At 52.1% G+C, this 70827-nt stretch overlaps 2 protein-coding genes across 2 annotated transcripts; both read left to right on the plus strand.

Annotated features, from left to right (window-relative positions):
* The first annotated feature begins 11863 nt into the window (after window positions 1-11863).
* Window positions 11864-25413, plus strand: mpst (mercaptopyruvate sulfurtransferase). The gene is made up of 2 exons (XM_038783442.1): window positions 11864-12487; window positions 23556-25413. The coding sequence occupies exons 1-2, from the start codon at window positions 11905-11907 to the stop codon at window positions 23843-23845; spliced, it is 873 nt and encodes a 290-aa protein (XP_038639370.1). The 5' UTR covers window positions 11864-11904; the 3' UTR covers window positions 23846-25413.
* A 2789-nt stretch (window positions 25414-28202) lies between these two features.
* Window positions 28203-35485, plus strand: rps19bp1 (ribosomal protein S19 binding protein 1). The gene is made up of 4 exons (XM_038783443.1): window positions 28203-28348; window positions 31380-31511; window positions 33694-33791; window positions 35037-35485. Exons 1-4 carry the CDS (start codon window positions 28294-28296, stop codon window positions 35166-35168), a joined length of 417 nt encoding a protein of 138 aa, XP_038639371.1. The 5' UTR covers window positions 28203-28293; the 3' UTR covers window positions 35169-35485.
* The last annotated feature ends 35342 nt before the right edge of the window (window positions 35486-70827 follow it).

Below are 70827 nucleotides of genomic sequence, written 5' to 3' on the forward strand. Positions count from 1 at the left end.
TCCGATATCTGAATAAGCATGTTTAGGTGCTCTAAGCCATATCTTATAGACTTTATGGTCCAGCAGTATTTTGAAAGGATCTGTGATGGCTGAAAATGGGATCCTCGATTCTGGGAACACTGTAGGGGACCAGTGCAATGGGAAAGAAGCCTCCAGGAGCTTGGAGGCTTCTGGGATCAGGAAGAACTAGAATATGGTCTTGAGATGTTCAACATTTGAGAGGTTCTCAAGGTCTAGGAGTGTGGGGGGTATCTGGGGATTGCCAGGGATAGTCTTGTAGGAATGGAGTGTCTGCTGAAATCTGACAGCAGTGGTGGGGCAGTCTAGCAATGGCGGGGAGCATGGCATAGGGGGCCAGAGCTGCTCTTAGTCTTCTTCAAGCTGTTGAGCCTCAACTCCCACTGCTTCCACCGTTGTCGGTTGCTGCCCACCTCTAGAAACTGCCTTCAAACAATTGGTGTTTAGAAGAGATTTAGAGCACTATTCAAATTTGCCACCTTAATTAAACCAAAATTCCTGGGCTGATTGCAGCAAAATGTGGTCAGAGTTTACTGGAACAATTGCAAACTCTGCCTGAACCTGATAATCTGGGATTGATTCTGTTAGAGATGCCGCAGGAGACTGAAACATAAGTTCCTTTGGAGCCTCGTGTAGCCCACTATTGAGGCACCAAGATCAGAGTGAGCTGGGCCAAGTGCAGAGAGACTCCACACCCATGGCAGCCTAAAGGTCAGGTGTAGGATTGAAGCCTAGCACTGAACTACAGAAGGGCCAAAGTGGACCCCAAAGTGTGGTGATGTTGGTGGGGTTGGAGGGGGGGGGGGGGGGGGGGCGCGTTTAGGCTGAGATCACGGTGGGGGCTACAAAGCTGGAGTTTTCTTTTTTTTTTAACTTATGTAGCCCTCTATAGGGGAGGTTTTGGTACACAATGGTAGCATTTCTATCTCTAGGCCAGAAGCTCTGGGTTCAAGTCCCATTTCAGAGCTTGATGGCCACAGAAGTTCATAACGTAGCCAAACAGATGGATTATCACTCCGTAAATCCTCCCAATATGCCTGATAGCAGACGGTAAGGGTGGGAAGATTTCCTGGTCAGCCAGACTACAGAAGACAACAGCAAATCACTGCAATTCTTTGCCAAGCATCATCATGAACCAATCCAATGGAGGTCCATGGTGACCAACACCCTCTTAGGGCTTGGTACCTGAAGGGCGAGGAGGAATCCTCGACAGAGATGACAACTCAGGACTAATTTTCATGACTATTGTTGAGAGAGGAAACTGAGTCACACTACGGCTAGAACTGAGGTTATATTTCTTGGACGTTTGCGTCTGCCTAGCTCTGGAGATGTGAGGGAGACCCTTGACATCATGTAAATTAAGGGCCTGTTTCCCACCATTGCTAATGCCTGACCACAGTGGGCACTGGTGGGCAGGCTTCTGCCATGTGCCAGGACTGCAGCCTGTTTGAATTTTGAGGGAAAAATCTTCAGTCAACACACATTTCCAGAGACATTAGGAATTAAAACACTCTTTGCTCTACCTGAGCAATTAACATCAACACCATCAAGCGGATGGCCTCTGAGATCACAGTTCATCATCTGACGCCTTCCTGCATCTTATTGCCATCTTATATGGCCGTGATGCCAGCGTTAATTTGTATACACCTTCCAGGTCTGGAGTTGAGGTTTTGTCGGGCCAGTAAAACTCAAAATTCTGAAGTAGAGAAGCGAAAAACAGGAAGAGCTCCATCCGGGCCAGTTTTTCTCCCGGGCGCTCGCAGATCTAGGAAATTCAACGTGACACGTTAATGAGTCGAGCTGAAAAATGAGTCTAGCTTGAATCAATTTGGAATGGTTTAAGAGTTAAGACTACCTTGCAAATCATGTTCTCAGCAGGTAGTAAAGCACTATGCAGAATACATTCGGAATCATTCTATTCATGGTCACAACCGGGCGGCAGGGCAGCACAGTGGGTAGCGCTGTCGCTTCACAGTGACAGGGTCCCAGGTTCGATTCCCGGCTTGGGTCACTGTCTGTGTGGAGTTTGCACGTTCTCCCATGTCTGCATGGGTTTCCTCCCGGTGCTCCGGTTTCCTCCCACAAGTCCCGAAAGACGTACTGTTAGATAATTTGGACATTCTAAATTATCCCTCAGTGTACCCGAACAGGCGCCAGAGTGTGGCGACTCGGAGCTTTTCACAGTAACATCATTGCAGTGTAAATGTCAGCCTACTTGTGACAATCCGGTTTCCTTCCACAGTTCAAAGATGTGCAGGTAGGTGGATTGGCCATGCTAAATTGCCCTTCGTGTCCAAAACATGTTAAGTGGGGGTTACGGAGATAGGGTAGATACGTGGACTTCAGTAGGGTGCTCTTTGTAAGGGCCAGTGCAGACTTAACAGGCCAAATGGCTTCCTTTTGCACTGTAAATTCTATGAATAAATATTATTTTAAAAAACCTTGGCATTCCTGTTTGATTGTGGGTTGAGCTTTAAACACCCTTCCCACTCCATCCCAGCTCACCTACAATGGAAAACCTTATTCATGCCTTTGTTGCCCCGTGACTATCTCAATTTTAAAACTGCAATGTTGTTGGACTGGGAGCGAATGTCAGTCACTTAGCAGAGAGGGTGATGGGTGGATGGCACATCGGTGCGAGTTAGGAAATGGGCAGTGGAGCTCTGGGTAAATTTGTGAGATTTCCACAAGGCGACGAGAAAGACACCCAGCGACTTGCCAGTTAGCAAAGGTCCGAACACTCCACCTCTAACGTATGAAGGAATATAGGGTGAACAGATTTCTGTCCCCCATTTTGACTTCCGGTGACGTCATGTGAGCGTAGTGTAGGAAGATATTGCGATGTCAAAGGCCCAGAAGAAGAACGGGAAGAAGTGGGCGAACGAACATCCGTCGTCAAATGAGTCGATGTCTCAGGCGAAAAAAAAGATGGCGGGGAAGGAGCACAATGTGGCACCGCTACCCTCACAGCGGACTCGCTGATCGAAGTGATGTCTGGAGAATTTGAAAGGCTGTTCACCAAGTATATGGAAGTTATGCGAAGGGATATGTTGAGAGCATAGGTGGAGGAGGCGATGGCCCTTGGACAGGCTGCTGTGTCGAAGAATCCGGCCGAGATCAGGAGAGAAGTTGAAACGGATGGAGGAGACCATATCGGAGCACAGCGACCAGACCACATCGATGGGTGAGGGGTTGCGGACGACGGCAGAGGCGAATAAAGGCCTCAAAGCTAAGGTGGAGGACTAGGAGAACAGGTCAAGGAGGTAAAATCTTCGGACAGTGGATCTGCCGGAGGGGGTGGAGGTCCCGAGGCCGACCGAATACTTCGCAAAGATGCTGGGGGAGGATGAAGAACCCTCATGATATGAGATGAACAGGGCACATTGGTCACTAAGGCCGAAGCCGATCCTAAACTGGGCGAAGCAAAGGCGAGAGATTAAATGGGAGAGTGCTGGTATACAAATTTGCCCAGATTTGACGATGAATTTGTCGAGAAGGCGGGCGGCTTTAGGACGGGTGATGGCGGCACTCTACAACAAAGGCATACAGTTTGGAGTGGTCTATTTCGCAAAGTTAAGGGTGACGTACAACTCGAAGGATCTCTACTCCAGTGTGGCAGAGGCGGCAGAGGAGTTTGTGAAGGATTGGGACTGAAATGAGATCTTGACTGAGGGGAAGGGGACTGGGTTTAGTCTTTGTTTTATTGTTTATGGTTTTTTTTACATTTCTGTACCGGGTGGCGGGATCGTAGGGGTCTTGGGGTTGGTTGAATGTGGTGGTGGGGAAGGGAGGGGGGGGGGGGGTAGTCTAGCTCTGTTTAGAGTTTGTCATAAGTACTTTGGGCTTGGGGCATATGTGCATTAACTTTGGGAGGGTGTTGTTGTTGGGTTTTCTTTTTGTTGCTGGGATTGGGCTATGGAAGAGGGGATTGGAAGGAGGGGGTTCGAGTGGGGGCCCCTACACTAGCAGAGTTTGGCTAGTGTAGTGGGGGAAGGGTCCGCAGCTGTCGAAGTCTGAGCAGGTTTCGATGGGCCTGGAGGTGTGAAAGTGTGTGTTGGGGCGGGGGGGAAGTGATACTGGGTGAGGGGTTGATATGAGGAAGAAGTTTTTTTTGGGAGGGTGGGGGGAGGTGTTCAAAGGTGACAAAAGGATGGGCAGGTTAGGCCTGAGAGGCAAGACCCAGGGATATGATGATGGTGGATGGGAAGGGTTGGGGGGGGTTGGGTGAGAGACTCCAGTCAGGATAGTAACGTGGAAAGTGAGGGGGTTAGGGGGACCAGTGAAGAGATCAAAGGTTTTCACTCATTTCAAGAGCTTAAAGGCTGATGTAGTGATGCTGGAGGGGACACATCTGAGGGTGAAAGATCAGGTGATGCTTTTGAAAGGCTGGGAGAGTCAGATATTCCACTCGGCGTTTGACAATAGGGCTCGGGGTGTGGCGGTACTGGTAGGCAAGAGGTTACGGTTTCAGATGGAGAGGGTGGTGGCTATCTATACCAATTTGTAAATTTCTTATTTCCTAAGTGCAATTTAATATCCCTCCTATTTTAGTGTAATCTGCAAATTTGGCTTTCGTACCTTTTATCCTTGCATCCAAATCATTAATATATATTGTAATTAGTTGAGGCCTGCTGACCAAACCCTGTGGGATCCCACTAGTTACATTATGCCTGCCAGCAAAAGACCCATTTATCCCGACTCTCCGCCCTCTATCGGTTGGCCAGTCTTCTGCCCAGGCCGTGTCATTGAAAGCTTAAAAAAAACTCTGTTCTAGCAATTACAGTAGAAGAATCGCTACGGAGCAGAAGGAGGCAATTTGGCCCATCGAGTCTGCATTCTATACCTGTAATCCCATAATTTAACCTGTACATCCCTGGGCACTAAGGATCAATTTAGCATGACCAATCCACCTAACCAGCACATCTTTGGACTGTGAGAAGAAACCAGAGCACCCGGAGGAAACCCACGCAGACACAGTGGGCTAGGAGCAACGTTGCGAGAAACTCGGCCGCCGGGCCTGACGCTTGTGTCAAAGCGGCGCGCCGAGAATGACGCGACGGCGGCGCCTAAGTGACGTCAGCCGCGCATGCGCAGGTTGGCCGGCTCCAACCCGCGCATGCGCGGTTGCCGTCTTCCCCTCCGCTGCCCCGCAAGACATGGCGGCTTGATCTTGCGGGGCGGCGGAGGGGAAAGAGTGCATCTCTTAGAGACGCCGGCCCGACGATCGGTGGGCACCGATCGCAGGCTAGTCACCTCCTGAGCACGCCCGTGGTGCTCGATCCTCCCTCCGCCCCCCACAGGCCCCACACTTACCTGTCGCGCAATGTTCACGCGTGTTCGCCAGGCCGCTCGGCCCATCCGGGCCGGAGAATCGCCGGTCGCCGTGAAAAACTGCGAGCGGCGATTCCGCGACACGCCATTTTGGGGGGGTGGGAGAATCGCGGGGGTGCCAGGGCAGCGTGTCGTGATTCGCCCAGCCCTCCCGCGATTCTCCCACCCGGCGTGGGGAGCAGAGAATCGCGCCCAGGGAGAACGTGCAAACTCCGCAGAGACAGTGACCCGAGGCCGGAATCAAACCCAGGTCCCTGGCGCTGTGAGGCAGCAGTGCTAACTACTGTGCCATCATGCCACATTTCCCCAAGGGCTATCATTGTTATTATTAATGCTTTCCATAACCTATAATAATATTAGCAGGGGGCTGTAAATTCACAGTTTGATTGATAACACAAAATGTTTTTCATGTATTAGCTATCTTTTGTGGGGTTCTTGTTGGAGTGCGGCCCCTTTAAGGAGTGATACTACGTGGTCCGGGACTTGTACAGACCCCAACTCATGGGAGAAAAACGCAAGACCCTGGGAGCAAAGTCCCTGGCAGAGTGGACCCAGCAGCCAAAGAGTGAAAACTTGCTTAGTGACTCTGTGCCTGGTGCATAATTACTTTTACTTGTTACCAATACCTTGTTCCGTTATACTGGAAGTCTTCCAGTATTGCCTTAAGCCACCACGCTTAGGATGAGGTATTTATGTTTTAATAAGGGATTAAGAGGTCACTAAGGGGACACGGTGGTAGGTGGGGAGACTTGGTTGGGCATTGAGTTGGAATGGGGTCTCTAAGGGGGGCTATGGTAGTGGTTGTGGATGATGGGGTTTGAGGGGTAAGAGGCGGGGGGGGGGTCTAAAGGTTAAGGAAACAACTGGGACAAGTTCCAAAAAACCGAGGCAGGGCTTTTTAAACACGTCTTGTTTTGTATTTGAGGTTTGCAGTACCTGGCTCTGTCTGGAGCGGGGGGGGGGGGGGGTGCAGAAACGGCCCTAGGGTTGCTGGCGCCCCGGGCAAGCTGAACTTCGGCGCCCTTATACATACTCTAAAATTCTTCATATTTTGTAATCATTACATTTGACAATCATTTCACTAGAGTTCCGGTAAGTTTGATGGTCATTAATCATTATCATAAGCATGAACAAAGTTAGCATTATTTGTGTTGCAGTTAGGCATGTCACATTTATGTTCTTTTAATCTAATAACTAAATATTCCCAGTTTCGTCTATATTACACGGTTTACACAAGCATTTGGTTTTTCTGAAATATTATTTCTTACTAACATCGACTTAATGGTAGAAGTGTACCTAATAGCTATATTCACATCGAGATCACATCTGTTTGTAAAATGGTCTGTGGTACGTAAAAAATAGCTTCCTAGCCCAGGGGCTGTATTTTTACGTGGGTCCCGCACTTGACTTGACCGGAATTCAAGTAAAAATAGCCAACAGAAAATGATTTACGGTCACGTAAAAATAGACACTGCGTTGTAAAATAAATTTAAAAGTCAGATAAATACTTCATAAAAATTATGAAATAATTTGTCACGCACTCCTTGATGGCGCCCCCTAGCACATGGCGCCCTGGGCGACTGCCCAAGTTCCCGGTACCTTGAGCCGGCCCTGGGGGGGGTGTTGGTGTCTGTCTTTCTGGGGAGGGGGTGGTGTCTGGGAAGTGGGGGGGGTCTGGGGCTGTTCTCAGGCTGAGGGATTGGGTCTGGGGGTGTTCTCTCTGCCGGGGGTTGGTCTCTCAGGGTGGGTGTCTGGGGGTGGTCTCTCAGGGTCGGGGGGGTGTCTGGTGGGGGTGGTCTCACAGGGGGAGCTGTGTGTCTGGGGGGAGGGGTCAGGCATAATGTAACTAGTGGGATTCCACCGGGTTGGTCAGCGGGCCTCAAGTCCAACTCCAAAAGTTACTGTTCTAAACAAACCTGTTGGACTTTAACCTGGTGTTGTAAGACTTCTTACTGTGCTCACCCCAATCCAATGCCAGCATCTCTACATCATGGTTCTCAGGGTGGGGTGTGTGTCTGGGGGGAGGGGTCTAGGGGGTGCATGTCTGGGGGGAGGGATCTGGGGGGGTGTCTTATGGAGGGGTCAAGGGGGTGTGTGTCTGGGGGGAGGGGACTGGGGGGTTTCTGAGGGGAGGGGACTGGGGTGTCTGGGGGGGTGGTGTGTGGGGGGGGGTCTCTCAGGGTGTGTGGGGTCTCTGCAAGTTTGACTGGGAAGGGTCTCTCTGGGGGGGTCTCTCAGGGTGGCGTGTCTCTCTGGGGGAGGGATCTAGGGGTGTCGGGGGGGGGTGGTCTCTCAGGGTGGGTGGGGTCTTTGCCAGGGGGTAGGTCTGACTGGGGAGGGGGGATCTCTCAGGTGATGTGTGTGTCTGGGGAGGGGTCTGGGGGTGTGTGTCTGGGGAAGGGTGTGTCTGGGGGGGGAGGGATCTGGGGGGAGGGGGCTGGGTTGTGTGTCTGGAGGAGGGGTCTGGCGGTGCGTGTCTGGGGGAGGGGTCTGGGGAGGGGCCTGGGGGGAGGGGTCTGGGGGTGTATATCTGGGGGAGGGGTCTCGGGGTGCGTGTCTGGGGGGAGGTGTCTGGGGGAGGGGTCTGGGGGTGTGTCTCGGGGAGGGGCCTGGGCTGTGTGCATGGAGAAGGTCTGGGAGTGTATATCTCGGGGAGGGGTCTCGGGGTGGTCTATCAGGGTGGAGGGGTGTCTGGGGGTGTGTGTCTGGTGGGGAGGGGTCTGGGGGTGTGTGTCTGGGGGGGAGGGGCCTGGGGGTGTGTCTGGGGGGGGGGGTCTGTGGGGGGTGTGTGTCTGCGGTGAGGTGTTCTGGGGGTGTATATCTGGGGGAGGGGTCTCGGGGTGGTCTATCGGGGGGGGAGTGTCCTGGGGGGGGGTGTCGGGGGGGGTGTGTCTGGGGGGTGTCTGGGGGGGTGTGTCTGGGGGGTGTCTGGGGGGAGGGTGTCTGGGGGGGTGTCTAGGGGGGTGTCTGGGGGGGGTGTCTGGGGGGACGGGGGTGTCTGGGGGGGTGTTGGGGTGGGGGTGTCTGGGGGGGGGTGTTCTGTGGGGGGTGTCTGGGGGGGGTGTCTGGGGGGGGGGTGTCTGGGGGGGGTGTCTGGGGGGGGGTGTCTGGGGGGGGGTTGTCTGGGGGGGGGTGTCTGGGGGGGGGTGTCTGGGGGGGGGGTGTCTGGGGGGGGTGTCTGGGGGGGGGGGTGTCTGGGGGGGGGGTGTCCGGGGGGGGTCTCTTAGGGTGGGTGGGTCCCTGCCAGGGGGTGGAATTGACTGGGGAGAGGAGTCTGTGGAGTCTCAGGGTGGAGGAGTGTTTGGGGGGAGTGTCTGGGGCGGGTCTCTCTCTCCGGGGGAGGGCTGGGGGGGCTGGTCTCAGGGGGCGGGTCTCTCTGTGGGGGGGGCGGGTCTCTCTCCGGGGGGGGGGTCCCTCTGTACGGGGGGGTCCCTCTGTCCGGGGGGGGGGGGGGTCCCTCTGTCCGGGGGGGGGGGGGTCCCTCTGTCCTGGGGGGGGGTCCCTCTGTCCGGAGGGGGGGGGGGGGGGGGTCCCTCTGTCGGGAGGGGGGGTCCCTCTGTCCAGGGGGGGGCGGGTCCCTCTGTCCGTGGGGCGGCGGGTCCCACTGTCCGGGGGGGGGGGGGGGGTCCCTCTGTCCGGGAGGGCCGGTTCCCCTCTGTCCGGGGGGGGGGGTCCACTGTCCGGGGGGGGGGTCGGGGGTCCCTCTGTCCAGGGGGGGGGCGGGTCCCTCTGTCCGGGGGGGGCGGGTCCCACTGTCCGGGGGGGGCGGGTCCCACTGTCCGGGGGGGGGTCCCTCTGTCCGGGGGGGGGGGTCCCTCTGTCCGGGGGGCGGCGGGTCCCACTGTCCGGGGGGGGGTCCCTCTGTCCGGGGGGGGGGGTCCCTCTGTCCAGGGGGGGGGCGGGTCCCTCTGTCCGGGGGGCGGCGGGTCCCACTGTCCGGGGGGGGGGGTCCCTCTGTCCGGGGGGCGGCGGGTCCCACTGTCCGGGGGGGGGTCCCTCTGTACGGGGGGGGGCGGGTACCTCTGTTGGGGGGGTCCCTCTGTCGGGGGGGTACACTCTGTCAGGGGGGGTACCTCTGTCAGGGGGGGTACCTCTGTCCGGCGGGGGGGGGGGGGGACCTCTGTCCGGGGGGGTACCCTCTCTCCGGGGGGGGTACCTCTGTCCGGGGGGGGGTACCTCTGTCCGGGGCGGGGGGGTACCTCTGTCCGGGGCGGGGGGGGGGGTACCTCTGTCCGGGGCGGGCCGGTTCCCTCTGTCCGGGGGGGGTCATGTCCGGGGGGGGGTCGGGGTCCCTCTGTCCCGGGGGGGGGGGCCCTCTGTCCCGGGGCGGGGGGCGGGTACCTCTGTCCCGGGGGGGGGGGCGGGTACCTCTGTCCCGGGGGGGGGCGGGTACCTCTGTCCCGGGGGGGGGGGCGGGTACCTCTGTCCCGGGGGGGGGGGCGGGTACCTCTGTCCCGGGGGGGGGGGCGGGGTACCTCTGTCAGGGGGGGGGGGGTACTCCGGGGGGGGGGCGGGTACTCTGTACGGGGGGGCGGGTACCTCTGTCCCGGGGGGGGGCGGGTACTCTGTCGGCGGGTCGCTCCGGGGGGGGGGCAGGTCGCTCGGGGGGGGGGGGGCAGGTCAGCTCCGGGGGGGGGGCGGGGCGGGTAGCTGGGGGGGGGGGGGGGGAGGGTCGGGGGGGGGGAGGGGAGCGGGGAGGGTCGCTACGGGGGGGCGGGGCGGGTCGCTCGGGGGGGGGGCGGTGCGGGTCGCTAGGGGGGGGGGGCGGGGGGGTCGTCGGGGGCGCTCGGGGGGGGGGGGGGGTCGCTCGGGGGGGGGGGGCGGGGAGGGGCGCTACGGCGGGTCGATCGGGGGGGGGGGTCGCTACGGGGGGGGGGGGGTCGCTAGGGGGGGGGGGGGGGTCGCTAGGGGGGGGGGGTCGATCCGGGGGGGGGTCGCTAGGGGGGGGGGGGGGAGCTAAGGGGGGGGGGGGTCGATCGGGGGGGGGGGCGGGTCGCTCGGGGGGGGGGGCGGGTCGCTACGGGGGGGGGGCGGGTCGCTCGGGGGGGGGGGGGCGGGTCGCTCCGGGGGGGGGGGGCGGGTCGCTCCGGGGGGGTGGGGGAGGGTCGCTCCGGGGGGGGGGGTCGCTCAGGGGGGGGGGGGCGGGTCTCTCCGGGGGGGGGGGCGGGTCGCTCCGGGGGGGGGGGCGGGGCGGGGCGCTCCGGCGGGTCGCTCCGGGGGGGGGTCGCTCGGGGGGGGGGGTCGCTCCGGGGGGGGGGGGGTCGCTCCGGGGGGGGGGGGGGTCGCTCCGGGGGGGGGGGGTCGCTCCGGGGGGGGGGTCGCTCCGGGGGGGGGGTCGCTCCGGGGGGGGGGCGGGTCGCTCCGGGGGGGGGGGGCGGGTCGCTCCGGGGGGGGGGGGCGGGTCGCTCCGGGGGGGGGGGGGGGCGGGTCGCTCCGGGGGGGGGGGGGCGGGTCGCTCCGGGGGGGGGGGGAGGTCGCTCGGGGGGGGCGGGTCGCTACGGGGGGGGGGGGCGGGGTCGCTCCGGGGGGGGGGGGGCGGGTCGCTCCGGGGGGAGGGGGGGGGGGGCGGGTCGCTCCGGGGGGTGTGGGGGGGCGGGTCGCTCAGGGGGGTGTGGGGGGGGCGGGTCGCTCGGGGGGTGTGGGGGGGCGGGTCGCTCCGGGGGGTGTGGGGGGGGCGGGTCGCTCCGGGGGGTGTGGGGGGGCGGGTCGCACCGGGGGGTGTGGGGGGGGCGGGTCGCTCCGGGGGGGTGTGGGGGGCGGGTCGCTCCGGGGGGTGTGGGGGGGCGGGTCGCTCCGGGGGGTGTGGGGGGGCGGGTCGCTCCGGGGGGTGTGGGGGGGCGGGTCGCTCCGGGGGGTGTGGGGGGGCGGGTCGCTCCGGGGGGTGTGGGCGGGGGGCGGGTCGCTGGGGGGGGGGGGGGGGCGGGTCGCTGGGGGGGGGGGGGGCGGGTCGCTGGGGGGGGGGGCGGGTCGCTGAGGGGGGGGGGGCCGGTCGCTCGGGGGGGGGGGGCCGGTCGCTCGGGGGGGGGGGCCGGTCGCTCGGGGGGGGGGGGGCGGTCGCTCGGGGGGGGGGGGGGCGGTGGCTCGGGGGGGGGGGGCCGGTCGCTCGGGGGGGGGGGGGCGGGTCGCTCCGGGGGGGGGGGGGGCGGGTCGCTCCGGGGGGGGGGGGGGGGCAGGTCGCTCCGGGGGGGGCGGGGGGGCAGGTCGCTCCGGGGGGGGGCAGGTCGCTCCGGGGGGGGGGGGGCAGGTCGCTCCGGGGGGGGGGGGCAGGTCGCTCCGGGGGGGGGGCAGGTCGCTCCGGGGGGGGGGGCGGGGCGGGGCGGGTCGCTCCGGGGGGGGGGCGGGGCGGGTCGCTCCGGGGGGGGGGGGGGGGGGGGCGGGTCGCTCCGGGGGGGGGGCGGGGCGGGTCGCTCCGGGGGTGGGGGGCGGGGCAGGTCGCTCCGGGGGTGGGGGGCGGGGCAGGTCGCTCCGGGGGGGGGGGGCGGGGCGGGGCGGGTCGCTCTCCCTGTCCGGCCCGCCTTGCTGAGGGACGGTCAGTCAGTGTCTGTGCCGCGGGCCATGGCTCTGCCGCGAGCGCTGGTGTCGGCCGCCTGGTTGGTTGAGGCGGGCTGCGGGGGCCCGGGCGCTGGGCCGCGGGTGCTGGACGCCTCGTGGCACCTGCCCAAGCTGGGGCGGGACGCACGGCAGGAGTTCGGCGCCGGGCACGTGGCGGGCGCCGCCTTCTTCGAGCTGGACGGCTGCAGCGACCCGGCCGCCCCGGGCCGACACATGATGCCGGCGCCCGAGCACTTCGGCCGCTGCGCCGGCGAGCTGGGCATCGAGGGCCAGGACCACGTCGTGGTTTACGACGCCAGCGAGCTGGGCCAGTTCAGCGCGCCGAGGGTCTGGTGGATGTTCCGGGCGTTCGGCCACCCCGGGCCGGTGTCGGTGCTGGACGGCGGCTTGGCGGCCTGGAAGCGGGAGGGGCGGCCACTCACCCCGGAGCTGCAGTGCTATCCCCGCACCGACTACTGCCCCCACCCCAAACCCTGGGTCAAGACCTACCAGCAAGTCCTGGACAACATCCAGACTAAGGAGTTCCAGTTGGTGGATGCCAGAGCAGAGGGAAGATTCAGGGGCACACAACCTGAGCCCAGAGAAGGTCTCCCCACACTTTACTTCTCCATTCTTTCTCCCTCCTCACCATTGCATTTAACTCTTGCACTGAAGCTAAACTCTGCAGCAGGTCTCTTGGACTTCCACATTCCCTCTTCCTTTCCTGTAAATGCAAAGATCTGTTGACAATTAAGTCTGGGGACATGGCATTTATTGTGCATTGGCAGCTTTGGGGCGGTCTTGGTCGGGGGTGGGGTGGTTGGATTTGGAATGGTGGGTTGAGGTGCTGATGACCAAGAGCTGCTGCAAGTCCATCTTGTAGCATTCCAACAGTGGTTAGTTAGCACTGTTGCTTCACAGCGGCGGGGGTCCCAGGTTCGACTCCCGGCGTCGGTCTCTGCCTGTGCGGAGTCTGCACGTTGTTGCTTCAGAGCACCGGGGTCCCGGGTTCGACAGCCGGCTTGGCTCACTGTCTGTGCGGAGTCTGCACGTTGTTGGGTCCCGGGTTCGACTCCCGGCTTGGCTCACTGCCTGTGCGGAGTCTGCACGTTGTTGGGTCCCGGCTTCGCTCACTGCCTGTGCGGAGTCTGCACGTTGTTGGGTCCCGGGTTCGACTCCCGGCTTGGCACGCTGCCTGTGCGGAGTCTGCACGTTGTTGGGTCCCGGGTTAGATTCCCGGCTTGGCACACTGTCTGTGCGGAGTCTGCACGTTGTTGGGTCCCGGGTTAGATTGCCGGCTTGGCACACTGCCTGTGCGGAGTCTGCATGTTGTTGGGTCCCGGGTTCGACTCCCGGCTTGGCACACTGTCTGTGCGGAGTCTGCACGTTGTTGGGTCCCGGGTTAGATTCCCGGCTTGGCACACTGCCTGTGCGGAGTCTGCACGTTGTTGGGTCCCGGGTTCGACTCCCGGCTTGGCACACTGCCTGTGCGGAGTCTGCACGTTGTTGGGTCCCGGGTTCGACTCCCGGCTTGGCACACTGCCTGTGCGGAGTCTGCACGTTGTTGGGTCCCGGGTTCGACTCCCGGCTTGGCACACTGTCTGTGCGGAGTCTGCACGTTGTTGGGTCCCGGGTTAGATTCCCGGCTTGGCACACTGCCTGTGCGGAGTCTGCACGTTGTTGGGTCCCGGGTTCGACTCCCGGCTTGGCACACTGCCTGTGCGGAGTCTGCACGTGTTGGGTCCCGGGTTCGACTCCCTGCTTGGCACACTGCCTGTGCGGAGTCTGCACGTTGTTGGGTCCCGGGTTCGACTCCCTGCTTGGCACACTGCCTGTGCGGAGTCTGCACGTGTTGGGTCCCGGGTTCGACTCCCTGCTTGGCACACTGCCTGTGCGGAGTCTGCACGTTGTTGGGTCCCGGGTTCGACTCCCGGCTTGGCACACTGCCTGTGCGGAGTCTGCACGTTGTTGGGTCCCGGGTTCGACTCCCGGCTTGGCACACTGTCTGTGCGGAGTCTGCACGTTGTTGGGTCCCGGGTTAGATTCCCGGCTTGGCACACTGCCTGTGCGGAGTCTGCACGTTGTTGGGTCCCGGGTTCGACTCCCGGCTTGGCACACTGCCTGTGCGGAGTCTGCACGTTGTTGGGTCCCGGGTTCGACTCCCGGCTTGGCACACTGTCTGTGCGGAGTCTGCACGTTGTTGGGTCCCGGGTTAGATTCCCGGCTTGGCACACTGCCTGTGCGGAGTCTGCACGTTGTTGGGTCCCGGGTTCGACTCCCGGCTTGGCACACTGCCTGTGCGGAGTCTGCACGTTGTTGGGTCCCGGGTTAGATTCCCGGCTTGGCACACTGCCTGTGCGGAGTCTGCACGTTGTTGGGTCCCGGGTTCGACTCCCGGCTTGGCACACTGTCTGTGCGGCGTCTGGACGTTTACCCAGCATCTGCGTGGGTTTCCTCCCACAAAATCTTGCTTGTTAGGCAAATTGGACTTTCTGAATTCTCCCTCAGTGTACACGAACAGGTGCCGGAATGTGGCGACTAGGGGCTTTTCACAGTAACTTCATTGCAATGTTAATGTAAGCCTATTTGTGAGAATGATAACGATTATTATTGTTATATTGTTACCTGCAGTAGTTGTTAAATAACCAAGAGGGAAGGGCAGCACGGTGGCCTAGTGGTTAGCACAACCGCCTCACGGCGCTGAGGTCCCAGGTTCGATCCCGGCTCTGGGCACTGTCCGTGTGGAGTTTGCACACGTATTCTCCCCGTGTCTGCGTGGGTTTCGCCCCCACAACCCAAAAATGTTCAGAGTAGGTGGATTGGCCACGCTAAATTGCCCCTTAATAGAAAACATAATTGGGTAATCTAAATTTTTTTTTAAATAACCAAGAGGGTCAATGAGCTCCTTATTCCTTCAACTCTTGTCGGTGTGGGACTACCATCGTACGTAGAAAGTAGAGACAGACTTGTGTAAAATGTGTGTAGCTCTTGCTGAATATTAAGATTACCCGAAAAGAATACTTCTAAAAAATCGATGTGTAAATAATGTAGGGAAACGGTTGAGCTGGGAGCACTGTCCCACAGGTGTGGGGACAGCCTGTGATACCTGTGTTGGTGTTGCGCTGGTTGTTATTGTTGTTTCTGTTTTGTTCGGCAAAGTTTGGATATTAAGTGCAAAATGCCAACAAAAATATTTTTTTAACAAAATAGGAACAGGAACGGGCCATTTGCCCTTTCGAGACTTCTCCGCCATTTAATATGACCTATGTATCTCAACGCCATACTCCCACACTCTCCCCATAACCCTTGATACCTGACTATACAGCCCTGACTGGGTATAAATGGTGGGGCGAATGACCTTCCATAAAAAGGCTTTGGTTGGGTGGCGCAGTGGTAAGCACTGCTGACACACTGTGCCGAGGTCCTGGGTTCAATCTTGGACCCGGGTCACTGACCATGTGGAGTTTGCACATTCTCCCCGTGTCTGTGTGGGTCTCATCCCCACAACCCAAAAAGATGTGCAGGCTAGGTGGTTTGGCCACGCTAAATTGGCCCTTAATTTTAAAAAGAGACGAGGGTGAATCAGATTGTTTTCTTAAGAATTAAATTTCGACACCTCCATGATCACTTTTACCGATGTGCTCCAGATGCTTAAAAGCAAATTCAAATTCTCCAACTGGTGTTGTGTAAAGTATGTTGTGAAATGTTAAAACCCAAATGAAAAATATATTTTTTTTAATTTTCCAACTGGTATGGGCTTTCAAATACTGTCATCCAGCTGCGCTTCCCGTGATTTGCTCATCTGCTGTTTGAGGGAGACTTTTTGTTTAATCTTATAGCATGACAGAAGCACTGCCTGTTCAAGCTACTCGTGTTGTGAGTTTGCAATACTGGTGGTTAGGTGCTCGACAACCGCGCAATAAAACACTATTACCTGTGAGGTAACCTTAACCCGCTGCTTCCAGTTCTTACATTCCTCGACTTCCTGAAATGTGTTCTAACTGTCAGAGTCACCGACTCAGAAAACCCATTCCGATGTGTGTTGTATTGACTTGTTTTTTTGATGCTTTTTTTGCATCACTGATGACAAATGTGGTGTAATTCAGGATCAGTTGGAAATCCCAGCATGTTCCTCTAACGTTTGCAAAAGGCAGAAAAGACCAAAACTACAATGGGGTCCATGGGGACCATATGTCAAGACCATGTTATGACAAGGTCCTTTCAAAAGTGTGGTAACACAGTGGTTAGCACAGTTGCTTCACACCTCCAGGGTCCCAAGTTCGATTCCTTTTTTAAAAAATTTTAAAGTACCCAATTCATTTTTTTCCAATTAAGGGGCAATTTAGCGTGTTCAATCCAACTACCTTGCACATCTTTCTGTTGTGGGGGCGAAACCCACGCAAACACAGGGAGAATGTGCAAACTCCACACAGACAGTGACCCAGAGCCGGGATTATACCTGGGACCTCGGCGCCGTGAGTCTACAGTGCTAACCACTGTACGATTCCTGGCTTGGGTCACTGTCTAAGCGGAGTCTGCACATTCTCCCTGTGTCTGTGTGGGTTTGCTCCGGTTTCCTCCCACAGTCTAACGATGTGCAGGTCAGGTGGATTGGCCATTCTAAATTACCCTTCATATCCAAAAAGGTGGAGTGGGGTTACGGGGATAGGGTGCTCTTCCAAGGGCTGGTGCAGACACGATGGGCCAAATGGCCTCCTCCTGCACTGTAAATTCTATGAAAAGGGCCAAGCCCGTAGCCAGAATAATGCAGAGATTCAGATAACCTGATTAAAATGGGCACGTAAACCTATAAACCATCTTGACAGATTTTGGAGATTATTCAGGAGGCACAACAGAAATTCATCCCAAGGAGGGGGAAACGTGCCAGGGGGAGGACAAGGCAACCATGGACGACAAAGGAAGTCAAGAACAGCATAAAAGTAAAGGGAAAAGCATACAATGTGGTGAGGATTAATGGGAAGCCAGAGGATTGGTAAGCCTTTAAAAGCGAGCAGAGGACAACAAAAAAATCAATAAGGGGAGGAGGAGGTGGTGAAATATGAGTGTAAGCAAACTAATAAAATAAAAGAAGATTGCAAGAGTTTTTTTTCAATATATATAAAAGGTAAGAGAGAGGCAAGAATAGACATTGGGCCATTGAGAAATTAGGCTGGAGAAGTAGTAACAGGGAACAAAGAAATGGTAGAGGAACTGAATAGTCACTAAGCATCAGTCTTCACTGGTTTACAGGGTTGGGATGGAGGTGTGGGCTTGGGTGGGGTGCTCTTTCTAAGGGCCAGTGCAGACTCAATGGAAATTCTAAGTTTCTCGGAAATATATTTTTGAATTTTCCGTAACATTTTGAATTTCTGATCGTACTGGTACGAAGCAGCTGGAATCGCTCATTTTTAAATCCACATTGTGTGTTGTATTGTGGAAACACAGGTAGCCGAGCCCATTTTTCTCCCATTCAATTCAAATTGCCTCAAACGTCCCTCTCTTTTGTATTCCATCCTTGAAAAAGATTAAATTTCGGTGTGTTTTACATTGGCTGAATCAGCAAATTCTCTACTCATTCATTCTGTTCGGACATTGAAAGTCTCTCTGGCAACGCTACTGTTATTCCTCCTTCATTTCTCCCCCCTGCCTATGGCTATGCTGTTCTCTGCCTCCATTATTCATCAACACATTTCAGGACCACGAGAATTGACCAACTTGCCTTCTCTTCCACTGCCAGATGAGCGATTCTCTCGACATCTTTGAGGTCTTGCACTCACAAAATTGCTATTTGTTCCTGATAATGTTTTCTTTGATTTAAACTTGGAAGTGGCCCCTAAGATCCAGGAGTGATTAGTTGATCCATTTTTGCTCCCAACAAGTTGTCACAATTGGATTTTTCTCCCCCAGTGCCTTACTGTCATGGCAAAAGGACGCTTTCCATATTCTCTCTGTCACAGTTGTGTGACAATTGCATCACTCCGTTCTTGAGTGGCCAACAATTCCTCTCAGTTTTCCCCCACCAGTTGGCCATCTTTTAGGCAAAAAAGAAAGACAGTACATCATCGGTTATGTATAGAATGTAGAAACAAAAGTAAACCTGCGTTTGAAACCAAAGCGCAAGTTTTGGTAGATGAAATGAGGAGGACAAACTTTTATGAACAGCAAATCAACGACAAGAGCAGCTTGATCTTGTAAGGTGTTCAGGATTAACTGTTGCCCGTAATTATATTGACTGCTAAGATAGCCACCACTTTGCTCCAACTCCTTTTCAGTATGTAAACACTACAGGTGCGTGCTGTGTCCAACTGGTGAGGGGTATTGTGTAACATGAAAATAGCCTTATCACTGCCAGTGATTTGACTTTGTATGCTATAATTAGCACCTGGGACAAAACCTACAAAACTCGCTTAACGTCCAGAAAAATCAATGTGACCTGGACAAAGTATAAGGACCGCCACTTTGATGGTTTTTAGCAAAGTATGAAACTAAAGACAGCTTTCGCTTTATTTTTATTTTTACCACTTGAATCTCTACTTACCATGTTGGAGGGGTTGTAAAACCTCAGGTGGAAACTTAGTGTTCATGGACTATATTACGTTTATGGATTATATCACGTTGATTTGCTGTTCATTAGTGCATAGGCCTCATAGCCCTCCTATTACTCCAGGCCCTCGTTCCATCTACCAATACCTGCGCTTTGGTTTCAAACACTGTTTTACTGTGTTTCCACATTCTATAACATACATATGACGTGCATACTCTCACACGCACACACTCTCTCTCACATTCCTCTTCACACTCTCACAGGCTCTCTTCACAGACTTTCTCTTCCGTCCCAGCAACTTTCACCCCACTTTGGTTCCGGCGCTCTTCAACGCACTCTCTAACACGCTCACTTTGCTGGATTTAACCACGTCAGCAGCCTACTTTAGATAGAATTTACAGTGCCATTCGGCCCATCGAGTGCACCGGCTCTTGGAAAGAGCACCCTACCCAAGGTCAACACCGCCAACCTATCCCCATAACTCAGTAACCCCACCCAACACTAATGGCAATTTTGGACACTAAGGGGAATTTATCATGGCCAATCCACCTAACTTGCACATCTTTGGACTGTGGGAGGAAACCGAAGCACCCGGAGGAAACCCACGCAGACACGGGGAGGATGTGCAGACAGACAGTGACCCAAGCCGGAATCGAACCTGGGACCCTGCAGCTGTGAAGCGATTGTGCTATCCACAATGCTACCGTGCTGCCCACCTCTTGTAATCCCTGCCCTACCCTGTAAAGCACCTTGGGGCTCGATATTCCCTTGGTCACTGTGTGGTCACTGTGTAAAAGGAAATGTTATTTTTCAGTGAGGCCCCCCCCCCCCCCCTCCCCCCACCCCAATCATGGGAGAATTTTGTTCCACGTTCGCGATCAAAGACCAAGCAGGACAGAGATGCGATCCTGACTTGCAACGGGTTTTTACGTTTTTGACATTTTCCTTTGCTAATGATGGGAAAAGTTGTGAAGGGCGGCAGACTTTTGGGTGAAACATAAACTAAGGCCTTGTCTTCATCATTGGATGTAAAGGATCTCTTGTGGTGTACTCGGCCAATATTTATAACTCCGCCAACATCACAGATTACCTGGTCATTTATCTCGTTGCTAACAGTGGAATCCTGCAGTGTGTATCCCCAAGCAGCCACTGAGCTTCAGAAACACTTCATTGGTGATGAAGTGTATGCAGACGTTGTGGAAGGTGGTTTATAAGTGTAGGTTGGATCTTAACACGATGGGCCGTAACAATTCATAGAATCTACAGTGCAGAAGGAGGCCATTCAGCACATTGAGTCTGCACTGGCCCCTGGAAAGGGCACCCTACCTAAGCCCACACCTCCACTCTATCCCCGTAACCCAGCAACCCCACCTAACCTTTTTGGACACTTAAGGGGCAATTTAGCGTGGCCAATCCACCTAAACTGCACATTTTTGGACTGTGGGAGGAAACCCACGCAGACATGGGGAGAACGTGCAGACTCCGCACAGACAGTGGCCCAAGCCGGGAATCGAACCCGAGACCCTAGAGCTGTGATGCAACGGTGCTAGCGTACTATCCATTCTGCGATTCTTTATTCTCTGGTCGAAAGCTGATGGGTGGCAAACCTGCGCTCCCCGAACCGCACGTTGGAAACTGGTTCTGTTTTCGCGTCAGGGTGTGTTTATTATGCAACCCCTAGATTACTGGTTCAGTGAGAGTCCGAGCAATAACATCAGTGTTGATTCAGTCACAAATGATTGATCAAGCATTCAGCAATCGGATTCTTCAAAGGGGCAGAACGTTTCTTCTTTGATTTTTACCTGTGGGCATCATCTCTCATCAATCACGTTCCAGGTTGTAAACAGACATCAAAATATTCCACTGACCTCTTCCCGTGTCAATTCAAAGTAACGGGCGGGATCTTGCCAGAGTGTGGCTCAGACTGAAAACCGGCGTGTAGTTCTCCAGTCGCACTGCCCAGTTTTCTCGCCGGACATTGAACCTCTTTAAAGAAAACAAAATGAGTGGGTGTGGGGCTTTAATTGTCTCTGCGCCGCCAGAGGGATTCCTCCGACTGATTCTCATTTGGCCAAACACCCGGTGTAATCTCACATCGGCATGGTATGGATATTTAGTGGGGGCCGGCTCATCAATAATATTTAAATGCCTTAAAATCTACGTGGGTGTGAATCTTATGACATCTCTGGCAACGGGTGGGAAAAATCTGGAAATGCGATCTCTCCGGAAAGAATCACGTTTCCCGATTAGTGTGGGCTCAAACTCACTCCCAATATGTCTGATTCGAGGGATCTGGAGGTATTGTTTCCTATATCTGTTTCCTGAAACATATTAACTGGACCGTGGAAATCTCTCTTGTCAATAATAATGACCATGTTTACTACCGCAGGCACAATAATTGTCCTTGGATTGTTTGTTTTATGAGCAACCAGGGTTTCTGCTTCTTCTGGAAACACATCACCATGTTTGGATTATCCGGAGCAGGTTGTTCGGAAGTCTAGAGGTAGAAGCATAGATTTGTTACAGCACAGAATAATCTTTATTAATAGTGTCACAAGTAGGCTTACATAAACACTGCAATGAAGTTACTGTGAAAATCCCCTAGTCACCATATTCTGGCGCATCATAGAGTTATCATAGAATTTAGAGTGCAGAAGGAGGCAATTCGGCCCAGGACCGGCTCTTGGAAAGAGCACCCTACCCACGGTCAACACCTCCACCCTATCCCCATAATGCACCCAACACTAAGGGCAATTTTGGACACTAAAGGGCAATTTATCATGGCCAATCCACCTAACCTGCACATCTTTGGACTGTGGGAGGAAACCAGAGCACCCGGAGGAAACCCACACACACACACACGGGGAGGATGTGCGGACTCCGCACAGACAGTGACCCAAGCCGGAATCGAACCTGGGACCCTGGAGCTGTGAAGCAATTGTGCTATCCACAATGCTACCCTACTGCCACAGAGGGAGAATTCAGAATGTCCAATTCACCTCACAAGCACGTCTTGTGGGAGGAAACTGGAGCACCCGGAGGAAACCCACGCAGACACGGGGAGAACGTGCAAATTCCGCACAGACAGAGACCCAAGCCGGGAATCAATCCTGGGATCCTGGTGCTGTGAAGCAACAGTGCTAACCACTGTCCTACCATGCAAGGAGGCCATTTGGTCCATCAGGTCTGTGCCAGCTCTCTGAAGGAGCAATTTCCCAAGTAACATCCCCCCCCCCCCCCACCATCCGCCATATCCCTGCACGTTCTTCTTTTTCAAATAATAAACCCTCTCCAATGCCTCAATTGGCACTACCTCAGCCACCAGTCTCGGGCCGTGTTTTCCAAATCTTAACCACTGGCTGCGTGAAAAGCTTTTTCCTCGTGTCGCCATTGCTTCCTTCGCCAATTACTCTAAATCTCTGCCCCTTGGTTCTCCATCCTTCCACCAATGGAAGTAGTTTTTTAAACCTACCTGCACTTGTCCAGACCCCTCAAGATTGTGAACACAGGGGCAGCACAGTGGTGCAATGGTTGGCATTGCTGCCTCGGCGCTGAAGTCTCAGGTTTGATCCCGGCTCTGGGTCCGTGTGGACATTCTCCCCGTGTTTATGTGGGGTTTCGCCCCTACAACCCAAAGATGTGCAGGGTAGGTGGATTGGTCACGCTAAATTGCCTCTCCATTGGAAAATTAATTGGGTACTCTAAATTTTAAAAAACAAAAACGCACCTCGACCAAATCTCCTCCAACCTTCTTTCTGCCAAGGGAAACAGCCCCAATACAAGAGCAAATTACTGCGGATGCTGGAATCTGAAACAAAAATGCTGGGCAATCTCAGCAGGTCTGACAGGGTCTGTGGAGAGAGAAGGGAGCTAACATTTCAAGGCTGGATGACTCATTGTCAAAACTGACAAACATCTCCAATCGATCCACGTAACAAGCTCTTTGTCCCTAAAACCATCCTCATGATGAATCTTTGCTGCAGTCTTTCTAACGCATTCACATCCTCCAGAAGTGGATACAGTACTCCAGTTCAGGCTGAATATCGCTTTACAGAAGTTTAACATAACTTTGCTTTTGTACGCTATGCCATTATTGATTGAGCCTCAGATGCTGTGTGCTTTATCAACTGCTTCCCCAACCTGTCCTGCCACCTTCAATGATTGAAGCACATGTTCATCAGGTCCCTCTGCTCCCACATCCTCTTTAGAGTTTACACGAGGGGCGGAGCTGTAACTTCGCAGATAATCTTTCATTGTAACACTGAGAGACAAAGAAGCACCTTGTATCTTCATCAGGGTGGCACGGTGGTTAGCACGATTGCCTCAGAGCTCCAGGGACTTGGGCTCAATTCCAGGCTTGGGTGACTGTGTGGGTGTGGAGTTTGCACTTTCTCCCTGCGCCTGCGTAGGTTTCCTCCGGGTGCTCCGGTTTCCTCCCACAGTCCAAAGATGTGCAGGTCAGGTGGATTGGCTGTGCTAAATTCCCCCTTAAATGCCCAAAGGTGTGCAGGTTAGGTGGGGTTACAGGGATAGGGCAGGGGAGTGGGCTTGAGTAGGGTGTTCTTTCCGAGGGCCGGTGTAGACTCAATGGGCTGAATGGCCTCCTCCTGCACTGTAGGAATTCCAAAACTTCCGTTCTGCTCCGTTTCCACATGGCTTTGCAACTGCGTCTTGAATCCTAATCATACAATTTTACTTAAATTGTTGTTAACCCTTATTTTTTCCCTTTCAGGATTGGGCACAGATTTGTAAGCACAGACATGATATCACCCAGTGAGTGGCACGGTGGCGCAGTGGTTAGCACTGCTGCATCACTGTGCTGAGGACTGGGTTCCATCCCAGCCCCGGGTCATTGTCTGTGTGGAGTTTGCACATTCTCCCCATGTCTGCCTGGGTCTCACCCCCACAAACCAAAAAGATGTGCAGAGTGGGTGAATTGGCGACTCTAAATTGCCCCTTCTTTGGAAAAAATTAATTGCATACTATTTTTTTAAAATTTAAATGAAAGATAAAATGAAGTATTCCCACTGTGGTAATCAGCATTGCCTTTGATCATTGTCACAACTGCTGTTGACCTGGAACTGTGCTGGGTTTGACCCAATTCATCATCTGTGTCATCTTATTTCTCTAGGTATTAAGCCTGGCCACATCCCCAACAGCATCAACATTCCCTTTACTAGCTTCACGAACCCAGAGACCCTAAAGATGAAGAGCGAACAGGAGATTCGGTGTCTGTTTGAGGACCACAATGTCGACCTGAACAAACCACTGGTGGCGACCTGTGGCACCGGGGTCACCGCCTGCCACGTGGCTCTCGGTGCCTACATCTGTGGGAAAGAAGACGTCATGATCTACGATGGATCCTGGGTGGAGTGGTTCACACGCGCTGACCCGAGCAACATCATCTCGGAGTCAAATTGAACAGGCAGCACCAAAATCAACCTTTTAAAGGTGTACTGTTCCAGCATCAATATTAGTAGTTAAATGAATGAGTCCCTCTTTTTATTTGACTAGCGTAAGGGCACTTGTTTATTGTGTTTGGGGGGGGGGGGGGGGGGGGGGAATCCGTTAAAATAAAACTACTTTAAAAGGTTTAATTTACTCCATGTTAAAGAGGTACCTGCTAGTACTTGGCGGGTGCACTTCACTGGGCTGGTGAAAACAATAGATGGCTTTCATTGGTTGTCATAATTGCCTGTTTCTCAAATAGCTGATTAAACTGGAGGGTTTTCGCAAAACAAGAGTGGGGCGGTGGGGGAAAGAGCAGCGAAGGATTGATGGCTGGTCTTCAACAACTCAAGAATGATGAGTTAGTGATAAAACAGCGAGGGAGGGAGGGATATGTGAGCATGAGGGGGCAATCCATTTCTGGGAAAAATTGACATCTGCCAGAACCATTAATGGATTAAAAATCAAAAATTCCCCATTTTTTCTTTGCGAAACTGCTTCATCTTCACCCTTGGGCTTGAGTGTCAACTGCTCCGTAACATATCCCACATTGCTTCTCACAGTGAGTTACTCCTTATTCGCAGTGATTGTTCTATATGTAGCCAAGATTTCAAAGTGAGACCAGATGGTTTTGATGCGTTTAGGATGCCAGATGTTGAAATCTGAGCCTGGATTGTCTTCCCCAGGAAAATTGTTTGCCCAAGTTCCACTTCCAAATTTACAGAGTTCCAGATGTGAGCACAAGTCGTGTTTTCAACCCACGTCAACAGGGGTGGCACATTTGGGTCAGGGGTTGAGGTTGCTCACGGCGTAAGGGAAATGGAGACCAAGTCTCTGCTCTGCCCTATTCCTGACCTAAGCCATGCCCAGTGAAGGCTAAAATGCTTCCCTTCAGCAAGGAAGAGATATTGGACGAGGCAGTGATACCTGAGTTGGAACTTAATGTCATCCTCCAGCCTTCTGGATTTTCTCCAAGGGAATTGAACCTATCTTCTGGGCAGGACAGGTTTCTAAGCCAGTGGACAGTAATTTAACCCAAGCGTGCATCCTCTTGTCCTTAAGAGTTCAAATTGAAAACCCTTCCACCGGTCATTTAACCCAGTAGAATTGGCCTGTGTTGCTGAATAAATAGCATCTGAATTGAATCCAAAGATTGCATGCAATGGCTATTTCCAGATGTTGCAATGAAACCTGTTTCCTTTGGGTAATTTTCAGTTCTGTTCTCCAGTAATATGTCTGACTTTGCTTCTGGCCCCTTCTCAATCTTTGTAGACCCAGTGAGTACTGAAATGTGCCTCTCATTTTCCGAGTCCCACACACTGGCCAAGTGTGCTGTCTCACAGATTTAAGGAATGCACCGGAGACGGAGTTGGGACATTATTCCAAAATTACACAGACAAAGCCTTCCCTGTGCACCCCTACCGCTGATGAAACGAACAATGAGGTGGAGGATGCCGGGATACACACCAAAATCACCTGTTGCTGTACCAGTTGGCCGTGTGGCCAGCCAAAGCATTTGATTAAACCCTGCAAATTTCAAAGAGTTTGTGAGAGACAACTATGTCAGAAGTCTTTTAGAGGGAGTCATAATTAAGATGCATGAGTGCTAAAGGTCGGATTATTCAGATTACATAAGAATACAAAGTAAGGGGCAGCACGGTGGCCTAGTGGTTAGCACAGCTGCCTCACGGTGCTGAGGTCCCAGGTTCGATCCCGGCTCTGGGTCACTGTCCGTGTGGAGTTTGCACATTCTCCCCGTGTCTGCGTGGGTTTTGCCCCCACAACCTAAAAATGTGCAGAGTAGGTGGATTGGCCACGCTACATTGCCCCCTTAATTGGAAAAAATAATTGGATAATCTAAATTTTAAAATTAAAAAAAAAAAGAATACAAAGTAAGTGGTTAGCATTGCTGCCTATGACGCTGAGGACCCGGGTTCGAATCCTGGCCCTGGGTCACTGTCTGTATGGAGTTTGCACATTCTCCCAGTGTCTGCGTGGGTTTCACCCCCACAACCCAAAAGATGTGCAGGCTAGGTGGATTGGCCACGCTAAATTGCCCCTTAATTGGATAAAATAATTGGGTACTCTTTTTAAAAAAAAAAAAAATTTAAATAGAAAAAAATATACAAAGTAAGAGAGGTGCAATGATAAGTCAAACAAGCTGAACATTTAAGTCAATTTCTCACGGGCGGCATGGTAGCGCAGTGGTTAGCACTGCTACCTACGGTGCGGTGGGGCCCGGGTTCAATCCTGGCCTCAGGTCACTGTCCGTGTGGAGTTTGCACGTTCTCCCCATGTCTGTGTGGATCTCGTCCCCACAACTCTAAAATGTGCAGGGTAGGTGGACTGGCCATGCTAAATTGCCCTTTAATTGGATAGCATTGTGGATAGCACAATCGCTTCACAGCTCCAGGGTCTCGGGTTCGATTCCGGCTTGGGTCACTGTCTGTGCGGAGTCTGCACATCCTCCCCGTGTGTGCATGGGTTTCCTCCCACAGTCCAAAGATGTGCCGGTTAGGTGGATTGGCCATGATAAATTGCCCTTAGTGTCCAAAATTACCCTTAGTGTTGGATGGGGATAGGGTGGAGTTGTTGACCTTGGGTAGGGTGCTATTTCCAAGAGCCGGTGCAGACTCGATGGGCTGAATGGCCTCCTTCTGCACTGTAAATTCTATGAAATCTCCTATATCTAACTCCGTGCTTTCCTCCCATGAAGCTTCTAGTGTTACACTCGGCATTCAGTCTGTCACTTGCATGTGGCTAGAAAGTTCCTCCTAATTTCGTTATACCATGTATGCGACTGCCTGCGGGCGAACAAAACAGACAGTGGAATTTCTACCTGTGGAGTTCTTGTTCTTGGCAAGCTGGCTAGGTGATGGGTTCAAGTGTAATTCCAGACAATATCCACATATAACTGACTCAGCAGTGCAGCATTGAGAGAGCATTGCACTGTCAGAGGTGTGCTGCCTTTTCAGTTGAGACATTGAACTAGGGCCCGGTCTGTTCTCTGAGGTGACCAAAGCCGAGAGCTCAATCAATAACATTACAGCTTCTGCCCATTCATTAGCTTTCCACTGAATGGAATGTCGACACTTTTGGAAATCAATTGCTAAAATGTACCACTAAACCCAAAGGATGCTCATTGTAATTCTTTCAACAAAATTTGAGTAAGTTTTATTTGGCATGATTAAAGATCGGAGATTTAATTGCAACCCATCTTTCCTGTGCGTTTCATGTTGAGTATGAATCACGGTAGCACAGTGGGTAGCACTGTTGCTTCGCTGCTCCAGGGTCCCAGGTTCGATTCCTGACATGGGTCATTGTCCGTGTGGAGTCTGCATGTTCTCCACGTGTCTGCGTAGGAGAGATTTCCTCCTACAGATTAATTTAAGTGAAAAAGAAATGCGATGAGATGGTAGGTGAGTGTTAATATCATTGGAGTAGTGATCAAGAGGTCCAGGCTACTATGGGGACATGGGTTCAAATAGTGACTATAGAAGTCCTACAGTGCTGAAGGGGGCCATTTGGCCCATTGAGTTTACACTGACCCTCTGAAAGAGCACTCGAGCGAAGCTCACTGCCCTGCCCTCTCCCCATAAGCCCACCTCACCTCAACATCTTCGAACTGTGGGAGCGAACCTGGAGCACCATCCAGGCGAAACCCACGCAGACATGGAAAGAATGCAAATTCCAGTCACCCAAGGCCGGAATGGAACCCTGATCCCTGTTGCTGTGAGGCAGCAGTGATAACCATTGTGTGGCCCACGTTTAAATTAAATTAATAAATCTGAAATTATAAGCTCGTCACAGTAATGGTGAGCATAAAATTATCGTTGATTGTTGTAAATGCACTGCTGTAAATCTCAGTCCTGTCCGTCGTCCACTGGAACTGTGGGCGAGACGGTGAATTTGACAGACAAGCAAAAGGCCCGTTGGGCATGGATATCCAGTCCTGGGGTGGACGGGACTGGAAAATTGCACCAAAATTTTCTTTTAGAGAAGGAAATCTGCCATCCTTACACGTTCTGGCCTGCAGCAATGTGGTTGCCCTTAGCTGCCCACTGAAGTGGCCAAACAAGCTCAAGGACAATGAGGGGAATGCTGGCGCGGTGATGCCCATATCATGCGCAAATATTTATTTTAAATAAAAGTTCTTCAGTGGCTGCAAACCCTTTTGGGACGTTTTGAGCTGGTGAGGGTTGCTATGGAAATGCAAGTCTTCCGCTGGATTTTTTTGGACAGCAGTACCTGCCTCTGGCCATAGGGGGAGCCCGTTGTGCTGCAGCCAGGTGGCGTACCGCCGGTCCTGCAGGTGGCGCTGCAGTGGGAGGACAGCGGGCGCATTGCCGCGGCTGGGCTTCTCTTGGCCACTTGAGACCGCTTCCAGGAGTTTGACACCGGCTCGGTGGTTGGGGGGTGCGATGTCGGCGGCGCTGCTGAGGAAGGGGCTGGACCTGCTGAGCGCCGATGTGAGAGGTAGCAGTTTACCAACTTCTCCCTCCCCCAAACCCGCGGTCGCGGCTACATATCAAAACCGCGGCCCGTTCTCGCCGCCGAGTGAGACCGGGAGCGGCCATTCCGACCTCACAATGCAGGGGGCGCCAAGTGGCGGGCTGTCTGAGATTAGCGGCTGTAGCGCCCCCTGTCGGCCAAGAGCGCCCCCTGTCTGTCTGGGGTTAGCGGCTGTAGCGCCCCCTGTCGGCCACTGTCTGGGGTTAGCGGCTGTAGCGCCCCCTGTCGGCCATTAGCACCTATAGCGCCCCCTGTCTGTCTGGGGTTAGCGGCTGTAGCGCCCCCTGTCGGCCATTAGCACCTATAGCGCCCACTGTCTGGGGTTAGCGGCTGTAGCGCCCCCTGTCGGCCTGTCTGATTAGCGGCTGCAGCGGCCTTGTCTGTGATTAGCGGCTGCGGCGCCCCCTGCCGGTCTGTCTGGGATTAGCGGCTGCGGTGCCCCATGTCGGCCTATCTGGTATTAGCGGCTGCATCGCTCCCTGTTGACCTGTGTGAGATGAGCGGCAGCAGTGCCCCCTGTCGGCCTGTCTGAGATTAGCACCTGTAGCGCCCCCTGTCGGCCTGTCTGAGATTACCGGCTGCAGCGCCCCCTGTCGGCCTGCCTGAGTTTAGTGGCTGCAGCGCCCCCAGTCGGCCTATCTGGGATTAGCGGCTGCATCGCTCCCTGTTGGCCTGTCTGAGATTAGCGCCCTCTGTCGGCCAGTCTGAGATGAGCGGCAGCAGTGCCCCCGTCATCCTGTCTGAGATTAGCAGCTGCAGTGCCCCCTGTTGCCCTGTCTGAGATTAGCAGCTGCAGCGCCCCCTGTCTGAGATTAGCAGCTGCAGCGCCCCCTGTCTGGGATTAGCAGCTGCAGCGCCCCCTGTCTGAGATTAGCACCTGCAGCGCCCCCTGTCACCCTGCTTGAGATTAGCATCTGCAGCGCCCCCGTCTGCCTGTCTGAGATTAGCAGCTGCAGCGCCCCCTGTCGCCCTGTTTAAGATTAGCAGCTGCAGCGCCCCCTGCCGCCCTGTCTGAGATTAGCAGCTGCAGCCCCCTGTCGCCCTGTCTGAGATTAGCAGCTGCAGCCCCCTGTCGCCCTGTCTGAGATTAGCAGCTGCAGCCCCCTGTCGCCCTGTCTGAGATTAGCAGCAGCAGAACCCACTGACATCCTGAGATTGGCAGCATCCGACATTAATCCCAAACTCATTTCCTTTTCAAAGGCAAAATTCTAGTGAAAGCTCATCAATTGGAGGAGGCGGTGGCCTAGTGGTATTGTCACTGGACTAATAAACCAGAGGCCCAGGAAAATGCTGTGGGGACTCGTGTTCAAATCTCGCCAAAGCAGATGGTTCAATTTGAAAAGTGGCCATGAAACCATTGCCAATTGTTATTAAAACCCATCTGGTTCACTAATGTCCCCAGGGAAGGAAATCTGCCGTCCTTGCCTGGTCTGGCCTACATGTGACTCCAGACCCGCAGCAATGTGGTTGACTCTTAACTGCCCCCTCAAGGGCAATTAGGGATGGGCAATGGATGGGCACGTCCCATGAACGAATAAAAGAAAATCCCAACACCACCGTAGTGGGTTGGATTTCAAACAATGACGAGACAAGAGTACAGGAATGAAATAGAGAATCTGGTGAACTGGTGCGATAACAATCTCTCCCTCAATGTCAACAAAGCGAAGGAGATTGTCATTGACTTCAGGAAGCGTAGTGTCTACATCAATGGGAACGAAGAAGAAAGGGTCGAGAGCTTCAAGTTTTTAGGTGTACAGATCACCAACAACCTGTCCTGGTCCCCCATGCCGACACCATAGTTAAGAAAGCCCACCAACAACTCTACTGTCTCAGAAGGCTAAGGAAATTTGGCATGTCAGCTACGATCCTCACCAACTTCTACAGATGCACCATAGAAAGCATTCTTTCTGGTTGTATCACAGCTTGGTATGGAGCCTGCTCTGCCCAAGACCGCAGGAAACTACAAAAGGTTGTGAATGTAGCCCAGTCCATCACGCAAACCAGCCTCCCATCCATTGACTCTATCTATAATTCCCGCTGCCTCAGAAAGGCAGCCAGCATAATTAAGGACCCCACGCACCCCGGACATACTCTCTTCCACCTTCTTCCGTCAGGAAAAAGATGCCAAACTTTGAGGTCACGTACCAACCAACTCAAGAACAGCTTCTTCCCTACTCCCATCAGACTTTTGAATGAACCTACCTTGTATTAAGTTGATCTTTTCTCTGCACTTTGCATTAACTGTAACATATTCTGCAGTCTCTCCTTCCTTCCCTATGTACGGTATGCATTGTTTGTACAGCATGCAAGAAAGAATACTTTTCACTGTACACTAATAGATGTGACAATAATAAATCAAATTAAATCAAAAAAAATTGCAAAACTCCTAATTCTGATTCTCTCTCTACAGACCTATTGAGTATTTCCACCATTTTCTGTTTCAATCTCATTATAGAGAATCATAATAATGTACAGCACTTTAGGAGAACATACAGTCCGTCCTGTGTGAGAGTTGGTGCTGCCAGCCCAGGACGGTGAAATTGGGGTGGGGGGGGGCTATTGCCAATGTTTGAGGCACCCTCAGTGCTCCTCCACCTGCGCTGCCCTCCTAACCTGTCAACTCTGCATTGGGAATACAGTCCTAGCACTCCAACCCTGCCTCCCAGATCTCCCGGCATGTCCCTAGTGATCCCCCCAGAGAGGGGTGAGGGGCACGGGGGCAGACACGCATCCCAATTTGAGAACCATTGATCGAGGCCGTAGCAGCCGCTCTGGGCTATGGGGTGGTGTTTGCTGTCACAGTTGGTCCTGGCCATGCTCGTGCTCTGACAGTGAAAATCGGTAGCGGTTTTACTGCAGAGAGCTGGTGGTCCAGCCCACCCTCCCCCACTCCCGCTTTCTTTCTTCGCCCAGTTTGAGGCTGGGAATTTGGTCGGCCTGCTTGTGCTCTGCTGCCGGTTGAAAAGCGACTAACACCTTCCCATTGCTTTGACAGACAAAGGGGAGAGCGGGAAGAGGGTGACTCCAGGACTCTCGAAGGGGGCGAAGAAGCGATTGGAGAGAATTCAGCGCCAAGGCAAGAAGAACAAGGCGACTGTCAAAGACAAAGTATTTAAATCAGCGCTGGGTAAGTGGCACGGCTGTGGCAGACTTGAGTTTCCCTGCGGGCTGGTGTACTTTCAATTACTGAGAGCCTGTCGAGAGTTACGGGAGCAAGGGAGGCCATTCAGCCCCTCAAGCCTGCTCTGCCATTCAGTAAGATCATAGCTGATCTATCCTTGGCCTCTTTCCTGCTGACGCCCTCACCCCACCCCACCTGGCCCGTGACTTCCCAATAGCCCAAAAATCTACCTCGCCCTTCAATGACTCAACCTCCACTGGCCACTTGGGTAGAGAATTCCGAATGACCCTCTGAGAGGCGTGATTCCTCCTCATCTCTGCCTTGAACGGGCGATGCCTTGTCCTGAAACTGTGCCTCCTAGTTCTGGATGCCTTCTCGGAAGGCAAACCTCCTTTTGGCATCGACCCTGTCAATCTCCCTCAGAATTGTGTATGTTTGAAGAGGAACTCCTCTCGTTCTGCTAAACTCCGATGAGTCTTGGCCCAAGCTGCTCGCTCAATCTTTCCTCGTATGTCAGCCCCTCCCATCCCAACAGTCCCATGACTCTTCCCTGAACTGCCTCCAATCCGAGTCTGTCCTTCCATAAATACGGAATCCAAATCTGCATGCAGGACTCTACATGGTTCCCACCAACGCCCTGCACAGTTGTAGCCACTCTATATGATCAGGAGGAGGCTGATCTAATCGATGGTGTGCGTTTAATATTTTGTTTAAGTGTCTAATTTTGGGAAAGTATTTTTGTTTCTATTATTTTTCTTTGTTGCCGTAAAGGTGCGAAAGTGGTCACGCTCTGCATTCTTGTAAAACACGATGTGAAGTTTATTTTGCTCGTCAAGGCGAGCACTCTGCTGACGTCACTGCATATCGCATGACGCTTAACCACGTCTTCCCTGATGCATAACTTCGACCTCTGATGGTTTCAGGATTGCTACAGACTCCAGATCAGATTCACTTTCGCCCCCACAGCCCAAAGATGTGCAGGCTAGGTGGATTGGCCACGCTAAAATTGCCCCTTAATTGGAAAAAAATGAATTGGCTACTCTAAATTTTTTTTTACAAATCCTAGCTAGTAATTGTAGTGATGTGTTGAGGACGCGTAATGGAAATCCCAAGATGATTGAGGAACACAGTAGTCTGTGAAAAGTGGAAGGCTAGATTACATCGAGCTTGTAGGAAGAGGGTGATTAAGACCGATCACATTTTTGGCCCCATGTATCACAGAAACAGAAAATAGAAGCAGGAGGAGGCCATTCGGCCCTTCGAACCTGCTCCAACATTCATTATGGTCATGGCTGACCATCCAACTCAATAACCTAATCCCGTTTTCGCCCCAAGTGCTATATCTAACTGCTTCTTGAAAGCATGCTATGTTTTGGCCTCAACTACTTCCTGTGGCCATGCTAAATTGCTCCTTAATTGGAAAAAAAGAATTGCACACTCTAAATTTATTTTATTTTAAATATAGCAATGCTATTAAAAGCAGCTTCGCTGTTGACCTCAAATACACCTCGTGCCAATGAGTGACATACTCTTTTTTAAAAAAATTTAGAGTACCCAATTTATTTTTCCAATTAAGGGGCAATTTAGCGTGGCCAATCCACCTCACCTGAGCATCTTTGGGTTGTGGGAGTGAAACCCACGCAGACACGGGGAGAATATGCAAACTCCACACGGACAGTGACCCAGGGCCGGGATTCAAACCCGGGTCCTCAGCGCCGTAGTTCCAGTGCTAACCACTGCGCCACCTTGCTGCCCTGTGAGTGACACCACTCTTTGGGAAAAGACATTTTTCCTGAACTTCCCTTTGGATTTATTGCTGACTCAGCACATTGATCATACTTAAGTGGCAGCATCTCAGCCTCTCTCTTATCCAACCAATCATAACATAGAACAGTACAGCACAGAACAGGCCCTTCGGCCCTCGATGTTGTGCCGAGCAATGATCACCCTACTCAAACCCACGTATCCACCCTATACCCGTAACCCAACAACCCCCCTTTAACCTTACTTTTTAGGACACTACGGGCAATTTAGCACGACTAATCCACCTAACCGTTCTTAACAACTTTCTTAAAGACCTCTCGCAGATCGGTCTTCCTTTTTTTGGAGAAAAAAGATCTTTACTAATCGGTGTCCATGGTAGTTATACTCGGTCTGTGAGCTGATGAACATTTGGTTACCTCCACAGATGAGTACTGGAAGAAAAAGGCAGCAGATCACACTGAGGAAAATCTGCAGTATATGCTCGGTTCCAAGTTCCTGACCGAGGACAGTGTTACCCAAAAGGTGCGTGATTCTAACCTGCCAGTTACTCGCCGTTTTACGTCTGCAAATCGAAGTCGCGTACCACAGAAAGCCTTGAATTTGTGAATGTAATCTGACCCTGAAGCTGTATTTGTCACAGCAGGAGAGAGGACCAAACTCTTCAAGGGTGTGTCAGCCACAGTTCCGTGTGTCAGCGCCCCCGCTTCGGAGTCTCACTGCCGAGACGTGAGCACAAAATGCGGGCTGAGGAAGTGCTACACTGTCGGAGGTGCTGCCCTTTGCATGGGGCATTAAACCGAGGTCCAGTCTGCCCTCTCGTCTGGCTGTAAAGTATCCCGTGGCGCTATTCTCCTCAGTGTCCTGGCCAACATTCGTCCCTTAACCAAAATCATTAAAACAGATCGTGTGCTCAATTAAAAGCAAGAGAGAAGAACCTGCATCTATGTAGCACCTTCCAGTGCCACATGATGACCCGATTCAAGGGCAGCAGGGTGGCGCAGTGGTTAGCACTGCCTGCCTCACGGCGCCGAGGTCCCACGTTCGCTCCCGGCTCTGGGTCACTGTCCGTGTGGAGTTTGCACATTCTCCCTGTGTTTGCGTGAGTTTCGCCCCCACAACCCAAAGATGTGCAGGGTAGGTGGATTGGCCGCGCTAAGTTGCCCCTTAATTGGAAAAATGAATTGGGTACTCCAAATTAATATTTAAAAAAAGATGGGAAACACGACAGCCAATATGTGCACAGCAAGCTCCCACAGACAGAAAACATGATAATAACCGGATAAGGGGCTGTTTAGATAAGGGGCTGTTTAGCACACTGGGCTAAATCGCTGGATTTTAAAGCAGACCAAGGCAGGCCAGCAGCACGGTTCAATTCCCGTAACAGCCTCCCCGAACAGGCGCCGGAATGTGGCGACTAGGGGCTTTTCACAGTAACTTCATTTGAAGCCTACTCGTGAGAATAAGCCATTTTCATTTCATTTCATGATCTGACTTTATGCTGTTGGTTAAGGAACAAACATTGACCAGGATACTGGGCAAAAGGCCCCATCTCTGTCCCTTGACTAAAACCTTCGGGACATGGGACTAATTAGATAGATGACTCACATGGCCTTCTCTCTAAACCACGTACCTCTGTGATTCCATGAAGGGCGTTGTATAACTACAAACTCTTCTTCAGCCCAGCCGCAGGCAGACAGGGAAAGCCGATGTGAACGTGTCTTCCAATGTAAAATTATCGTCGTGGGTTTTTTTTTTCCTTATATTTAGGTTTTGGCATACAACCAGGGAAGGAAGGCAAAGGATCGCCCAGAGACAGAGGAGGCGAAGAAGGAAGAGAAGAGCGTATTCACGGAGAGCGAATTCAGGAAGTTTGAGAGGGAGTATTTTGGGGCGCCCTAACCTGGGTGGAAAGTTGACATTTTGGTGGAACGAGCGGACCGGCTGGATTCGATTGTGAAGCGGAGATCTCATCACAAGCCCTGTAAGGAACACCTAATTACCCCAACTGTAAAGACTGTGCTTGGGGTCCGTTCTTCTGTGTGAAAGAGGGGAAGAGAGAGGGACGGAGGAATGAACGTCTCACTGTCCCCCAGATCAAAACCAGCCGACAGACACTTGTCAGTGCCGAGTAAACGTTAAAACCCATCATTTGTTGTACCTCGGCGATACAGTGCAAATATTTCCAGTTTGTATAAACATTGCTTTGTGCAAGATCACTTTGACTAATTTCTCTTTTTTTTAAATAAATTTGGAGTACCCAATTATTTTTTTTTTCAATTAAGGGACAGTTTAGAACATTACAGCGCAGTAATGTTGCGCCGACCTGTGAAACCACTCTAAAGCCCATCTACACTATTCCCTTATCATCCATATGTTTATCCAATGACCATTTAAATGCCCTTAATGTTGGCGAGTCCACTACTGTTGCAGGCAGGGCATTCCACGCCCTTACTACTCTCTGAGTAAAGAACCTACCTCTGATATCTGTCCTATATCTACCCTCAATTTAAAGCTATGTCCCCTCGTGCTGGACATCACCATCCGAGGAAAAAGGCTCTCAATGTCCACCCTATCTAATCCTCTGATTATCTTGTATGCCTCAATTAAGTCACCTCTTAACCTTCTTCTCTCTAATGAAAACAGACTTAAGTCCCTCAACCTTTCCTCATAAGATCTTCCCTCCATACCAGGCAACATCCTGGTAAATCTCCTCTGCAAAGCATCACAGCCTGGTATGGCAACTGCTCGGCCCAAGAAATTTCAGAGAGTCGTGAACGCAGCCCAGTCCATCACACAAACCTGCCTCCCATCCATTGACTCCATCTACACCTCCCGCTGCCTGGGGAAAGCGGGCAGCATAATCAAAGACCCCTCCCACCCAGCTTACTCACTCTTCCAACTTCTTCCATCGGGCAGGAGATACAGAAGTCTGAGAACACGCATGAACAGATTCAAAAACAGCTTCTTCCCCGCTGTCACCAGACTCCTAAACCACCCTCTCATGGACTGACCGCATCAACACTACACCCCTGTATGCTTCACCCGATGCTGGTGTTTATAGTGTGGCCAATCCACCTACCCTGCACATCTTTGGGTTGTGAGGGTGAAACCGACGCAGACCTGGGGAGAATGTGCAAACTCCACACGGACAGTGACCCAGGGCCAGGATTCGAACCCGGGTCCTCAGCACCGCAGTCCCAGTGCTAGCCACTGCGCCACATGCCGCCCTCACTTTGACTAATTTCTAAGATCATTAACTTGCGCCAATACTTGTGTAACTTTCGGCCGCCCTGGTGACCCGACAATCCTGTTCATTATTCAGGCTTATTCCTGAAGAATGGCCAAGAGTGGGATGAGGTAAAGACAAAGACGGGAGCTATCAGAGAATTTACAGTGCAGAAGGAGGCCATATGGCCCATCTTGGAAAGAGCACCCCACTTAAATCCATGCCTCCACCCTATCCCAGTAACCCCACCCAACCTTTTTGGACACTAAGGGCAAGTTATCACGGCCAATCCACCTAACCTGCACATCTTTGAACTGGATACCCACGCAGACACGGGGAGAACGTGCAAACTCCACGCAGACTGTGACCCAAGCCAGGAATCGAACCTGGGACCCTGGCGCTGTAAAGCAACTGTGCTAACCAGTGTGCTACTCTGCTGCCTATGGTGGGGGCGTACTCATTGCCCAACCCAGACCACCCCCGTCCCCACTTCCCAGTGTCTTTTTTACAGTAAGAGTGAAGTTCCGGAAACATCGGCCCTTCTTCTCTCTTATCCTGAAGATTTCACCTGCTTCTGACACCTCACACAAGGACGGAAACCATGGTTAATTTCACCCCCACGGTCCCTCTCACCGCCGCCACCTGGGGTTTGGGAGGTCTGTTCCTTGGCCGTTGTCCCTGCTGAACAGTCACCCAGAGTGCAGCTAGCTCCGCACAGATTTATCCCGAGACCTTCCCATTTGGAATATCACAGTGTCACTCCCAAACAGACATTCCCTTCAGCTCAGCGCCACTCGCCCATCGGCCCCCATCAGAGGAGGATCCTTCGGAAGTGCAACAAAGGCCTGAGTTGCCTGTTGAGAAACACTTTGCTGCTAACCTCCCCCACCCAGCAGCCGGTGACTCCCATTGCAAAGTTCCACAAGTGCTCCCCCCCCCCCTCCACACCCAGCACATCTGGACAGCTCGGTGCCAGCAGCAGGAGTGATATCCATCATAGTGCCACCATTGCGCTGCCAGCAATATTTCCAATGTGTGAGTGTTGCCATAACTTGGCACCTGAGAGTGCGTCTGGCAGCCACCATCACACGTGACGGACCTGTACTCTATTCCAATGTTACAAAGCTCAGAGCAGTTTCTCCCCGGTACAACCTGACCTCACGGGTCTGCCGTATCGCAGTGTGCAGCACGGCTGCCTCTGAAAACACACCGTTCTGGCTTCTAAGTCCCACTGCAGGACCTGTGCACCAAGGTCCAGGCTGGCACGCCGGTGCAGCTCAGAGGGAGTACTGAACTGCTGGCGGTGCCGTCTTTCAGATGTGTTAAAACGGAGGCCCCGTCTGCACATGAAATGAAATGAAACGAAAATCACTTATTGTCACGAGTAGGCTTCAATGAAGTTACTGTGAAAAGCCCCTAGTCGCCGCATTCCGGCGCCTGTCCGGGGAGGCTGGTACGGGAATCGAGCCGTGCTGCTGGCCTGCTTGGTCTGCTTTAAAAGCCAGCGATTTAGCCTGGTGAGCTAAACCAGACCCACATGTGGGTAAATATAAAAGATCCCACGGCGCTACCTCGAAGAGAAGGAGGAGAGTCTGATATTTACCACTCCCATCAACATCACAAAAGAACAGATTAGCTGGTCGTCGCCTTGCTGTTTGACTGTAAACTGGCCGCCGTGTTCCCTACGTCACAAAAGTGGCTCCCTCCAAAAGTACTTAGAACATAGAACAGTACAGCACAGAACAGGCCCTTCGGCCCTCGATGTTGTGCCGAGCCATAATCACCCTACTCAAACCTACGTATCCACCCTATACCCGTAACCCAACAACCCCCCTTAACCTTACTTTATTAGTAAGAAGTCTTACAACACCAGGTTAAAGTCCAACAGGTTTGTTTCAAACACGAGCTTTCGGAGCACGGCTCCTTCTTCAGGTGAAGACCTGAAGAAGGAGCCGTGCTCCGAAAGCTCGTGTTTGAAACAAACCTGTTGGACTTTAACCTGGTGTTGTAAGACTTCTTACTGTGCTCACCCCAGTCCAACGCCGGCATCTCCACATCATGGTTACTTTATTAGGACACTATGGGCAATTTAGCATGGCCAATCCACCTAACCCGCACATCTTTGGACTGTGGGAGGTAACCGGAGCACCCGGAGGAAACCCACGCAGACACGGGGAGGACGTGCAGACTCCGCACAGACAGTGACCCAGCCGGGAATCGAACCTGGGACCCTGGAGCTGTGAAGCATTTATGCTAACCACCATGAAACCGCGCTGCCCGTACTTAATTGTCTGCGAAGCACTTTGACTTGTTCGGTGGCCAGGAAAAGCACTGTACACATACAAGTCTTTCTTCCTGCACTATTTTGTACTTGTATGTAGCGAGCTAAGGGACCGGTTTAGCTGAGTGTGTTTGTGATGCGGAGCGAGGCCAGCAGCGGGGGTTCAATTCCCCGTATCGGCTGAGGTTATTGGTGAAGGCCCCGCCTTCTCTACCTTGCCCCTCGGGTTAAATCACCGCCAGTCAGCTCTCCCCCCGTCATGGGGGAAAGCAGCCTATGGTCATCTGGGACTATGGCGACGTAACTTTTTTTTTGGGGGGGGGGTGATCTGGAATGAACGAATTGAGCGTGGGACAATAGTGACTTCCAAAAGGGAATTGAATAAATAACCGCAGCTCCTGGGCTGTGCCGTATTATTATTCTATGATTACAGATTAGGAAATCCATTCAGTTTGAAGGTGGTTTGTTGTTGAGTAATGCTTGTCAGATTACCTCGGCCAACCTGCCAGCAGAGAGCAGTATCATTCTGCCTCTTGGTGAGGCAGCACAGGCTGGGGAATGCCAAGGGCAGCCTCCATCTTGTGACGTGCAGCGGCCATTTTGTAGATTATTACTGCTCGGTTGTTTGAAACCGCTGAACCGGGGGCCCAGCCCCTACACATAACGTGGCCACCGACCCTTTCCCTTCACGCATCGCCTTTCGGGTTGCCAGTCATTTCGAGGGGCGTTAGATTAATCTGCAGAACATAGTTGGAAGCAGCCTGGGCCTCAAATCGTAGGGACGTCAGCAAATCTTTTTTTTTTAGATTACTTGTTAAATAAACTAATTTAAGAATACTGGACATTGTCCAGGGAGGCGGGGGTGAAAGACTGTTTTACTGAGAGTCTCCAGACTGCGCAGTGGGTTAGCCCTGCTGCCTCACGGCGCCGAGGTCCCAGGTTCGATCCCGACTCTGGGTCACTGTCCGTGTGGAGTTCGCACATTCTCCCCGTGTTTGCGTGGTTTTCGCCCCCACAATCCAAAGATGTGCAGGGTAGGTCGATTGGCCACGCTAAATTGCCCCTTAATTGGAAAAATATAATTGGGTACTCTAAATTTATTTTAAAAAGAATTGTCAGACTAGGTAATCGCAATGTAGGCTGCGCTTTGGTGCCAATATTGAGGGAGAGCTGCACTGTCAGAGGTGCTGTCTTCGGATGAGATTCCAGCCTGTAACTTGACTCATAGAATCATAGAATTTACAGTGCAGAAGGAGGCCATTCGACCCATCGAGTCTGCACCGGCCCTTGGAAAGAGCACCCTACCCAAGCCCACACCTCCACCCAAAACTCAGTAACCCCACCTAACCTTTTTGGACCCGGGAAGCTCAACGAGCTTCCGGATGCCCTATCCCGCGGGACATGCGCCAGCGTGCAGATTGACCGATTGAAAGTCATCCGATGAGTTGTCCGAGCGCGGAGATGCAGGTCGGGGCCGTGGATCGCATGTGGCGGGCGGCGAGGAAGATGGCATCAAAGATGGCGGCCCCCATGAGTCGCACGTGGCTGGCCGCGTGGTGGAGGTTTGCCAAGATGGCGGCCCCCATGGATCGCACGTGGCTGGGGGGGGGCGGAGTCGGCGGGGGGCGGAGTCGGGGCATAGGCCGCAGCGTTTCGGGCCCCGCGGGCCTGCAGGTGAGGGGAGCGATTACTTGTGCCACTGGGGAATTGGAAGCTGGGGCCCTTTTAGCGAGGCACACTCTAGCGTAATGGCCTTTCCGCCAGCAGCTGCTGCAGGTCGCGTTGCGGGCCGGGCAGTGCTGCTGCGGGTGCTGGTTCTGGCCGCAGAAATGACAGGCTGGGGCAGCATAGTGGCTGGCTGGGGCAGCATAGTGGCTGGGGCAGCATAGTGGCTGGCTGGAGCAGCATAGTGGCTGGCTGGGGCAGCATGGTGGCTGGCTGGGGCAGCATGGTGGCTGGGCGGCCGCGTAGCAAGAGCCTGGGGGAGTCGCTGGTCGGGGGCCCATGATTGGGTTGCGGGGTCCATGGGGAACGAGTTACGGCTACGGAAGGAGACCTCCTTCGTGGTCACAGCTTCGACAGTCATTTCTAAGTCTTGGGCCCCCTTTTCCAGCAGTCGTTGCCGCACATAATTAAACCTGAGGCCCGCTACAAAAACATCGCGTACAGCAAGTTCTCTGTGTTCAGCCGCGGTAACTGCTTGATAATTACAGTCATTGGACAAATTATTGAGTTCCCTTAGAAATTCGGCGAGTGATTCTGCAGGCCGCTGGCGGCGAGTCGTGAACACATGGCGTGTGTAAACTTCATTAATGGGCCTTACATATATCTTATCGAGTACTGCTAGCGCTGCAGTATATGAACCGGCCGAGTTTAGTAGACTTAACTTCTGTTCCTCTGTCGTTTCGGCTGTGCTCGCTTCTGCCAGGTAGGCCTTGAAGCACCGCAGCCAGTGGGAGAAGATTTCTTTAGCCTCTGCATCCTGCGGGTCGAGTTCCAGGCTTCCAGGCTTGAGGGCTGATTCCATGATCGATCTTGACTGTTCTTAAGTCGATTAAATTGATGGAACCATCAATTCACCAGACAAGTGTTTCCGATATGAATATAGGCTTTAATCGACTTACTACAGAGCAAACCTGTTACCCGTTGATGAACTCTCAGTGAACTGCAGGCTGACTCTGAACAAGGGTATTTATACAGCAGCACTAGGGGGAGGAGTCGTGGGCGGAGCCAAGGGTGGAGCCCTGTACAAGCTCCTGAGCATTCCCAGAGCTACTCCCCCTAGTGGTCGGATAACGCTACTGCGCTTACAAAGATATAGTGTGAATTACCATGTTACATTCACCACAGACACACCTTCAGGTAAAAACACAAAGAGCAGGTCAAGACGGCATCTGTGGAAAGAGGAACATTTTGAGTCAAAAAGCCTTCAGTCAGACAGATTGACAAAAGGAGTAAGAAAATTGCTCCGAAGGGGGGGGGGGGGGGAGGTTGACAGCAGTGATGTGGGCACTTGTTCAACGTGCAAAACAACAAGTTGCATTTATATTGCACCTTTTAACGTGGTAACTACGGCCCAGGGTGTTTCGCAGCAGTGTTATCCAGGGAAATGTGACCCCCCATCCCAGGTCACATAAGGAGATATCTGGGATAGCCACTAAAGCCTGTTCAAAGGCTTGAAGGAGGAAAGGGAGGCGGAAGTAGCGAAGTTCAGGGAGGGATTTCCAGAACTTGGGGTGTCAGCAGCTGCCTGCCAACAGTGGAGGGATTAAAATCAGAATTGGAGGAACGCAGACGTGTAGGGACAGGGCAGGTAACCAGATTTGGTTGGGGGGGGGGGGGGGGGGGGGGGAGAGGAGTTGCAGAGATTTTAAAACAAGCATGAGAATTTTTAAATCAAGACATTTCTCGAGCAACGTAGGTCAGCAAGCACAGGGGGTGACAGGTGAACAGAAGAGGCATTGCCCCAGTGTTAGCAATGCCCACTATGAATGTTCAACTTGTGAGTAAACCAGGACTCACACAGTAGCTGCCTGGTTGAGCTGAAGACAATGGTTACCTTCGAGGTAGATTAACTAGTCCAACCAGGCTAACTCGTTTCAGCTAGTGGGAGCGTGTGCAGCGTAGCATGTGGATACAGGCCACGTTTCTTGTAGCAGCTGAAACAAGTTACCCCTCCTGGTAACCAGACAATTGAGGAGGCATATGTGGTATTTAACTCCTCAGGGACGGTTCTAACAAAGGCAGCTTTGATCTCAAAGGTGAGTTCATACAAAGTGTCGGAGACCAGGAGGTTTAGAGGCCCCCCCCCCCCACCGCCCCATACGCAGTGCCAATTCCCTCCATCGTTCCCTCCACGCTATCCTAACTCGGACACGCATTTCACTATCATTGGGTCAACAAGAGCAGAGGAATGCCACTCAGCCCCTCGAGACTGTGCTGGCACTCAGTTGGCACTTGGTGTGGCGTGGGTGCTGCTTGCCACTTAGCAGCCCAGGCCCGCCGGCAGAGACTGCTTCGTTATCTGAGGGGGGGGGGGGGGGGGGGGGGGGTAGCACATGGAGCTGAACGCTGAAAATCCCCACTTTTTAAAAATAAATTTAGAGTACCCAATTAATTTTTTCCGATTAAGGGGCAATTTAGATTGGCCAATCCACCTAGCCTGCACATCTTTGGGTTGTGGGGGGCGAAACCCACGCAAACAGGGGGAGAATGTGTGCAAACCCCACACGGACAGTGACCCAGAGCCGGGATCGAACCTGGGACCTCGGCGCCGTGAGGCTGCAGGGCTAACCCACTGCGCCACCGTGCTGCCCAAAATCCCCACTTTTGACTTGGTGATGGAGCGTTGGGCCTGGGCCATTGCCCTTATTGCTGCCAGGTTTAACGCATGCCACTGGAGACCCACACTGCCGCAGAATCCTGCAACACTCAACTGCTTTGTGGAAACCCCTTCCCCACAGCAATGGTTCAAAAGAAGGCTAAAGAACTTCCCACTTTGGAATGGTCATTAAATGCTGGCCTGACCTGTGGACCCCACAACCCAGCAAATATCTAATGTAAATACATCTTGGAATACTGCCCAACATGCAACCATTTCAGGTTTTGATATTTGTATTTAATTCGGCATTACAGGAAGCAAAACCCACCTCCTTCCTCATATTGTCAAAAATAAACCCCAATTTTCCTGCAGTGCAATTGACTTGATAGGAAGCAGCTTCCTCATTACAGAGAATGGTGTACTCGGAAAAAGGAACTCACATCTAGGGGCATCTGGTTTCACAGCCACATGGTCCTGCTCTGCTAAAGGCCCCTGCGATAGGGGAGGGTTCCGTGACGGGACATTGCTGCTAAATTAACCCGGGAACAAAAGTCTCAGAAGGTTAAATTTTCATACTCGGGGGAGGGGGGTGTTATATTGGAGGCTGCACTCACGCCACTAAAATGAGGGAAGAGGCTTTTAGATGGACAGGTGGGCCGGGAAGAAGGCCTGAATCTCTGCCCCAGCACCATGTTGAAGTTAACCCAAGAATTTATTTTTAAATTTAAAGTGCCCAGTTTTTTTTTTCCAATTAAGGGGCAACTTAGCCTGGCCAACCCACCTAGCCGGCACATCTTTGGGTTGTGGACCCACGCAGGCACGGGGAGAATGTGCAAACTCCAGACAGACAGTGACCTGGGGCCGGGGTCGAACCCGGATCCTCGGTGCTGTGAGGCAGCAGTGCTGACCACTGCACCACCATGTCGCCCAATGGTGCCGATTTAACCTGAGGGTCACCGCATCTCAGGTGAGAGGCAAGGGTGTGAAGTCGGGGCCTTCATGAACAACCTCAGCCAGTACGGGGAATTGAACCCACACTGTTGTCCTAACTCCACATCGCAAACCAGTCGCCCAGCCAACTGAACTAACCGCGCCCTCTAAATGTTTTCACAGTATGGAGGTGTGCTGTGACGTCTAACAGGTTGGGAACCACTGACCTCGGGGGCGGATGTGGGTTCGAATCCCACCGCGGCAGCCGTGGAATTTAAATTCAGTGAATGAAATGAATCTGGAATTGAAAAACTTGACTCGGTAATGGTGGCTGATGACCATCACACTGTCAGGTCGCTGCAAAAACTCATCTGGTTCACTCAATGTCTTTTAGTGAAGGAAATCTGCCATCAAAGGTAGATTTTATCACATCCTTACCTGGCCTGGTGTATGTGTGACCGCGGACTCACAGAAACATGGCCCTTGTGGCAGCTCGGTGGCGCAGTGGTTAGCACTGCTGCCTCACGGCACCGAGGTCCCAGGTTTGATGCACTGTCCGTGTGGAGTTTGCACATTCTCCCCTCGTCTGCGTGGGTTTCACCCCCACAGCCCAAAGATGTGTAGGGTAGGTGGATTGGCCAGGCTAAATTGCCCCTTCATTGGGAAAATAAAATGAATTGGGTGTCATGATATGCAAACATGCAACCAATGAACACTCAGAATAGGACACAACCAATGGGCAGTCAGGACACTCAGAGGCGGCATCACCACAAGGGGGCATGACATAAACACTATAAAAGGGATGAGGCACTCACACCCTGCCTCTTCCCACAGACAGACATCTAGAGAGTTAGACAGGGTTGATCAGCAGCATCACACCCCAGCACGTGGCTTAGAGCAAGCTGGCACAGTTAAACTGAGTTACTACAGTTAGATTAGCAGAGAGTCGAACTCATTTGAGAACTGTGGTAATAGTTCAATAAACACGTTGCACTCATTCCAGAGTCTGGAGCATCCTTTAGTTAAGACTGCATCAAGTAGTAGCCAGTGTTGTCCGAAACTGCAGAACACAACAGGGTGCACTAAAAAAAATTTTTAAAGAAACGTGGCCCTTCTGATAGAGCCTTGCCAGCCAATCAGTTACCTCAAGTTCAATTAGGGATGGTCAGTAAATGCTGGTGTTGCCCAGGGAGGAAGCAACGAGGTTATATAGCGTTTTCCACGACCACCGACCATGTTAAAAGTGCGTCACAGCCAATGACGTGATCACTGCTGTAATGCAGGAATTTTTTTGTTTTTAAATTTAGAGTACCCAATTCATTTTTTCCAGTGAAGGGGCAATTTAGCGTGGCCAATCCATCTACCCTGCACATCTTTGGGTTGTGGGGCGAAACCCACGCAAACACAGGGAGAATGAGCAAACTCCACACGGACAGTGACCCAGAGCCGGGATCGAACCTGGGACCTCAGTAACAGAGCTAACCCACTGCGGCACTGTGGTGCCCTAGTAATGCAGGAATTTAAGCAATCAATTTGTGCACAGTAAGATCCCACAAAGCTCAATGTGACCGTGACCAATTAAATCTGGGTTTTTTTTTGTGATGTTGATTTTGGTGTAGATTCTGACCAGAACATCAGGGATAACTCGCCCTACTCTACTTCCCAATAGTGCCACGGGAACTTTCAGATCCGCCTGATTAGGCAGATGCGTCATGTTTCAACATCTCATCCATGGAGACCGCACCTCTGACAGTGCTGCATTCCCTCGGTAGCGCCAGCCTCGACTTTGCTGTTCGGTCCCTGGAGGGAGGTGGTGGAGGTGTTGCGGAGGGGAATCTTGTGACTTGGAGGCGAGAGTGCGACCAGCTGACCCACCGCTGACACAAAGCTGCCTCGACCCTATATTCCCTCAAATCCTGCACGCGCGCAGACGAGCATCTTGAGCAATCAAGAGCAGAAGCCTTGGTAGACTTTTGAAGTTCGGGATCACCTGCAACAACGCTAAGGGAGTTGTATAACGACTGTCAGCCTCTTCTTGGGCAAATTAGAATGAAAAGTCAATTAAAGACAACATAGGGCAGCACGGTGGCCTAGTGGTTAGCACAACCGCCTCACGGCGCTGAGGTCCCAGGTTCGATCCCGGCTCTGGGTCACTGTCCGTGTGGAGTTTGCACATTCTCCCCATGTCTGCGTGGGTTTCGCCCCCACAACCCAAAAATGTGCAGGTTAGGTGGATTGGCCACGCTAAATTGCCCCTTAATTGGAAAAAATAATTGGGTAATCTAAATTATAAAAAAAAATTAAAGACAACATTGCCGAAGGCAACGCAGGCTCGAGGGGCCCATTGCTACCCTTAATTTGTCTGTCTGTATGTGCTGTTGCCGTGAGGAGATCGTATTCATGGAATTATTCACTACAGAAGGAGGCCATTCAGCCCATTGTATCTATGTTGGCCCTCTGAAAGAGTATAGTCCCAGTCCTCATTTTGTTTCCCCACAGCCTCGTTTGAAAGATATCGGGCGTGATTCTCAGTCCCGACAGACCCATTTTCTCCTATGCGGGGGGGGTCGGGTGCTTAAGAGCCCTGGCGACAGCCCCCCTCTCGTTCTCCTCGGTTAGGTACACCTTAAGCGGGGTAGTGGTTTCGTCCCTCAAGGTCTGGAACCAGCTGAGGTGGCTCTTTTGAATGGGGGGGGGGGTGGGGGAGAGGGTTATGTCTGTGCTGGCCCCATTATCCAAGACTCAGAGGTTCGCACCAGCAGGAATAGACGCGACGTAGGAAAGGGGGGGGGGAGTGGGTAAGGGATCTGTTCGTGGAGGCGAGGTTCACGAGGCTGGAAGAGTTGCAGGAGAGTACCAACCAACAAGGGGGAGTGAACTCAGGTACATACAGGTGTGTGGCGTGGTGTGCAAGGAGCACCCCTTGTACCCCCAGCTGCCAAGCCATACTCGATTGCATAGCTTGTTAATACAGGGCAAGTGTTAACTCTAGGGCAACATGGTGGTTAGCACTGCTGCCTCACGGCGGCGAGGACACAGGTTCGATCCCGGCCCCGGGTCACTGTCCGTGTGGAGTTTGCACATTCTCCCCGTGTCTGCGTGGGTTTCGCCCCCACAACCCAAAAATGTGCAGAGTAGGTGGATTGGCCACGCTAAATTGCCCCTTAATTGGAAAAAATAATTGGGTAATCTAAATTTTAAAAAAAAGTTTTCCTCCATTCCCTTAGCTCTCCACACATACCAAATTAATGAACTTCTGCCATCCCCCTCTCAACAATTGACCCCTACCTGGCGGCAGCGTGGAGGGTAACTAGGATCCAAGACTCCTACCCCCCCCCCCCCCCCGGCAACCCCCACACCCCCTCCCCCGGAGCTGAAATGAAAAGTCTTGCATTTAAATCGTGCCTTTTGCAAGCTCAAGAGGGCCCATCGCATTTTACCGGAGCTCTTTTGAAGTGTAGGAACTGAAATCCGGGGCGCGATTCTCCGCTGCCCACGACGGGTTGGAGAATAGCGGGAGGGCGTCCCCGACATTTTTCACGCCCTCCTGCTATTCTCCCGCCCCACGGCCGCCCCACGACACGAATCGCTGGTCGCCGTTTTTTACGGCGAACAGCGATTCTCCCCAGGCCGATGGGCCGAGTTCCCAGGCCTTTAGGGCCATTTTTATGGCCGCAAACACACCTGCTTGCTGCCGTCGTAAAAACGGCCGCAACATGCCCGTTCTGGGCATCCAGGGCCCCGATTGGCACAGCAGTACCACGCAATCGGTGCCCACCGATTGCGGGCAGTGCGTCCATAACGGACGCACTCTTTCTCCCTCTGCCGCCCCGCAGGATCAGTCTGCGGGGCGGCTGAGGGAGATGATGGCCCCGCGCATGCGCGGGTTGGAGCCGTACAATCCGCGCATGCGCGGATGACATCATCGTGCGCGTCAGCCGGCGTGACGCTTGGCACGCGGACTTAGCGACGGTCGCTAAGCCCACGATGCCGTGCTTCATGGGACCCCGCTGCTAGCCCCGACCGGGGGGGAGAATTGGGTCCCGGGAGGGGGCGCGGAGGCTGCCGTGAAACACGGCCAGTTTCACGGCAGCCTTTACGACTCGCCGCATTTGCGGAGAATCGCGCCCCTGATTTCTCCGCAACAAACTCCACGACCAACAGACAAAGCAGCAGAACCCCCCAAGGCAACCTCATTAATGATGCAAAGGAGCTGAGATGTATCGAACTGCAAGTTCCCAGATATGGCACTGGGTAACTGGACCCCAGTTAGTGTCAGCACCATCTGGATAAGGGGATGGAGAATCAACCACATTTCCCTTCTTGCTCCTGGCACTACTGTTGGATCGGGCGAGCGTCAGTGTGAGTTATGTGTGTGTTTGGGCATTATGTGTGTGTTGTGTGTACGTTATGTGTGTGTTGTGTGTGCGTTATGTGTGAGTTATGTGTGTGTTGTGTGTGCGTTGTGTGTGCGTTATGTGTGTGTTATGTGTGTGTTGTGTACGTCAATGCTGAATGGTGGTCGAGCATGTGAGTGGGGATTCAGCCCATCGAGTCTGCTCTGCCATTCAATGAGTTTTTTTCTAAATCCATTCAGAGGCCAGTATTTGTAACCCATCCCTAAGGGCAGCACATTTGCACAAGTGGTTAGCACTGTGGCTTCACAGCGCCAGGGTCCCAGGTTCGATTCCCGGCTTGGGTCACTGTCTGCGCGGAGTCTGCACGTTCTCCCCATATCTGCGTGGGTTTCTTCCGGGTGCTCCGTTTTCTTCCCACAGTCCAAAGACGTGGTTAGATGGATTGGCCATGCTAAATTGCCCTTAGTGTCCAAAAAGATTAGGAGGGGCTATTGGGTAACGGGGATAGGGTGGAGTGAGGGCTTAAGTGGGTTGGTGCAGACTCGATGGGCCGAATGGCCTCCTTCTGCACTGTATGTTCTATGTCTATGTTCTAATTGCCCTTGAACTGAGTGGTTTACCAGGTCATTCAGAAAGGCAGTCAAGGGTCAATCACATGTGACCCTCTGAAAGAGCACCCTACCTAGGATCCCTCTCCCCGCTACCCCACCTAACCTGCACATCTTTGGACACTAAGGGGCAATTATCATGGCCAATCCACCTAACCTGCACATTGGGAGGAAACTGGAGTACCTGAAGGAAACCCACGCAGACACGGGGCGAACGTGCAAACTCCACACAGTCACCCGAGGTCGGAATCGAACCCGGGTCCCTGGCACTGTGAGAAAGCACTGCTGGCCATGTGCTGACCATGGTGCCACTGTGTCGCCCAGCAGCCGGGGGGGGGGGGGCAGGAGACCATGCCAGTGGGAATAGCCGGCAAAGCCCGCCCAAAGAATTGCTATGTAGACAAGAGCCCAGAAGGTGACTGAGCGATTTGGGGATTAAACTATTTTCATCCTGGTTTGCGAACAGTTCAGAGTTGAGATCCAGGACCTAGGTTGGGGCTGGTAACTATGAAAATGGGTTCCTGCCACGTCACTATAAATAACAACCACTTGCATTTACAAAGCACCTTGAAAGTAGCAAAAATATCCATGGGTTCAAATACGTTTGAAATGGAACTACGAGAAGAAATTATAAGAATAGGTGAAGCTTGTTGGAAGAGATATGTTTTAGGAAGTATCTTAAGTGAACAAAATGGAGTGATGGCCACATCCCCCAAGACCCTCTACGGTGGGCTTACTATTGGCACGAGACCAACCAGTTGCCCACGTCTGCGATAGAAGGTTGTCAGCAAGCGAGGACTCAAGTTGATCAGGATGGGAGTCGATGCAGAGGAAGTCCTTGCTGCTGACTGGAGGGACTGGAGACAGACAGGCAGGAAAGACGTGGAGAGGATGGAAGGAATGACCAGATGGTAGAAAAGAGATTTCCCCCCCCCCCCCCCCCTCCCGGAAAGAAAGAAGCATTAGCTGACCTCGGGCCTCCGCTTAGTCATCTGCGGCAGCTGCTGAAGAGATGGCCAATCGCAAATCAGCCTCTACAGCTACAACGAGCGACGTCCCGTCCAGAAATGGATCCCGAGGGCGGTCCATCGTATCCCGAAGCGGATGTGTGGTGAATGTATAATATAAATTCACACTGTGTATCACTGTGCCCCTGTGGGCTCCATCTGTGAGCCGTTGCGCGGCTCTGCCCACAGGGGGAGATGAGGAGCATGTACAGGGCTCCGCCCTTGGCTCCGCCCATGGCTCCGCCCACAACCGGAAGTATAAAGTGCTGCGGCCTTGCGAGCCTGCCTTCAGTTCAGCTAGTCGCAGGCAGGCTGAGTTGTAAGTTGATTAAAGCCACAGTTTACGTCTACTCGTGTCCTTGAGTGAATTGATGGAAAAGGATTGATCCAAAGGAAATGTGAGATAAAGAGGAGATGTTTTACAGAATGTCGGGCCCAGACTGCTGGATGTCTGACTGCCAACAATTTTCATAGCGGAGGTGCAAGAGGTCAGAATTGGAGAGAGAGATCTCAAGGGGCTTAAAGGGCTGGAAGGGATGATGGAGGGAGGGAGGGAGGGACGAGGCCAGGCAGTGGATGGATGTGAAAACGAGGAAGATCATTTTAAAGTTAGGGGATCGAGTCCTCTTAACCCGGAGCCAGGCCGCCTGCTGAACAACCGCTGAAGATCTGCAAAGAGTTGACCTCTTTACAGGATGACTATTATTGGAGGGGATGCATGTGGAATCAGTGTTGAAAGGAATAAGGATATATTTGAAGAGTTGTGTGCTTTCTGCCAAAGATCCTGCATTACAGGTTTGGAATCCATTTTGGTATGCGATACTCTCCTTGCACAATAGACCACAAAGTATTCTAAGCAAAGTTTTGCATATCTCTGGATTTCAGAGACCACACATTCCTTGGCAGGGCGAGGATATTATGAAACAGCTGCAGTGACCCTATCAGATCGAGCGAGGCAGCTTAACCAGCCACTTCAAAATAAGAGTTAAAAAGCTTGTGCAATAAGAGGCCCAACGAAACAGCAAGAACAACCTGCATCAAAATCATTATAATTAAGAGTACATCTGAGTAATTACTGAGGATAGATGACACAGAGGCATCCCTCAAGCTGTCCACGCCAGCGTTTATACTCAACTCTCGCCTCCACACAGTTTTCCCCATCGGAATCTTTTTTTTAAAATTTAGAGTACCCAATTATTTTTTCCAATTAAGGGGCAATTTAGCCTGGCCAATCTACCTACTCTGCACATCTTTGGGTTGTGGGGGTGAAACCCACACAGACACGAGGAGAATGTGCAAACTCCACACGGACAGTGACCCAGGGCCGGGATTCGAACCTGGGACCTCAGCGCCGTAGGCAGCAATGCTAACCACTGTGCCACCGTGCTGCCCCCCCATCGGAATCTATAATCGGAACCGTCTATCCCCATCCCCTCAAATGCCGGTCGAGATTCCCCTTAAATCATTCCACGCTATTTGTTTCGACCACTCCTTGTGGCAGCCCAGTTCCACGTTCTCACCATTCTCTGGGTAAAGAATTTGCTAGAATTATAGAATTTACAGTGCAGAGGCAGGCCATTCGGCCCATCGAGTCTGCACCGGCCCTTGGAAACAGCACCCTATTTAAGCCCACACCTCCACCCTATCCCTGTAACCCAGTAACCCCATCTAACCTTTTTTTTGGAAGCAATTTAGCGTGGCCGATCCACCTAACCTGCACGTCCTTCGATACTTGTGGGAGGAAACCGGAGGAAACCCACGCAGGCACAGGGAGAACGTGCAAACTCCACACAGGGGGTGACCCAAGCCGGGAATCGAACCTGGGACCCTGGAGCTGTGAAGCAACTGTGCTATCCACTCTGCTACCGCACCGCCCTGAATGCCCCTATTGGATTTCTTGGTGACTATCTCGCACTGACGGCCTCGGGGCCAGGTTTCGTTTATCGTTTTAACGAATGAGAACATGTGATTGCGCAAAGGGAGGGCAATGACCTTTGAAAAGAGAACCTTCCGTTTCCTTTTAGCTAGCACCCAGTGGGTGTGCCTACACCACATGGAGTGCAGCGGTTCAGGGAGCTCACAGCCACCCTCTCAGGGGCAATTGGGGATGGACAATAAGTGCCGGGCCTGGCCAGCGACGCCCACATACCCGAAAATTAATTTTCAAAATAGCCAGCAGAGATGGGCATTTCCAATGCGATTTCCCAGTTTTGGAGATCAAGACCAACGAATAAAGCCGGCATCTCCACATCATAACGAATAAATCAACAGTGGAACTAAATTCTTTCAGCTGACCAGGAAGAACTTAATTCTTCTTTATTCGCTGATCCGCCAAACAAGTAAATAAGTAACCTGGGATCTTAGAAAAGTTTGGACTCTGTAAATAAGATTCCAGGTGCTCCGGGAAGGAATGTCTGCAGTGAGCTGCGGGTTTGCGATGGTCAAGGTGGACATTACAAAGAGGCATCTTGGACTTTCTTTTCTTGCATTTGTAAAGTTCTTTGCCAAATCCAACACCTCAATGAGATTAATGAAAATCGTTTATTGTCACTAGTAGGCTTCAAATGAAATTACTGTGAAAAGCCCCTAGTCGCCACATTCTGGGAGGCTGGTACGGGAATTGTACCCGTGCTGCTGGTCTGCTTTAACAGCTGCACATTTTTGGGTTGTGGGGGCGAAACCCACGCAGACACGGGGAGAATGTGCAAACTCCACACGGACAGTGACCCAGAGCCGGGATCGAACCTGGGACCTCGGCGCCGTGAGGCGAAAGAATGCATTCGTAAGAGTGGAAATGATTGAGCTTCTTGTCTTGGTAGCTGTCCGTGGACCATGTTTCACAGCCATGAAGCAAGGTGCTGAGATCTCAGGCCTTATAAACCAGCAGTTCGGTCCTCAGGGTCAGCCCGGTGTTATTCCACCCGCATTTCATGAGTCTGTCAACGTTTCTGGGCGGGATTTTCCGCCCCGCCAGACCCACTTTCTGGTGCGGCCCTCCCCTCCACTGGCAGCGGGAACCTCCGTCCCGGTAGGCGGCCAATGGGGTTTTCCATTGTGGCCACCCCCACTCCGTCGGGAATCATCCTCGGGCATGAATGCGCTGTCGGCGATGCGGAGGATGCCGCCGACGGAGAATCCCGCCCAGTAGCTGTGCTTGTTTCAAGCTCTGCATGAAGAAACCTGGTCCGTGGGCCTTGTCTGTCACCGTGGACCCAAGGCAGAAGAATTTGCTACCCATTTTCAGCGGAGTTTTAATTAGTGTGGTCAGGCGAGGAGATACAACACTTTGTCCCATGTCCACAGTTTACTTGATGCTTGTGCTCCGGGAGAACAAGATGCAGGCCTGGTAGGGCCTGTCGATGGGTCCTTGTAGCTGAGTTGCCAAATGGGTCACCAGCGCGGCACGGACAGGTGTGTCTTTGTCTTGGCTTTCAGTCTCGACAGATTGTACAGCCCACCGTCTGACCCAGTGCGCAGGTAGATTCCTTCCATATCCGCAGGGAAGGCAAAGATCAGGAGCATGGAGACGAAGGCTCCCGAAGTGGAGGGGAGGCTCGGACACAGGCCTGTTTCACTCTTCACCTCACTCTGAAAATGTGGGATGTGGAGCCATCAAACTGTCCAATGCGACACGCGTTGTCGTGGAAGGAGCGGGAGGGACCGAGGAGCTTTGGTGGGCAGTCAATTTCTCCCCAAATCCTGTGGGGCCCCTGCCTTGCCGATGGTGTCAAATACTCAGTCGGCAAGCAGCTGGGGTCTTTTAAAGTGTGGCCCGAGCAAAGGCCTTCCCCATGATGCCCCAAGGAGTGTGGTGGCCCTGTAGTTGTTGTCGTCTCCTCTGTCAGCTTTGCTTTTGCATACATAGAATAGAACATAGAACAGTACAGCACAGAACAGGCCCTCCGGCCCTTGATGTTGTGCCGAGCAATGATCACCCTACTTAAACCCACATACCCGTAACCCAACAATCCCCCCCATTAACCTTACACTACGGGCAATTTAGCATGGCCAATCCACCTAACCCGCACATCTTTGGACTGTGGGAGGAAACCGGAGCACCCGGAGGAAACCCACGCACACACGGGGAGGACGTGCAGACTCCACACAGACAGTGACCCAGCCGGGAATCGAACCTGGGACCTTGCATTTAAAATGGCTCCTTCCTCGTGTGTAAACATGTCAAGGGGCGTTGAGAAAGATTATTGTGGCAAAACAAATGAATACATTGAAAAATCAATTGAGTGAATACAAAGTCCCTAAACCAAGCAGTTTCTTCCTGTTCTGCTGTATTGAGTGTGGATTGGCCTCTGGTATACGTGAGCCAGGCACTCGCCTTTTTTTTCAGTGTATCTCCAAACCCACACTGTGTTTTCCCTTGGGGAATAGAACATAGAACATAGAACATAGAACGATACAGCGCAGTACAGGCCCTTCGGCCCACGAATAGTGGGGGAGGATTCCCCAGCTGATTACCAGCCCGTTGAGCCACATTCTGAACGCGCCTCCTGTGGTGAACAGGTCCTGGCGGTGGGCTTGAACCCGGGGGCTCTGCTGACTGCACCTCAAAATTATTATTATTTTTTTTAAATTTAGAGTACCCGATTGATTTTTTTTTCAATTTAGCGGCCAATCCACCTACCCTGCACATCTTTGGGTTGTCGGGGCGAAACCCACGCAGACACAGGGAGAACGTGCAAACTCCACACGGACGGTGACCCAGGGCCGGGATCGAACCTGGGACCTCGGCGCCGTGAGGCTGCAGGGCTAACCCACTGCGCCACCCTGCTGCCCAAGCACCACAAAATTGTGACGGGGTTTGGATGCAGTAAATAAGGAGAAAAGACATCCTGCGACCCAGTAGTGGGTGTTCTTGTTGGCACTGCCTGCTTGTGTGCACTAACGCTGGGTGCCTCTCCCTCTCAAGCTCACACGGAATGTTGTTGCCTGAGCTGGAGTTTGCCATGTGAGTGGGCGGAACCTCCTAAGAGGATTGTTTTCTCCTCGAGGCCTGTGCTGGAGCAGCTACCTATCAGATGACAACAGCGACAGTTTGTCTTTATATAGCCTCCTTTAACGTCCCACGGCACTTTTCAGCATAATTAATCAAACAAAAATGTTTGCCACCGAGATATTGCAGAAAATACGGAGGCTGGGGATTGAGGGTGATTTAGAGATGTGGATCAGAAATTGGCTAGTTGAAAGAAGACAGAGAGTGGTAGTTGATGGGAAATGTTCAGAATGGAGTTCAGTTACGAGTGGCGTACCACAAGGATCTGTTCTGGGGCCGTTGCTGTTTGTCATTTTTATAAATGACCTAGAGGAGGGCGCAGAAGGTTGGGTGAGTAAATTTGCAGACGACACTAAAGTCGGTGGAGTTGTAGACAGTGCGGAAGGATGTTGCAGGTTACAGAGGGACATAGATAAGCTGCAGAGCTGGGCTGAGAGGTGGCAAATGGAGTTTAATGTGGAGAAGTGTGAGGTGATTCACTTTGGAAAGAATAACAGGAATGCGGAATATTTGGCTAATGGTAAAATTCTTGGTAGTGTGGATGAGCAGAGGGATCTCGGTGTCCATGTACATAGATGCCTGAAAGTTGCCACCCAGGTTGATAGGGTTGTGAAGAAGGCCTAAGGTGTGATGGCCTTTATTGGTAGAGGGATTGAGTTCCGGAGCCATGAGGTCATGTTGCAGCTGTACAAAACTCTGGTACGGCTGCATTTGGAGTATTGCGTACAGTTCTGGTCGCCTCATTATAGGAAGGACGTGGAAGCTTTGGAACGGGTGCAGAGGAGATTTGCCAGGATGTTGCCTGGTATGGAGAGAAAATCTTATGAGGAAAGGCTGATGGACTTGAGGTTGTTTTCGTTAGAGAGAAGAAGGTTAAGAGGTGACTTAATAGAGGCATACAAAATGATCAGAGGGTTAGATAGGGTGGACAGCGAGAGCCTTCTCCCGCGGATGGAGGTGGCTAGCACGAGGGGACATAGCCTTAAATTGAGGGGTAATAGATATAGGACAGAGGTCAGAGGTAGGTTTTTTACGCAAAGAGTGGTGAGGCCGTGGAATGCCCTACCTGCAACAGTAGTGAACTCGCCAACATTGAGGGCATTTAAAAGTTTATTGGATAAGCATGTGGATGATAATGGCATAGTGGTAGGTTAGATGGCCTTTAGTTTTTGACTTCCCATGTCGGTGCAACATCGTGGGCCGAAGGGCCTGTACTGCGCTGTATCGTTCTATGTTCTATGTTCTATACACAAGGACAAGTTAGGACAAGTGGCAAAGAGGAAAGCTTTAAGGTGTCTCTTAAAGAAGGAGCGAGATGTAACGAGGGCTGGAGAGGAAATTCCAGAGCATAGAGCCTCGGTTACTGAAGGTACGGCTGCTGATGGTGGAGCAAGGAAAATCAGGAATGTGCAAGAGGCCAGAATGGGAGGAACGCTGAGATCTTGGATGGTTGAAATGGGCTAAGCAGTGAAGTTGATGTTGTTGAAAATGCATTCTACAGGCGATGTTATGTTGCCTCAAATGCTATCATGGCTCATTTTTTTTTCATAGAATTTACAGTGCAGAAGGAGGCCATTCGGCCCATCGAGTCTGCACCAGCTCCTGGAAAGAGCACCCCACCCAAGGTTAACACTTCCACCCTATCCCCATAACCCAGTAACCCCACCCAACGCTAAGGGCAATTTTTGGACACTAAGGGCAATTTATCACGGCCTATCCACCTAACCCGCACACCTTTGGACTGTGGGAGGAAACCGGAGCACCCGGAGGAAACCCACGCACACACGGGGAGGATGTGCAGACTCCGCACAGACAGTGACCCAAGCCGGAATCGAACCTGGGACCCTGGAGCTGTGAAGCGATTGTGCTATCCACAATGCTACCGTGCTGCCCTAATATAAGAATGTAGAAAAAGAAAGGTAATAAAATGACATTTCTCACAATTTTCAGCTCTCCACGGACACAAATAATTCACATTACAGACTTTTCCATTGTGCCTAAGGTGCCAAAGGATAGGAGCATACAAACTATGAGCAGGAGTAGACCATTCGGCCCCTCGAGCCTGTTCCACCATTTGATGAAATCATGGCCGATCTGATTCTGGCCTCAGCTCTACTTTCCTGTCTACCCCGCTAACTCCTTTGGCTCCCTATCCAATCATGAATCTAACTAACTTTTTTTTTAATTTTAGAATACCCAATTCATTTTTTTCCAATTAAGGGGCAATTTAGCGTGGCCAATCCACCTACCCTGCACATCTTTTGGGTTTGTGGGGGCGAAACCCACGCAAACACGGGGAGAATGTGCAAACTCCACACAGGCAGTGACCCAGAGCCGGGATCGAACCTGGGACCTCGGCGCCGTGAGGCCGCAGTGCTAACCACTGCACCACCGTGCTGCCCCATGAATCTAACTAACTTAGCCTAAAAATATTCAGTGCCCTTCCCTCCCACTGCAGAGGGTGATGGGGATCAGGAACTCACTGCCTGAAAGGGTGGAAGAAGCGGGAACACTCACTACATTTAGATGAACATTTGAAACACCGTGGGCGGGATCCTCCATACCTTGCCGGCCGTGAGACTCTCTGTCCCGGCAGTCGGCCCATGGGATGTCCCGTTGTGGGCGCCCGCACTCCGTCAGGAAATCCGCGTGCGTGAGCGGGCTGCGAGCGAAACAGAGGATCCCGCTGACGGAGAATCCAGCCCCATAGCTTACAAGGCCACGGACCAAGCACTGACAGTGCAGAAAGACGCCATTCAGCCCATCGAGTCTGCAGCGACCCTTGGAAAGAGCACCCTAACTAGGCCCACGCCACCACCCTATCCCTGTAACCCAGTAAACCCACCTAACCTTTTGGACTCTGAGGTGCAATTTAACGTGGGCAATCCACCCAATCTGCGCATCTTTAGAGTGTGGGAGGAAACCGGAGCACGCGGAGGGATCCCATGCAGATATGGATAGCAGACGGGAAGTAAAGAGTTGGAATAAATGGGTGTTTTTCTGAATGGCGAGCAGTGACTAGTGGGGTACCACAGGGAGCAGTGCCAGGACCCCAGCTGTTCACTGGGAGGGTGAGCTGTGAGGAGGATACAGAGATGCTTCAGTGGGATTTGGACAGGCTGAGTGAGCGGACACATGCATGGCAGATACAGTATAACCTGGGTAAATGTGAGGTTATCCACTTCAGTAGCAAAAATAGGAAGGCAGTTTATTACATGAATGGGTGCAAATTGAGAGGTGGATACTCAGTGACACCTTGGTGTCCTCGTGCATCAGTCACTGAAAGTAAGTGTGCAGGTACACCAATTTAAGTAATAACCTTCCTATTTTTGCGACCAAAGTGGATAACCTCACATTATTATCACAAGTAGGTTTACATTAACACTGCAATTTACAAGTTACTGTGAAAATCCACTAGTCGCCACACTCCGGCGCCTGTTCAGGTACACAGAGGGAAAATTCAGAATGTCTAATTCACCTAACAAGCACGTCTTTTGGGACTTGTGGGAGGAAACCGGAGCGCTCGGAGGAAACCCACACAGACACTGGGAGAACGTGCAGATTCCGCACAGACGGCGACCCAAGCCGGGAATTGAATCTGTGTCCCTGATGCTGTGAAGCAACAGTGCTAACCACTGTGCTACCATGGCACCCATAACAGCAGAGTGGAAGTAGCCATAGTCCCAGATGACCATAGGCTGATTTCCCCTATGAGGGGGGGGGGGCTGACCGGTGGTGATTTAACCTGAGGGTCACCACATCGCAGGCGAGGGGCAAGGTTGAGAAGGCGGGGCCTTCATGATTAACCTCAGCCGGTACGGGGAATCGAACCTGCGCTGTTGGCCTCGCTCTGCATCACAAACCAGTAGTACAGCCAACTGAGTTTATGGTGCCCGTTATATTAGGAATAAAGGAAATAGGAGCAGGAATAGACCATGGCCCACTGAGCCTGCTCTGCCATTCAAAAACAACCATGGATGATCTTCGGCCTCCGTCTCCACCTTCCCGCCCACTCCCCTCTTCCCTTGATTCCCCAAGTGACCAAACATCTGTCTATCCCAGGCCTCAAATATACTCAATGTTAGAGCCCCAGTAAACCTGTGGGATCGAGAATTCCAAAGAATCAGCACAGACTGAGCGAAGAAATTCCTTCTCATCCTCTGGTCCTCAGTGACCCCACTCCCCCATTATCCTGACACTTAGGCTCCCCGACCAGAGGAAACATCCTCCCTATCGAGCCCCTTTATGGTTCAACGAGATCACCTCTCATTTTTTCTAAACTGAGGAGAATATAGACTCAATTTACTCCCCTCCCCCCTCATCAGAGGAGAACTCCCTTGTCCCAAGGCCCAATTTAGTGAACCTTCGTAGCTCCGTCTCCAATGCAAGTCTATCCCTTTCTTAAATGGGCCCAGTATCCCAGATGTGGTCTCACCAAAACCCTGTACAACTGTCGCAGGACTTCCTGAGTCTGGTATTCTAATCTCCTCGCAATAGAGGCCAACATGCGATTTGCCTTTCTCATTGTTTGCTGCACCTACATGCAAATTCGAGCATAATCAACATACTGTTTATTACAGTCTGTTTCCTGGTGCTCTCCCGGGGCTGACTCTCATTTTGGACACAATCCTTTTTTTTAAAATTTAGCATATCCAATTATTTTTTTCCAATTAAGGGGCAATTTAGCGTGGCCAATCCACCTACCCTGCACATCTTTGGGTTGTGGGGGTGAAACCCACGCAGACACGGGGAGAACATGCAAACTCCACACGGACAGTGACCCAGGGCCGGGATTTGAACCCGGGTCCTCAGTGCCATAGGCAGCCATGTTGGACACAATCCTAACACCGCCTTCCAGCACCTTAACCCGTTGTTCCTTTCCTTCGTGTCTCGTCCTGCGAATGTGAAGAGTCCACCCAACGGGCCTTTCCGCTGAGACATTGACCGTTCCTCAGCTGACCTCTGGACTCACAGACCCCGCCCGGGGATCGCTGGGACAGGGGTGGCAAACCCTCCCCGGAGTGCCCGCCTGGTCTGAATTCAGGAAAATTGCACGCAGCAGACTTCAGTCCTGGGAGCCTGGCGCAGTTCCACACTCAACCGCCATTCGACTAACAAGGGGAGTTTGCATTCCAATATCCTGTTCGAACGCAGAACCTATGTACTTCCAAAGTATTTCCATGCGCCTGTTTTTCACGGTCAAACTTTCAGAATATGCCATGCAAATAATAATAATCTTGATTAGTGTCGCAAGTAGGTTTCCAGTAACACTGCAATGAAAGGGCAGCACGGTGGCGCAGTGGGTAGCATTGTTGCCTCACGGCACCGAGGTCCCAGGTTCCATCCCGGCTCTGGGTCACTGTCATGCGGAGTTTGCACATTATCCCTATGTTTGCATGGGTTTCACCCCCACAACCCAAAGATTTGCAGGGTAGGTGGATTGGCCACGTTAAAATTGCTCCTGAATTGGAAAAAATGTATTGGGTACTCTAAATTTATTTTTTAAAAGAAAAAAAAACCACACTGCAATAAAGTTACTGTGAAAATCCCCTCGTCGCCACAATCCAGGTACACAGAGGGAGAATTCAGCCTGTCTAAATTACCTAACAGCACGTCTTTTGGGACTTGTGGGAGGAAAGCGGAGCACCCGGAGGAAACCCACGCAGTCACGGGGAGAACGTGCCGACTCTGCACAGACAGTGACCAAAGCCGGGAATCTAACCTGAGCCCCTGGTGCTGTGAAGCAACAGTGCTAACCACTGTGCTACCCTACCACCCACTTTAATCCATTAGTTTTTTTGAATAAACTAATGGGATTAAGGGTAGATAAGTCTCTGTGACCTGATGGCCTACACCTGAGGGTATTACAGGAGGTGACAGCGGAGACAGTGGATGCCATAGGTTATGAAATTTCAGAATTCCCTGGATTCGGGAAGGGTCCCGGTGGGCAGCATGGTAGCATTGTGGATAGCACAATTGCTTCACAGCTCCAGTGTCCCAGGTTCGATTCCGGCTTGGGTCACTGTCTGTGCGGAGTCTGCACATCCTCCTCGTGTGTGTGCGTGTGTGTGTGGGTTTCCTCCGGGTGCTCCGGTTTCCTCCCACAGTCCAAAGATGTGCAGGTTAGGTGGATTGGCCATGATAAATTTCCCTTAGTGTCCAAAATTGCCCTTAGTGTTGGGTGGGGTTACTAGGTTATGGGGATAGGGTGGAGGTGTTGACCTCGGGTAGGGTGCTCTTTCCAAGAGCCGGTGCAGACTCGATGGGCCGAGTGGCCTCCTTCTGCACTGTAAATTCTATGATAAAGGATTGGAAACACGTTAATGTGACGCCCCTATTCACAAAAGGAGAGAGGTAAAAAGTAGGAAACTATAGACCGGTTAGTTTGACCTCTGTGGTGGGGATGCTTCTGGAGCCAATCATTAAGGAGGAGTGACTGAATATTTGGGAAGGCGAAGCTCAATCCACCATCGTCGGCACGGTTTTATGAAGGTTAAATCATGCTTGACAAACTTGCTCGAATTCTTTGGGGATGTAACCAGCAAGGTGGATAATGGGGAACCTGTTGATGTAGTATTTCTAGACTTCCAGAAGTCACTTGACAAGGTGCCACATGAAAGACTGATCCAGAAGGTGATGGAATTGGGGGGGGAAGAGTACGAGATTGGATTGAGGATTGGCTGATTGACAGAAAGCAGAGGGTCGGGTTAAATGGGTCCTTCTCTGACTGACGAACTGTAACTAGTGGGTGCTGCAGGGGTCAGTCCTTGGACCTCAACTGTTCACAATCCACATAAATGATCTGAAAGCAGCGACAGAGTGTAACAGAGCAAAATTTGCAGATGATACTAAAATAGGCAGGAAAGCAGGCAGTGAGGAGGAGATAAAGATTTTACAGACAGATGTAGATAGGCTAGGAAATTGGGCCAAGAATTGGCAGATAGAGTTTAATGTGGATAAGTGTGAGGTTATCCATTTTGGCGGAAAAAATAGAAAGGCAAATTATTCTATAAATGAAAAGCAGAATCAAGGTGCGTCTGGGCAGAGGGATCTGGGTGTCTTTGTTCATGAATCACAGAAAGTCGGTGTGCAGGTACAGCATGTAATTAAAACGGCAAATGGAATGTTAGCGTTTATTGCAAAAGGACTGGAGTATAAAAGTAGAGAAGTGTTGTTGTAATTGTATAGGCTGTTGTTGAGATTACATCTGGAGTATTGGGTCCAGTTTTGGTCTCCTTATTTAAGGAAGGATGTGGCGGCATTGGAGGCAGTTCAGAGGACGTTCACCAGATTGATTCCGGGGATGAAAGGGTTGACGTGTGAGGAGAGATTAAACAGTTTGGGCTTATACTGGCTGGAGTTTAGAAGGATGGGAAGAGATCTGCTCGAGGTATATAAAATACTAAAAGGGATTGATAAAGTAAATGTAGACCAAATATTCCCCCTTGTGTGGAATCTTAATCAAGAGATCACAGACAGATTGAGAAGCAGTAGATTTGGAACTGAGATGAGGAGGAACTATTTCTCGCAGAGGGTGGTGAATTTGTGGAACTCGCTGCCCCATAGTGCAGTGGGGTCTGAATCATTAAATAGTTTCAAGGAGACAGGTATAGTTCAGATAATAAAAACAGGTTAAAGGGATATGGGGAACAGGTAGGGAGGTGGATTTGAGACCAGGAAGAGATCAGCCATGATCTGATTGAATGGCGGTGCAGGCTCGAAGGGCTGAATTACCTACTTCTGCTCATAGTTCCTGTGTACCTATTCTCAACTCAATTACCGTTGCTCCTTCAAGACTCATCCAATCATCACCACCTCCATCCCAACAACCCTCTGAGATCTCTACGTTCCTCCAATTCCAGTCTCCAGCATTCCTGAATTGTTTTGGTTCGCCACTGGCAGCCACACCTTTAGTTCCTAAACTCTGGAATTCCCCTCATTAAGCTTCTTTCCTCCTTAACCAATCTTTTATATGCCTTTTTGAATATCTCCTTCAGTAGCTAAGAGTCAAATTTGGTTTGAGAATTGGCCCTGCTGTAGTAAATGTGTAATGTCAAGCACATTTTTGCTGTTATTGTTGCATTCCTAATCAGAAGGGGTTTTTGTAGTTGCCATAGTCCCAGAGTGCCATGGGCTGTTTTCCCCCTTGAGGGGGGAGAGCTGACTGGTGGTGATTTAACCTGAGGGTCTCCACACCTCAGGCGAGGGGCAAGGTTGATGAGGCAGGGGCAGCACGGCGGTGCAGTGGGTTAGCACTGCTGTCTCACAGCACCGAGGTCCCAGGTTTGATCCCGGCTCTGGGTCACTGTCCATGTGGAGTTTGCATTCTCCCCATGTCTGCGTGGGTTTCGCCTCCACAACACAAAGATGCGCAGGGTACATGGATTGGCCACGCTAAATTGCCCTTTAATTGGAAAAAATGAATTGGGTGCTCTAAATTTATTTAAAAGAAATGAATAACCTCAGCTGGGAATTGAGCCCATGCTGTTGGTCTTGCTCTGCATCACGAACCAGCCGTACAGCCAACTGAGCGAAAACAGCCCCCATCAGAAGGAGTTGAGATAATGAAGCAGGAAGGAGGGTGGTGAAAGCGGCAAGGGTGGTGGTGAATGGGATGGAAGGGCTTGTAGTTAGCAACTTATTTTCACCTCCTCCCATCTTTTTAAAAAATAAATTTAGAGTACCCAATCCATTCTTTTCCAATTAAGGGGCAATTTATAGATTTTTATAGAATTTACAGTGCAGGAGGCCATTCGGCCCATCGAGTCTCCTGGAAAGAGCACCCTACCCAAGGTTAACACCTCCACCCTATCCCCATAACCCAGTAACCCCACCCAACACTAAGGGCAATTTTGGACACTAAGGGCAATTTATCATGGCCAATCCACCTAACCTGCACATCTTTGGGCTGTGGGAGGAAACCGGAGCACCCGGAGGAAACCCACGCGCACACGGGGAGGGAGGATGTGCAGACTCTGCACAGACAGTGACCCAAGCTGGTATCGAACCTGGGACCCTGGAGCTGTGAAGCAATTGCGCTATCCACAATGCTACCGTGCTGCCCCTAATTTAGCGTGGCCAATCCACCTACCCTGCTCATCTTTGGGTTAGGGGGGCGAAACCCACGCATACACAGGGCGAATGTGCAAACTCCACACGGACAGTGACCCAGAGTCGGGATCGAACCTGGCACCGCGAGGCAGCATTGCCAACCACCACGCCACCCCACCTCCTGCAATCTTAACTCCCCGCAGACAGACACAGAATGGCTGCCTGCTCCAAGCAGGAAGAAGCCTATTTCGCATTCCTGTCCCATTGAACCGGACTCTTTGGGGCCCCAAGTGAGGTCCAGCTCAACAGGAGAACGGCCAAGTTAACTGTTTAAATTGACCTTTGCCTCTAGCGCAGGAAGGCCAGGGGTGTGCTGTGCCCCCAACTCAGTTCCTGCCAGGAATGAGAGGAGGATTTGCCATCCTACACTGTCTCCAGACATCCCACTGTTGTACCGCGACGCATCAAGATCTCACAAACAGCAATGTCATAATGGGGTAGCCTTTCCGCCTGTACCATCCCTGAAAATCTTCCATTCCTCCAACCTCCAACCCACGTATCCCAGCGCTAACTCTGTGCTGAGGATCACTCACGGGCATTTCCAGGCCTCCATCTCTGAAGGTTGCCACTGATCTCGGGCCGATGCTGTTTTGAAATGACATCCATGGAATTAAAATTGGCGGCGACGCGGTGTGCAATGGTTAGCACAGCTGCCTATGGCACTGAGGACCCAGGTTCGAATCCCGGCCCTGGGTCACTGTCCTTGTGGAGTTTGCACATTCTCCCCGTGTCTGCGTGGGTTTCGCCCTCACAACCCAAAGGTGTGCAGATTGGCCACGCTAAAATTGCTCCTTAATTTGAAAAGAAAATTGGGTACTCTAATTTTTTTTTAATGCAATCAGGATTGGGGGCATGGTGTTTCAGGCTGATGTCCGTGCATAGTTGGGGGAGTTCTCCAAGTTAAAATTATCTTTTGAAAGACTTCCTCAAATTTCCAGCATCTGCTCCAAGAGACACATTTGGGTGACCACTGTTTCAATCTCATTCCTTCATCTCAAATTTAAAATGAGTCCTGATGTTAAATCACATTGCGAAAAAAATGGAGTCACTTTGCTCACTGGCTTGTTTCCTCCTCGTTTAAATATACCAGAATCACACTAAACCCCCACTACTTCCTCCGGGGTAAGATTAGCCAATGTAATACAGTCATACGCAGCCCAGGATCCTGTACCTCACTGAGAGCTCTTGTTTTATAGAATCCTGAGGTCCAGTAGGAGGCCATTCAGCCCATTGGTTCTGCGCCAACCCTCTGAAAGAGTGCGCTACCTAGGCCCACTCCCCCGTCCTCTTCCCATAACACCTAACCCACACATCTTTGGACACTAAGGGGCAATTTAGCACGGCCAGTCCACCGAACCTGCACATCTTTGGACTGCGGAAGGAAACTGGAGCACCCGGAGGAAACACACGCAGACACGAGGAGAACGTGCAGACTCCACACAGTCACCCAAGGCCAGAATCAAACCCGGATCCCTGGCGCTGTGATGCAGCAGTGCTAACCACTGTGCCACCCGGCACCGTGTAACTCTCGCACTCCATAGATTCAGCCAGATCTGCAGAGCAAGCTGTAGGGTTTATGTCGAGTTTTCCAAATGCGCAATTTAGTTCCCCCCCCCCTTTACCTTAATGGTGAAACCGTGGTGGGCCGGCACTTACTGTCATTCAGAACAGTAGCCGAGATTAATCCGCCCACACAACCACTGGATCGGGACATGTGAATCTGCAGAGGCTGTGCATCGAGCAATGTGAATGGTACGCTGACCCAACACAGCAAGGGAACCCCAGGCCCAGTTAGGGTGCATTCTATCCTTCCTGTTTCCTCACCCCTGCTGGGTCACCCTCCAGGTTTACCCATGAGGGGGGCACCACAATCAGTGAGACTAAACGCAGACTGGGTGACCGCTTTGCAGAACACCTCCGGTCCGTCCGGAAGCCGAAACCAGACCTCCCTGTCTCTTCCTATTTCAACTCACCATCCTGCCCTCACGTCCACATCTCCGTCCTTGTCCTGCTGCAATGTTCCAGTGAAGTCCAGCGCAAACTGGAGGAACAGCACCTCATCTTCCGGTTAGGCACGTTACAGCCTTCCGGACTTCACATTGAGTTCAACAAATTCAGACTGTGAACTCTCTCCTCCACCTTCTCGCTATGTTTATTTCTTTCATTTTATTTTCATTTCTTCCATTGATCTGCTTTTCCCCTCACCATTGTCCCCCCTCACCCCACTTGGGCTATCTGTTCCCTGTTCTTAAAAGCAAATTACTGCGGATGCTGGAATCTGAAACCAAGAAGAAATGCTGGACAATCTCAGCAGGTCCGACAGCATCTGTGGAGAGAGAAGGGAGCGAACGATTCCAAGGACAACTAGGAACAGGGGACAAAAGAGAAAATGCTTTGACAAAGGGTCATCTGGACTCGAAACGTTAGCTCTTTTTTTGTTTTAGATCCTGCCCTTGCGTCATCCCACATTGAAGAAGGAAGGATTACAACCAGCAACGCTGGATGCTCTTTTTGCTCCGTATTATCCCAGGGGGATAGTGGCCAGTTTGTCTTTGCTGTGAAGCGTCACTAAACTTCAATTGCTTGCTTTGCAAGTGCAGTCAAGTCACTTTCATTGCCCTTCCTGGTCACCTATACCTTTCTGCTGGGTTTACTGACCTGCGGGGTACAGACTAATCCAGAATATGTGGCTGATGCAAGATATCCCGTAACAGTCTTCATCGAATGCAGTAGCAGAGACCTTCATCGCCACATCGAAGCGTGTCAGGAATAACATTTTTCCTTTAATTTAGAGTACCCAGGGCAGCACGGTGGCGCAGTGGGTTAGCCCTGCTGCCTCACGGCGCCGAGGTCCCAGGTTCGATCCCGGCTCTGGTTCACTGTCCATGTGGAGTTTGCACATTCTCCCCGTGTCTGCGTGGGTCTCGCCCCCACAACCCAAAGATGTGCAGGGTAGGTCAATTGGCCACATTAAATTGCTCCTTAATTGGAGAAAATGAATTGGGTATTCTAAATTTATTAAAAAATAAAAATAAATTTAGAGTACCCAATTATTTTTTCCAATTATGGGGCAATTTAGCGTGGTACATCTTTGGGTTGTGGAGGCGACATCCACTCAAACACGGTGAGAATGTGCAAACTCCACACGGACAGTGATCCAGAGCCGGGACCTCGGTGCCGTGAGGCAGCAGTGCTAACCTACTGCGCCACCCTGCTGCCAGGCAAATAACATTTAAGGGAAAGCTGGAGAAACACAAAGGAGAAAGGAATAAAAGGTATACAGATGGAATACGATGACGCAAGTAAGAGTGGGAGGCATTTGCTATGCATCAAATGGCCTGTCTGTGAGCTGTAACGTCTCCATTCATTTTTTTTTTTCTTTTTTTTTTAAAATTTAGATTACCCAATTATTTTTTCCAATTAAGGGGCAATTTAGCGTGGCCAATCCACCTACTCTACACATTTTTGGATTGTGGGGGCGAAACCCACGCAGACACGGGGAGAATATGCAAACTCCACACGGACAGTGACCCAGAGCCGGGATCGAACCTGGGACCTCAGCGCCGTGAGGCGGTTGTGCTAACCACTAGGCCACCGTGCTGCCCACGTCTCCATTCATACCTTGTCGATCGTGGCATTCTCAAATGCCACCTTGTTATGTAAATAGGTTGAGAGCACCACTGGGAAAACGAGGCTCAATTACTTCACGCAGCAAGTCGGAATGCACAGCCTGAAAAGTTTGGTGGAGGCAAATTTAATAAGAGCTTTCAGTAGGAAACTGAAGAGGTGAAAGTTACAGGGCTATTGGGAAAGAGAAGGATGGCTCTTGCGAAGAGCTAGCACTGTCACAATGGGCCAAAGAGCCTCCTCTCGTGCTATGGGATTCTGAGATTACTTTGATGTAGAAGGCCGAGACAATTTGCGAGGCTTAAGGAGGCCATTCAGCCCGTTATCTCCATGTCAGAAGAATAAGAGGAGGCAGCACGGTGGCACAGTGGTTAGCTCTGCTGCCTCACAGCACCAGGGGCCTGGGTTTGATTCCGATCTTGGGTGACTGTGTGGAGTTTGCACGTTATCCCCGTGTCTGCGTGGATTTCCTCCGGGTGCTCCGTCTTCTTCCCACAGTCCAAAGATGTACAGGTTAGGTGGAGTTATAGGGATGGGTGGGGAAGTGGGCCTACGTAGGGTTGGTGAAAACTAAATGGCCAAATGGCCTCCTTCTGCATTGTAGGAATTCTATGGTTCGATGGTTAAGAACGACCCGGCCTAAACTCGCTCTCCATTCTTGGTTCATGGCCATGAAGCTGAACTCAGAGCAATTTTTAAATGCAATTGAGGGTTCTTCCATTGCGTCCATCGCCCCTTTAGGTAGTAATATCAGAAACAGAATCAGAGAATGCTTAACGCCATCTTCCTGAATGCCCCATATCGGGAAACTCAAGACCGAGGTAATATTCAGATTACTTAATATTTCTAGAACGAGAGGTCAGATATAGGATGAGAGGCTGGAGATTTAGAACTGAGATGAGGAGGAACTATTTCTCGCAGAGGGTGGTGAATTGTGGAACTCGCTACCCCATAGTGCAGTGGAATCGGAATCAGTAAATGGTTTCAAGAAGGATATAGATATTTCTGATTTTAAAAACGGGTTAAAGGCATATGGGGGACAGGTGGGGGTTTTTTTCTAAAAATTTAGTGCACCCAATTTATGTTTTTTCCAATTAAGGGGCAATTTAGCGTGTTCAATCCACCTACCTTGCACATCTTTGGGTTGTGGGTGCGAAACCCACGCAAACAAGGGGGGGAATGTGCAAACACCACACGGACAGTGACCTAGAGCCGGGATTGAACATCGGCGCCGTGAGGCAGCAGGGGCCAACCTACTGCGCCACCCTGCTGCCCTAGGGAAGTGGATTTGAGACCAGCTATGATCGGATTGAATGGCGGAGCAGGCTCAAATTGCCATTCCCTCAGGGCAGCACGGTGACTCAGTGGATAGCACTGCTGCCTCACGGCGCCGAGGTCTCAGGTTCGATCCCGGCTCCGGGTCACTGTCCGTGTGGAGTTTGCACATTCTCCCCGTGTTTGCATGGGTTTCGCCCCCACAACTCAAAGAGGCGCAGGGTACATAGAGAAATACAGCACAGAACAGGCCCTTCGGCCCACGATGTTGTGCCGGACTTTTGTCCTGGGTTAATCGTAGATCATAGAATTTTGGACACTAAGGGCCAATCCACCTAACCTGCACATCTTTGGGCTGTGGGAGGAAACCGGAGCACCCGGAGGAAACCCACGCACACACGGGGAGGATGTGCAGACTCCACAGACAGTGACCCAAGCCAGAATCGAACCTGGGACCCTGGAGCTGTGAAGCCATTGTGCTATCCACAATGCTACATTGGCCACACTAAATTGCCCCTTAATTGGAAAAAAATGAATTGGCACTCGAAATTTAAAGAATAAATAAATATTTCCATTCCCTCAGCATTTCTAAATTCTCAGTTCCGCAAACTGATCAACACAACTCCTTTGTTGATATTTTTATGGTTCTGTTGCATTCCTGGATGTGGTAACACCCTGATTCTCAATTAGACCTCTGCTTGAAAAGGATAGTTTGCATTCTGACACAGTTATCGACCCACCTGGCCTGAACTGCAGATAAGGAAGTCTGCCACGACAGGAATTAATTAATTCAGTTCCGCATCTGTGGACGGAACTGAAAACGAGGTTGGGCACAGTCCTTGGAGTTTGAGTATAGCGTTATTGCAAGTTTTTAACCCTTGACTAACCTCCCCGAATACTCATAGGTTTTTGCTCAACATTTTTTAGTTTGTTTTTGCGTGTCCTGCAACAATGCCAGGCAATGACCATCTCCAACAAGAGAGAATCTAACCATCAACCCTTGACATTCAACCGCATTACCATCACTGTCATTGATGACTCAATGAGTCCACTACTATCAACATCCTAGGACAATCATCCATTGACTAGAAAATGAACTGGACTGACCCTATAAATACCGTGGCTCCAAGAGCAGGTCAGAGGCTGGGAATCCTGCGGGGAGTAACTCACCTCCTGGCTCCCCAAAGTCTGTCCATCATCAAGGCAGTAGTCAGGGGTGTGATGGACTTGCCTGGATGAGTGCAGCTCCAACAACACTCAAAAAGCTCAACACCATCCATGACAAAGAAACCCGCTTGCTTGGCACCCCATCCACAAACATTCACTCCCTCAAATGCCAACAAACAGCGGCAGCCGTGTGCACCATCTACAAGATGCACTGCAGGAACTCACCAAGGCTCCTTCGAGAGCATAGAACAGATCGATGTTGTGCCGAGCAATGATCACCCTTCTCAAACCCATGTATCCACCCTATACCCGTAACCCAACAAACTCCCCCCCCCCTCCCCCATTAACCTTTACGTTTTAGGACACTACGGGCAATTTAGCATGGCCAATCCACCTAACCCGCACATCTTTGGACTGTGGGAGGAAACCAGAGCACCCGGAGGAAACCCACGCACACACGGGGAGGACGTGCAGACTCCGCACAGACAGTGACCCAGCCGGGAACCGAACCTGGGACCCTGGAGCTGTGAAGCATTTATGCTAACTACCATGCTACCGTGCTGCACCTTCCAAATCTGCGGCCTCTATCACCTTGAAGTATAGCAGGCGCACAGGAACACCACCATCTGGGAGTTCTCC

The sequence above is a fragment of the Scyliorhinus canicula genome, chromosome 23 (genome assembly GCF_902713615.1).
Source record: "Scyliorhinus canicula chromosome 23, sScyCan1.1, whole genome shotgun sequence".
Classification (NCBI taxonomy): domain Eukaryota; kingdom Metazoa; phylum Chordata; class Chondrichthyes; order Carcharhiniformes; family Scyliorhinidae; genus Scyliorhinus; species Scyliorhinus canicula.

What these genes read in the sequence shown, in the direction of transcription:
- rps19bp1 (XM_038783443.1), top strand. Translation starts at nt 28,294, where the DNA reads ATGTCGGCGGCGCTGCTGAGGAAGGGGCTGGACCTGCTGAGCGCCGAT. An exon ending in GCTGAGCGCCGATGTGAGAG is followed by an intron (nt 28,349 to 31,379) that starts GTAGCAGTTTAC and finishes TTGCTTTGACAG; the next exon opens with ACAAAGGGGAGAGCGGGAAG. An exon ending in AGTATTTAAATCAGCGCTGG is followed by an intron (nt 31,512 to 33,693) that starts GTAAGTGGCACG and finishes TTACCTCCACAG; the next exon opens with ATGAGTACTGGAAGAAAAAG.
- mpst (XM_038783442.1), top strand. Translation starts at nt 11,905, where the DNA reads ATGGCTCTGCCGCGAGCGCTGGTGTCGGCCGCCTGGTTGGTTGAGGCG. An exon ending in ACAACCTGAGCCCAGAGAAG is followed by an intron (nt 12,488 to 23,555) that starts GTCTCCCCACAC and finishes TTATTTCTCTAG; the next exon opens with GTATTAAGCCTGGCCACATC.